Source organism: Phocoena sinus, chromosome 7 (genome assembly GCF_008692025.1).
Source record: "Phocoena sinus isolate mPhoSin1 chromosome 7, mPhoSin1.pri, whole genome shotgun sequence".
NCBI lineage: Eukaryota > Metazoa > Chordata > Mammalia > Artiodactyla > Phocoenidae > Phocoena > Phocoena sinus.
In genome coordinates, this window is record NC_045769.1 from 57,109,061 (window position 1) to 57,181,149 (window position 72,089).

General features: G+C 41.8%; 1 long non-coding RNA gene across 1 annotated transcript; it reads left to right on the forward strand.

Annotated features, from left to right (window-relative positions):
• The first annotated feature begins 27,820 nt into the window (after positions 1 to 27,820).
• LOC116756682 lies at positions 27,821 to 37,530 on the forward strand. Its single transcript, XR_004350732.1, has 4 exons — positions 27,821 to 27,931; positions 30,102 to 30,344; positions 34,185 to 34,272; positions 37,446 to 37,530. It is a non-coding gene; the product is annotated as an uncharacterized LOC116756682 (long non-coding RNA).
• The last annotated feature ends 34,559 nt before the right edge of the window (positions 37,531 to 72,089 follow it).

Here is a 72,089-nt window from a genome sequence, read left to right on the forward strand (position 1 = left end):
TTCATTTATATTCTACCTTGTTCCAAAAAGGATTAAAAATAGCTCTTTGAATGTTGCTGTTTCTTAGAGTGCTATAGGTACACCTTTTATCTGAGAAAAATAAAAGTGAGTCCTTTAGCAAGTAAAATCCAACAGATAGATCTAGGACAGGGCATAAAGACTATGGATGCAGGATATTCACTTTTTTTTTAGAGGCTCACACACCTTGAAATGTCATTTAAGAAATTATTTTTAGAGAAGACTGTTGCACTGAATTTAATTTCAAATCAACAGACCCATTATATTCTCTAATTAATCATGGCACATGCTATTTACCAAACTCCTGTAAAAACAAATTTCTTTTGTACACATTACAAAGAAATGTTACATAAAATTAAGCACCAAGTAATGACTTTAATTTGCGGTTAGTTAATAATACACAGATGATCACGCGGCTGTAAAGGAAGCCACTTGGGACGTTAACAGATGTGCTGGCACAGAGGAATTGGAAACAGGCAGCCTGTGAGCTCTGGGAATAAAGAGGACCCAAGAGACAGTGGACATTAGATGTTCTGATTCCAGTAACAGGCAGAAACCTGCTGAAGGCCTTTGTCCAGAGAAGCCTGTCTGAATGAATTTTAGGTTTCTTCATTGGCTTCTAAATTATTTTCTACTTCTTGCCCAGCAAAAAGCTTTTACCAAATGGAATGAAATTTTCCTTTAGCCTGAGCTTTGCTGAATGGCCTTGACTCAAAAGCTCTTCTTTTCAGCTTTGCAAGAAGCTATAATTGCCCCAAGTTCTATAAGCCATGTTACTTAGCTAATTTCTTGGCACTTAATGAATCCCAAGCTAAGAGACTCAGACTTTACATTTTTGGAAGTGAAAATAAAATAGAGCAAAGCCCTAATATTTGAAAGAAACCAATGTTACATTTCTCTGAGGTCTGCAGGCTACATAAGCAATCATATAAACAGACACACAGAAATGAAAATTCCCTATCCCATGTTGTAGCGGATGGGTTGGAAAACCAGAAGATTTGTGATTAAAATTTATTTAAACCTTTAGGAGGGAGGAATGGAAAGTTGGTAGGAGACTGAAGTGGCTCACCTTTCTCTTACAGAACTTTTCTGATATTTTCTCAATTCCACTTCTTGCTCCCATCTAAAAGCCACGTAAAAGGGGATTTGTGCAGTGAAAGATTCATGGTGCCGAGTCTCAAGAGTGGACTTCAATGTCTCGAGAAGCAGAGACTCCTAAAAGTCATTTAAAGCTCCCAACAATTCACAGTGTGACTCTTGTTTGTTATTTAATCTGTCCATGTGCCTCCTTTCCTTTGTACATGAAATGGGTAGCAAAGAACTGTTTACTTCAAGATGATGTTTAGCTTTCCAAACAGGTGACAAACATCCTCATCATCTAGGTCGTGGATTACGTCCGTACCAACATTGCTTCTCTCAGCCATCTATGGCTGGTCTCTCGTTTCCCAAGGATGCTGGATTAAGTCATTCTTACCATTCTTCCTGGAACAAGATAGGAAGGAAGAAGTCTGTATGACTACGTCCAGAATAAAGGTTCACGATAGTCCTTACCAGGCTTTGGGGTAACAAGAAAATGCACTCACACAACCTGGCACACACCCCATTACGGGACTAACGATGAGCTGAAAATAAAAAGGAAACTTAAGGGAAGCCTAAGGAAGGGATTAATCAACAACTCCAAGGCAATACCATGCTGTGCTTATGTTTTTTGCAAATATTGACTTTGAGGAATTAAACATGTGACTAAACTCTATGTCATTGTTCCTGTGAAAGAAAGTTTCTATGTGACTATTTCAGACCAAAGGCAAAGCAGAACAGTAGAGGCAAGAGGGAACCCCAGCATAGTGCTGTAACTTTCCTTCCCTGTAGGGAGGGCAAGTGATGTGCATGTGGTTACTGAACATGGTGTATCACATATCGAGAGAGATATCTCCCCACACACATGTAATTTGAACTAGGCAAAGGAGGGAGTTAGGAAGGGACCTCTGTTTCTTCTTCTTCTGAGTTTACAAAGCCATCGTAGACTTCTCCAGAAGTAGTCAGGGACAGGGAGAGAAGTATGAACCCAGGGGAGTTGAAAATGGACATGGGCTAGGGAGAGAGAAAGTAAACAGAAGGTTCTGGAGCCCAGACAACTCAAATAGCTTGTAATACAGTCAGAGAAGAAAGGGTGATTTCTTTGGAGACGAGGCTGCAGTGGTTCTGGAAACCAGGGTCCCTCACTGGGCAAGTCATGACTGTTTCAAACAAGATCATCCAGTAGCTGACCAAGAAGCCAAGTGGTAGTGCTTTGATGTGAACTATTTGTACTATATAAGACATGGATGTGTTCTTTCACATAACCTTCTTAGAGCAGTCTGTCTCAGACCAAATCTTGACTTCATCCTGATGGCATGTTTACTGACCCTGTACAGTTGGATTTGGGTACATGGTACATTAGGTGATTATTCAGCAAATATTCACTCCTGTCCCCAACTCCTGCCTCTCCATACCTTAACAGAGGAGTGTACTTTCCTGCTCCATTGATGTTGGGCTGGGTCATGGGACTTGCTCTGCCCAGTGGAATAGTAGCAGATGTGACAGAAGCAGAGACTGGAAATGTGCTGGTACAGTTGGGCTGGCCCTTCTTGTGTTTCTGCCATGAGAAGATAATGCCAAGTCCAGCCTGGTGATCTAAACAGGATGAGAAAATTCATGTACAGCAGACCTTGACCCAATCTGTAGCTTGAAATCAAGGCCAGCTGAACCAAGCTTGGACAAGCCAAACGCCATGTATGAGTGAGAATAAATCATTGTTCTTTTAAGTCACTGACATTGGGAGTGGTTTGTTGTATAACATTTTGCGGCTATAGCTAACTGACACAAGCAGAACTGCTGACTGAGCAGGTGAAGGAGACAAGGAATATGCATTGTATAGTGTTTACAGGGCACACTGGGTCAGTGGAATGGTGGCATCCCTGAGCCATGAGTGGTGGGGGCTAGCATATAGGGCGTACCCTTGGTGCACGGTAGCACGATGATATAGCTGGACACAGATCAAGGGTCAGAATGAGGTTGCTTGTGAAACAGGAGAGTACTCTGGGTCTCCTAGTGTGTATACACACACACACACACACACACACATATATATACCAGTATGTACCAGTTACTATTGTGGGTACAACTTTGTATGAGTTGGTATCCATGAGAGCTCTTGTTTTTGGAACAAGGAGACAGAGTGTGCTAGTGTTGTTCTTGGTGGTGGTTTCTTTGTTTGTTTGTTTTGTTTTGTTTTGCATGGCTTTGAGAGGGACACAGAGACATGGAGAATTGAAGACATGTTCTAGCATCTGCCTGCAACTGATTCCCTGGGCCGGGTTACCAGTTGATGGGAGAAGCTGAAGGAGCTATTTTCATGAAGGACTTTGTCATCTGGACCCCAAAGTGGCCCCTCCTGTGCACACTGAAGTGTGGCACAGAACCCAGATGAGGACCATCACCCTTACTGTTCTGAGGAACCCAGAGAGCTCTGGCTCCTTGCAGATTGGTGAGTGAGGGAGATGTCGCCTGTGTTACAAACGCTGTGTTCCCATCATGGGCATCATCCATTGCTGCCATGGTGAGGTTCCCTCCTGCTGAGTCATGAGTGGAGGAATAGAAGATGTGGGAGTGCTTGGGGACTTGCATGAAAGGTGTGCGAGCTAGAGGAGACACTTCTTCGGGACTCCCAGGAATATACTGGGAAGGCTTGCCAGGGAGGCTGGAGCTGGGTGAGGCTGAGAGAAAGTAATCTAAGATAATAATGTTAATGGGACCTCATTTGAATGCACATGTTGAAGGGCCACAGAAACATACCAGTTACTTTATGCATGTGCTTGAAAGGTCTAGTTGGCCCAATGCCCACTGTCAGTGAAGCTATCGTGATGATGCTGGGCAGTCTTTCTTCAATGGCACATTTGCCTCAACAGATGACCCAGCCCTACTGGAAGGAGAGCATCACCAAACCAGTGCCTCTGTGGAAATTCCACTGCATCACTTTAGGATGATAATAACACAAAGGAAAATGGAGGAGAGAAATCAAAGGATGAGTGAGAAAGGGTGGTGTGGTCGGTGGATCAGTATATTTAGCAGGTATCTCAACATGCATTCAGCTGAGCATCTACCGAGTTCTAAGATAGGAGGTAGTTCCAGACTATACCGAGAAAAGAGCTTTTCTCTCAGGTACAGACCCCCTGAATCCTCTGTATTGCTTTCTGTGTCTACATTTCAAATTCCCAATAGAATTAGCATATATTGGGTTGGCCAAAAAGTTCGTTCGGGTTTTTCCATGACATCTTATGGAAAAACCCAAATGAACTTTATGGCCAACCCAGTATTTAGGAGGGTATAGATGCGCTTAAACGTGTGGATATTGAATCCCAGCTGTGTCACTCACTAGCTCTATGACCTTGGGCAAGGCACTTAATTTCTTCCTGTCAGTTTTATTCATTCATTTGCTCATTCATTCACGCATCCATCCATCTAACACTTACTGAAATCATACTGTGTGTTCAGGTACTCTGCTAGGCAGTGAACAAAAGATACACAACCTCTAGCCACATGGAGCATAATATACTAGTGAGGGAGATGGCAAAAACCCCCAATAAATGAACAAATAAATTTAAAAGTGTGAAGAGTATTACGAGGAAAACAAACAAGGAGCTGAGATGGAGAAAAAGGTACTTGTATTAGGTAAAGTAAGTAGGGAGAACCTTTTTATAGAGGTGTCATAATCTTGGGAATGTGCCTATGCATAAAATTGGGATAACAATAAAGCCTTCATTGCATCATAGTGAGAGAGGCCTAATCAGATAATGCTATTTTAACACATTTGATTTAGTGCCTGTCACACAGGAAATGTTCAACAAATATTTATTATTATTTCTTCTATCCTTAGCACATAGACTTAGTACATACTACTTAGTACATAAACTTAGCAGACAGAACTTAACAGATGACTTTGTACATAGTAGGGACTCAATAAATGTGTGCTGCTGATGGGTTATGAAAAGAATATGGTGGCATGGTGACACCCATCACTGTCCACAGTTTCTGGCAGCATCGGAAGGGCTAAAGTTGCTCTCTTAGAAACATACCTGTGACAGCAAGGAATACATCAACCTCTGGACCCCCAGAGTGAGCCCCCTGCAAGATAATATTGTTCCAGGCAGAAATCAAGAGAAACTTGGTGCTGATTTGTGCCACAGTTGCTTACAGTGTAAACAGAAGCCACCAGGGCTGTCCACTCAGCACTTCTTACCAGTCACAGAAAAAAAATGTTTTTCTTCTTTAAAGGAAAGATGGAAGAAGGGCATTTTTAGTGCAGGCTGCAGCTCTTTACAACATAAATTGCTCAGCCCAGGGGAACTGAAATGGATGAAGTGTATGAAAAGTCAGCTAATGAATGGAGTTTGGGTGAAAAAATGATAAAAGAAATTGCTTGATTTTATTTTTCTATCCATAGCGATGCTTGTTTTTAAAGTGGTCAGTGATGCAGGTCTTATTGACATTGAGCATTTGGGGGAAGAAAGCAACAATACCTCTGTGATCGCACAGTGGTTATAATAGGATTAAGTATAATAATTTATTTGCAAAATAAAATTTCAATTGGATACTAATTGTATGAATTTCCAGGGCCCTTGTTTTTTAGACAGGAGAAGGAGAGCTACCACAGTGCTGGTCCACTGGTAGAACGGGGGAGAAATTACCTTCAGCTCAAGGATGGTATGTTGGCCAGATTATTAATAGAGATGCAGCTTGGAAAGGGAGGAGAGCACAGATTGAGTGGTGGACAGTGCCATTCTGGTCTTGGTCTGTCACTTGCAGACCTGGGCCTCATTTGTACCTCTTTGGGCTTCCTGATTGATGTGCTCAAAGAGGTTACAGGTATATTGTGATCTAGTGAACCCTCAGCACCTAAGGTCTGGGTTAACTGAGGTCCCAAGCTGGTTGTCAGTCCAGGACTCATCAAGGGCAGCCTGAGAGGCTCTGACAGCACGCCGCACAGTACCTGTAAATGGCGGATACCATGAGCTTCTTGGCAAGGCACTGAGCTCTCCCAAGAGGTGCTCTTTACTAAGTACCTCAACTGTCTGCTGCAGAGCACACTGCTGCCCACGGTGGGCAGAGGGTGAAGAGATGCTAGAGACTTGTTCCAGGGGACCGAGGAGACTCATGTGCAGTCCAAGCCTGGGCTGAGAGAGGAAGATGGAGAGAAGAGGAGGCCAGGTGGGACTCCTGCAAGGCATAGCTCCAAAGGCAGCACTGCACCTCTTTCTTTACATATACTGGGTAGTTAGGCCCATTTAAATGTGCCCTTTTAAAAAAGTCCACGCAGGTGGCCGGGCAAGGGCTCTAGCACTGAGTGAACATTCTGCATGTTCAAGCACCTTTCTTGTGAAATACTTAGAACAAAAAAGTTTGATTTGAAATCCATTTCCATTATCAAAAGACATTTTCAACATTTACATCGGTCAAAGAAAATAAAAAAGAAGAGTTCTTCAACTCTTTAAAGATAATCTCAACTGTTGTAAATTTTTGAATGGCTATAAAAAACGGCTTTCAATTTTTTATCACCACTTGTGGGAACAAAGTTCCTCATCAATGGTTACTATCAAGAATTTGAAGAGAGATCATTAAAAAGACTTGATCAGGACTTGCTTGTAGCCATTTCAAACATAAAACCTGGTATAAAACAGTTATGTGCATGAAAGCAAGCTCAACTTTCCATTAAAAATTTTGGAAAAGATTTTATTTTGGGCTTTTATACAAATTCAATATTTAATATCCATCTCTAATTCTCTGTATTTTATTTTTATTATCATAGTAATACAATATAAAGAAAATGTAATAAATATTTTCACCTAGCCCACGGAGATGTCCTCAAGTACCCTCCAGTTTATTCCAGTGTGATGAACAAGTATTATATTAAAAACATCTTGGCTTCAGCCACACATCAGAACGCCTGGGTGCTAATGCTGGCTTGCTGCTAACTTTCTTTGACCAAATTGCATGAACAACTTGGGCCTCAGTTCTCCCATCTGTAAAATGACTGGATTAGATTAAATTACTCCTAAGTTTTAACTTGAACAGTCTATTTACTTCTATGGTCATGACAAGGATTTATTTCTTATGAGGATACATCTTAGCAATTGATCATGATTTTTGAATAAATTTTTTTTTTTTTTTTTTTTTTTTGCGGTACGCGGGCCTCTCACTGTTGTGGCCTCTCCCGTTGCGGAGCACAGGCTCCGGACGTGCAGGCCCAGTGGCCATGGCTCACGGGCCCAGCCGCTCCGCGGCATGTGGGATCTTCCCGGACCGGGGCATGAACCTGTGTCCCCTGCATCGGCAGGCGGACTCTCAACACCTGTGCCACCAGGGAAGCCCAATTTTTGAATAACTTTAATACAAAATGGTCTGCTACAAACCAAAGAAATTTGTTTGCATAGTACATATAATGGAATTGGGTACGACTTTGTGACCAAAACATTTATAAGTGAAGAAAATCTAGCCATCGCCTTGACTCCAAAGAACTCAAGGTACTATGCTAATAATGCCACAAGCCTATCTGCTCAAGTTAAAATTTCTTTTTCCCTTCAATATTTATTTATTTTGGCTGAGCCGGGTCTTAGTTGCAGCATGCAGGATCTTTTTTAGTTGTGGCATTCGGACTTTTAGTTGTGGCATGTGGACTTTTTAGTTGCGGCATGTGGGCTCTTTGTTGTGGCACGCGTGTGGGATCTAGTTCCCTGACCAGGGATCGAACCCAGGTCTTCTTCATTGGGAGTGTGGAGTCTTACCCACAGGAGCACCAGGGAAGTCCCAAAGTTAAAATTTCTGCAAGCATTTCCCTTGTTCCTTTAAGTTTGGGAACACAGATCAGTTTGAAGGAAGCCATTGTATCCTTTCCCTTTGCAATCAGATGGCACTGCTGATATGGACTGTGCCCATGTTGATCACTTTTACATCCCAACAGGCCTGCCCATCGGTTTCTAGCCATCTCTTTGCACCTTTGAAAACAACTCTCTCAGATTGAGAGTGAGGCCGAGGATCTGAAAGGCAATCACTACTTTTTTTTTTTTTGCGGTATGCAGGCCTCTTACTGTTGTGGCCTCTCCCGTTGTGGAGCACAGGCTCCGGATGCGCAGGCTCAGCAGCCATGGCTCATGGGCCCAGCCGCTCCATGGCATGTGGGATCTTCCCGGACCGGAGCACGAACCCGCGTCCCCTGCATTGTCAGGCGGACTCTCAACCACTGCGCCACCAGGGAAGCCCTCAATCACTGCTTTTTAATCAACTTGTTTTGAGCCAGAATCCTACCTTACCTGCCTTCTTGTTCCCAGCCTCCTGCCCCTCTACAAGCAGACATAGAATTTTAAAAAAATAAGTGAGCCAGATACATTCAACAGCCAAGAGCAGATTAAAGCTTACTGCAGACCCTAAAATCAACATACTTTAAGAAGAGGTCTGGAAAAGTATATCACTGAATATCAGAAAACTTTGAAGCATTAAAGCATCCATTTCAAAGGAAAGGGTTCATAATACCCGAGCATGTGCTATCCGATCACACATACCATTGAATACGTAAGTGCATGACTCCTAACTGCTTACAGGCACTCTTAAAATTAGAAAATATGTGCAGCCTGGAGAAGCCTGAGTAGGAGAAAAAGTTGTAGGTGTGTATCATGATGCCTTATACTCCCTCTGAGATGTGTAGCCAGTTTTTCTCAGAAGATTGAACATCAAAAGCTATGGGAAGAAGTGATCTAACATTGTCAGCTCATTTGTTCTAAGGATTAGTGTCAGCATCACAGAAAACAGGCACTATAGAGTGGAAGCAAGAGTTCAGGGTTTGGTCTTTGGGTGAAGAAGATAAAATAAAAGTCAGAAATTAGTAAGGTCTTAAAAACAATGGGGTCTCTTGGGTTCCAGCAGGAACTCAAGTTACATAAAGGGAGCATTTAGTAAAGATGAAAGACACCATAGAAAACCATCTGTAAAATTCAAGAGCTTATATTGTGAAGCCATGGGAAGGAAATAACATTTATTAAGCACCATATATAGGGCACCGTGATAGGTGCTTTCAAATCCTTCAAACTAAGTATAGCTATAGTATCATTTCCTTTCTAATCGGTGAGGAAACTAGGACTAATAAAACGGTTACACAATTTGGTATAGCTCATACAGCTGGTAGATGATCAAAACCTGCTAAGCTCAGGCTTGGTGTTGACTTAACACATACATGTGATGGATGTGACTGTTTTTTGGCTTAATTAAGGGGAAAGTCTCCAACATCATAATATCTTCCCTACTGGTCCCATGGAGTCCCACAGATGCAGCTATGTTCTTTAAAATCTTGAGGATTTTTAAAAAGTATTTCTGATCTAAATTCACTCAAGGTATAGGGCAACTTAAATGGTTCCCAGGCATTTATTTGAAAAGGAAGCATTTCTTAATGAGCTCTACCAGGAAGCCAAGAGTGAGTCCCCATAGGATTGGGGGTATCTCAGGGGAGGGGGTAACTCCTCTAGGTTATGGGTCTGCTGAGGGGGCCACACCACTACAATACGTTTTTTCTACACTTTTTTTGGGCTGCATACTCTGATTCACTCTTCATATGACGATTTTGTATTATTTACTCTAGAGAGAATAGAAAGATAATTGTCTTCCCTTTAACAAGATTGATCAAAATTTGATAGTTTATTAGTGATAGGTTAGAAAAGTTCTTTTAAGCTTCAAAACTTAATACTGTAAATGCCTTATCTGTGACTTTCCACAGCAGTTACATTCCAAAAACAGGAAATGCTCCAAGGAAAAAGCAAGGTTCTGAAAACAAGCTTTCTATTTCATACTGTGGCCAGGGCCAACTAGAGGCGGATTCACAGCATAGCTGGAGAAGCTGAAAACTCAAGGTCTTTTCCAAGGCTCTTGCCCACAGGAGAAAGTAGTCAACTGAGCTAGGAGACAAAGAACACTGCTTCAGCCTTGGGGCAGCACTGCCCTTGCCTGCGGCAGTCCTGGGGCTGCTGGTTGGGCTGGCGGGCTGAGCACGACCTCTCCATCTGCCTGGCCCCTAATGATAGCTCCTTCCAGCAGGCCACCTTGAGCAGCCAGACCCATCTCTTCCTTCAGTGAGAAAGAATTCAAACCAGGCACAGCTCATTACCACTTTGATCTGGGCTTCATGGCCACCTGGTATCCTGACCCCTTTCTCCAGGTCAGGCCTGGAGAGGAAGAAGAAAGTGAGGACTGAGGGTAGTAGAGAGGCTACAGTCTCCAAAAGCTATGGCCTCAGGTAAGAATGACCTCTCAGGCAAAAGAACTGATAAGGACTTTACGGATATGGCATTGCCAATAAAAGGCTGAAGCAAAAAGTCACGTTTTGAAACCATCAATAATAAATGCATTTTGATCAACCATGCTAGAGGAAAGAATGAATTACTTGTCCATCTTCTTTCTAGAAAATATTACAAAATCGTTATCATAGAAAGAGGCACTCAAAGAGTATGAAGTCAAAAAATGTAGGGGAACCAGCATTACAGAACTGTATCAGACTATAAAAATACAGTGTTATTTGACATTTTTCAGTTTTATAAAATTTCTGATTTGATGCCATTTCTTTACTCATTCAAACTAATTTTCTCATTCATACCTGATTTTGCATTCATCTTTTAAAATTCTTTTAAGAAAAAGAATTTTCATACTGTGAAAATTTCATACTGTGAAAGAGAGCCCCATAAGTTTAAGCTTCAGGTGCCATAAATGAGGATCTGTTCCTGGAACACAAAAGGCCATGCCCAGTATCCCTGTATTCTCAGGGGATACCTCTGCTGACAGGGATGTTAGGAATCAGTGCCTAGTTCAGTTTCATGGAAAGAACAATGGACTGGAGTGGGACTTCATTTCTATTTCTGGATTAACTTTGTTCTAATTATGTGCCCCTGGGAGACTCTAATGCTCTGTGACCATAGTTTCCCATTAATAAAATGGGATTCTAAATAAGAGCCCCTCCTCATCTAATAGGGATGTCCTTCCTGCATGTAGTATTACAATATAAATGTTAAAACCTTTGTAGAAGAAGACGGCCAACAAAAAGGAAATAGCCATTGGTCTCACTCCTTGCATATTCCTCTGGCTGGCAGCAAACTGAGGTTACTGGTAGCATCTTGGTAAAGCTGTACCACCTTACTATGCTGTCACCACACCACCCTTGAGACCAATTGAAAACTGTCACTCCCTTTCTAAATTTCTAAATTCTAAATTTCCTCAAAGGGGTGTTGTTGGTTGTGGTGGTAGTGAGTTTCCTTTTTTTTTTTTCTCCTTTTATATATGGAAGAAGTGGAAACACTCATTTCCCTCCTGTTCCCATTTCTCTGTCTTTTTACCTTTTACTCAACCCTTCCATTTCCAGATCCTCATTAGCCTTCCACACCATCAATAACCCAGTGCCACTGCCTCTATTCCCTGTTGGATTCTGACCTGGCTATTATCGTCTTCCGACTCTTCCAGAGGCTTGTGAAGCATCCTGGAATTGGGCTGTTATTCCATTCCCCCAGTCTGGGCAAGAGATGGTGGAAGAGTAACAGAGGGTTGACCTTGTTCAGATTTAGGGAGGGTCCCCTAGTGATGGAGCCATCAGTGCTTTGTGTTCCTCACTGGCCACCCAGTGGGGTCACTCAGGCTCCTCTGGTCCCTGAGGCAGAGGGACCTGCCTTTTAATTTGCAGGGGAAATAAGAAATGTATTGAAAATATGAGACTTGAATTGACCTAGAGATAATTCCAAAATGTTCTGAAGATGAAAAGGATTGAAGGAAATATCTGATGTGTTCAGAATGCATCAGCAGTAATACTGGATAACGCAAAAATGAAACTAGACTGTAGAAATATTTCGATGCCAATCCTATTAACTAAACAAATACGAGACTTGTAAGGCTTAGAGACCAGCAAAGACCTTGTTGGTTTGTTTGTTTATTTTTTACCGAAGTATAATTGATTTACAATGTTGTGTTAGTTTTAGGTGTACCACATAGTGATTCAATATTTTTATACATTATGAAATGAGCACCATGATAAGTCTAGTTACCATCTACCACCATACAGAGTTATTAAAATATTATTGAGTATATTCCCTATGCTGTACATTACATCCCCATGACTTATTTTATAACTGGAAGTTTATACCACTTAATCCCCTTCCCCTGTTTTGCCTATCCCCCCCTCCCCCTCCCCTCTGGCAACCACCAGCAAAGATCTTATTATATATATAGCTGCCTTTTCAGTGCTGGATAGGAGAATGAGGAATGGGATTTCTCTAAGCTATAGACAGAAGAGAAATAGGAAGAAAGAAGCTAGTAGTACCTGAGAACAACCTCCGTAAATAGAAACTCCTTACATGTATATCATATTTTTGTAATATCATTTTGTACAGACTTCTATTTTCTCACCAGCCTTTCTCACCTTACTGTCTTGAATTCTGAGTTGTCTCTTTGACTCCATTAACTCTCCCCTTTCAAATATCAATTGCCAAATTCACTTACTTGTGTCCAAATACTCATTTACTCAATGCATATTTACCAAGCATCAGCTACATTTAGGGCCCTCTGCTAGATATTGAGTGATATGATCCCTGCCTTCAGAGAGATTACAATCTGGGTAAAAGGCAGCTGTGCTCAGATAAATAAATATAGAACAAGACAGGAGATCAATATTATGAGTTCTAAAAAGCCAGTGTTTTGAGGATATGGTATATGAGGCAGGAGCTATGAATTTTCAGAGTTTAGGATTTTAGCAATGAGAGCAGGGATGTGAGAGGGTGTTCAGGGATGTGAGAGGGACAGAAATGAGCCAAGATGTTTTCAGGAAATGACAGGAAGTGGGGAGGTCAGGAGAATGGAAGAAGCACCGTCCAATTGTGGAAGGCCCAGTTTGACACACGATTGGTTCTACATCTTACAAAGATATTGCTCTCGGCAATGTGGATGAACGGAGAGACAAATAGTCCTGGGGGGAGATAACAGTGGCCTGAATGGAGGCTGTAGCAGAGGGAATGGAAAGGAGGGGCTGGGTTTGAGACACTGTGGAGGTGGAATCAACAAGACAGAAAGACCTGTTGAGTGAGGGAGAGGTTGGAACACAAGACTCTCTTCAGAGTTCTCATTCTCTTTAACCTTTCTTTCCCCCATGACACTGTTCACTACTCCCAGCTTCTTGAAGCTCTCTTCTGTTTTATTTAATGAGGGAGCACTGCCTTGCTTCTCCTTCTGGTCATGAGCAAAAGCTTAATAAATGACCTTTTGTAAGACATTCGGCTCTTCATTCCAACACTCATCTCTCTAAAAGATTAAGTGATTTATGTGACTCGGGTCAAGTTGGAGTTAAGTGGTAGATCTGAGACCCTAAGACTTATCTACCAGACTGAGTTCCATCCCCCGGGGAGAAGAAAAGGGGAAGAGGTTTGGTTGCAGGTGTGTACAGATGTAAGCCTAGAGAATTGAAATGTTCCTAGGACTCTCTTGGCTGGGGAACTTAATGCTTCATACTGGCAGGCAAAAACAGTTTAAAGTTCATTCCCAAGATAGTGAGTTTTAAATAGATATATGATTTGGAATAGTCGACATATAAATCTTCTTCCCAGGCTTCAGCATGAAGCACAAGTTTGATCCAACAGACAGCAACGAGTCTTTAAGAGCTGTAATGGCCCATCATGTCAGAGGATATTTATGGGTTTACAGAGTCTTCAGATATCTGGATATTGTGCAAGCAAGATAAAAAACCCTCTGAATTTTTTTTTCAGAAATAAATGAGTGCTTAGCTAGCTGTGTTTCTTAAATTAAATGACTCAGCCATTGTTCACTTGTAAAATACCCAAGGGTCCTTGTCTACATTTTGGAGGAATGTGCTGCTACATTTCTGTTGGAAGAAAAAAGCAGTTTGGGGGCTGTAGGAAATCACTAACTTCTATTTTTGTTTTTCACACTGCTAACTTAATAACAAATATGTTGCTGTGTACAAGTTTTCATGACAGGCATTTCTTAGGTCATATCTCCAGTGACAAACAGGGGTGACAGGAACAAAACAGTCCTGTATTAAAAAAACTGATTTGGGACATAGGTCAATAATCTTAGGAACCATTTTGCTAGACTCTTAACTGATTGGATCTACAGGCTAATGGTTGTGCAAATGGAATTCCTGCGGTCAAATCATTGAGTTCTCCCATTCCTAGCAAGTAGTTGAAGAACTTTTTTTTACTATTTCACAAGCCCTTTTCTTGGATAAGGAGAAAAATTAATGTTATTCTCTGTTTCTTTATGAAATTCTTGCCATGATATGGAATTAAAGTACTCCCTTTCATTCAATGTTTGAAACAAAACATTTTATAAATAAAGCTTTTCAATAAGTAGCTGGTACTAAAACAGTCAGCTCTGCCAGAGGACATTCAGACTCCCAAGGTCTTCTTTTTTTTGTTAACAGTGAACATCTTTATTTATTTTTATTGGGGTATAGTTGTTTTACAATGTTGTGTTATGTGAGTTTCTACTGTACAGCGAAGTCCCAGAGTCTTCTGTGTACCAGAAGCCAAGCCGCTTTGGCTTACTCAAAGCCAGGGACCAAAGTTTTCCTGATTTGTGTCAGGCAGGTAAATCTGGTCCCACGTGGATCATTTCTTTTTAAAAATGCTTTACCAATCTATACTTTCTGTGAGATCAATATTGAGGAAGGGCTGGATATAATGTTTCCCTCTTGGTTTGGGGTATTGAAATGGGAACATATCATATGATGGCCCTGTCTGGAACAAAGTCAGAGGGCCTGAGGAAGACTGCTACAACCATCATCTCTGCTGTAGCCCTCCAGGAAATCTCCTAAATCCGCAGGAGGGAGGTAGAGTTCTCCAGTTTGTTGATGTGGGGACTAGGGGATTGAAAAACATGCGGGAAAGAACAGGTACTTTCTACCTCTGCCAAAGTGACCTGTCTTGCCTTTGAGTCAAGTCCTCCTGGGTTTGAAGGAGTTGTTGCTTTACTTATCAAAGAAAAACTCAGTTTTTCTGAAGAAGAGCAAACTCAACTTCTATTTATACATGATTTAAGTGACTATTCAGAGAACACTAAAAAGCCATATGTAATGAAGTCTCCCCTAGGAATTACATAGAATTCCAACCAGATATACAAGCACACATTTAAAGAAAAGTAGATGGCTGGACATTAGAGGCACTGGGGCAGCAGAGATGAAGACTTGGTTCCAAAGGGAAAAAGGAATCAATTTTAAAAGCTGAGTCCCAAGTCCTCTATAGTGGATCTTCAGGGAGACTCCAAAATCAACGTTAGGGACTGAACAGCTTTTCAGGTGTATGAAGCTATAAACATTTCCTTGGTTGTGAAAACATTTAATCTTCAGGCAAGGGGAGAAATTCATGTGTGTCTCCCCTTAAGATTTCTCTAATCCAGATCACTGGGTGAACACTTAGAGGAAGTGATGAAAAGTCTTCCTTGAGTTTTCCAACCTCTTGCTAGCACTGTCCTCTGGTGCAAGACAACCAACTCCACCTGGGGGCCAAGGCTTAAGGGATTGGCAATGGATAGGTCTAAGGCGTTATCCTTTGGTTCTGGCCACGAGACTTACCTGGGTAAGCAATGCACACCAGCAAAGACCATTGAGCAGAGAAGGGGCATGACTGGAACTCTGTTCTAGAAAGATCATTCCTACAGCACTATGGAGGAATGAATTAGAGCAGGAAGAGAATGATGGCAGGGAGCAGAGTCATGGCTTTTCATACCCTTCAAGTGAGAGATGATGAAAGTTTGAAGGAGGACAGAGGCAATTACATTGACCCACCTGTGACTACAGTTATTGCTGTCAAGAGAAACCATGGGCCTAACAAACCTCCACATGACCCCAGACCATGTCAGGCGTACCTTAATGACCTCAGGCCTATGCCTACTTTCTCCCATGCAATCTTCCACACCTTCCTCAGACATGAGTGTACATGTCATAAGCATGCCTGCCTCTAATAGGTTTTAATGGGCATTTTTTACCATAAGAGACTTGTGGCGAATTTATGGTTTTGGCACAGGGCCATTTCCTCATCCTGCTCATAACTAAACCCAGAAGGATCTCCTTTGCCTCCATCATATTTAACTTCTGATCACAAAGACAGGCGAGGCAGGGATGGGCAAATGGTGACAGCCCAATAAACAGCCTCTCTCTCTCAGGATGAGTAAGGTCAGGAGGGTACTCTAAAGCTGAGATCAGCGTGGACTCACAGACTAATAATAAACAAATGATTATTACAGCTTTGTACTGAGCAGTTGCTTTGTACCAGACTCTGGGTAGTTAGCATTCCTATTAAACAAAGAGAAAAACCAAGGCTTATGTAAAATTTAAGAAACCTTAAATACACCTTAAACTTGTACATTGTTATATGAAAATTATATCCCAATAATACTGGGACAAAAATGCACAGTCTATGACACACACACCAAAAATGAAAGCTTAAAATTTCATAGGTAGTAGGTGGCAGAGCATGGGATCAAATCCAGGTCTGTCTTATTCCTGAGCTCAAGCTCCATGACCTTGTGCCAAGAAGACACTGGCACCTCGCCATCACCTGCACAGATGTTAATCTATTTCTGTACAACCCCATAGTGTAAGGTCAAACTAAACCAAACAGCAGGCATTTCTTCCAGTCTAATTCAATATAGGAAGAAGAGTCTGTCCCAAGTCATGAGAGACTCTTTTAGATTTAATCCAGTACTTGGAACCTGGTCCTTGGCAGAAGGACATTTATCAAAGGATCCAGACCAGATGAACCCTCAGGCCCACTACAGCATGGGTCCAATCTTTCCTATGAGAAAGGAACAGAATGTATCCAGCACCCACCATGTCCTTCCTTCCAGGGTTGGTCATTAGACTCTTCTCAGTCACCTTGCAGGAACTTATTGGCATGGACTCAATTCATAAAACTTATAAACAAGTAGACAGTCTTGGCAGACTTACAAAAAGGTTCAGGTGAGGTTTTGTACCTGGGCACTGATGATTTGTAACCTCAATGAGCACTAGGTTGCCGTATCTGCCAAGGGAAGCGGGTCTATCAGCCAGGTCTACAAGATCAAGCCTTCACCTGCCACTGTGAATTGTCAGCTAAAAAAGTCACTCAGTCCCAAATGGAGAAGCTGCTCCTGGCCATCACTTAAGAGTGCATTACAAAGAACCTCTAAAAAGTCTGATGGCATAGAAAAAGTAAACAGAAGATTAATATTCAACATTTATATACAAGCAATACATAATTAATGATCATTATGGAGAACTTGCTTAGTTCAAATGAGGTTCCAGAAGACTGGAAGCATTTCACTGTAGTACCAGTATTTATAATAGCCACCCTGGGGAACAGCAGGCCCATCCACTTGACAGAACTAATATGCAAGGTAATGGAAATAAGCAGAGGTGAAACGGAGCCACACGGACACTGAATTATCTTGGGAGCCAAACTCCATGCAAATAGAGACTGCCTTGTTTATTAGCAGAGTGGAGAGGACATTCCTCAGACACCTTAGGTCACACTTGAACTTACCATTTGAAACTGGCACATCAAGTCACCCTGCTGCTTAAAAATCACAGCAAAGAACATTTTGAGGAAATTTGAGGGCAGAGTTTGTCCATGGGGTTCGGGAAGAAGCATGCTGTTGGAGAAGAGGGTGGTCTCCCAAGAAACTCACTGTGCAGCATTTTTCAATTCACTTAACCTACCCTTTTATTACTTTCCTCAACTATAAAATGTGGATAGTATTGCCTAGCCTCCTGTCTTACAGTTTGTGCAAAACAAAATAGAAGAGCCTCTTTGAAAGTGCTTGGTAGTGTGTAAGACAGGAGAGGGAAATGCAAATGGCTCAGTGGACGACAGGAGGGCACAGTGGGGATTTCGCAAACAGGTGATACACGCCCCTGGAAAGGGCCCTTCAGCTCTTGCCCAGGGTTGCCTTGCAGGATGCAGTCCCCATGTCACACGTCCTCCTATGTTAAAGCAAAATTGGAAATACCTTTTGTGCATGTGAGAAATCTCCCAATTTTCAAATGCAGCAACTAAAACAAAAATTTCTAAAAGTCTATTCATGCAGACGGCATCCTATTCATGGACTATTAGTTTGCAACCTCTCCCTAATGGATCATCTAGCATAAGAGCAACTGGGAATTTTATTAGTTGATAATAATAGCTAACATTTACAGAATACTTACTAAGCACTAGGTACTCTTCTAAAAATTATATGAAGTAGTCCCAAGAAGCCCACGAGACAGGTAATTTCATAATCCCCATTTTACACACGTGGAAACTGGGTGAGATTTTCACTGGCTAAAGTTATCTGAATTTTATGGAAGCTTTGATTTTTTTTTAATTCAGCAGAGTGTAATGTAGAATTCCCCTGCTCTCAACTTTTCTTAACAAAACCCTTCTCTGTGATTGTTCCAAGGAAATATTTTCTTAAAGCATGATTAATTGTATATATTGCCTATAAATAAAGACAGAGAATTTGTCCACATTTCCTCTTATACTTTTCTTTAGCTTACCCTGACTTGTGGAGTTAGTAAACAAAATAAAACTAACAATTCATTTTTATTTTGTCAAACAATAATCAATATCGAGGCTGCAAAGAACAAAGAACTTTATTTGGGGGTCTTAAGAACTGCAATTCAGAAGACACAGATTCAGGTAAAACTGAAAGAGTATTCTGGGAAAGAGAAAAAGTCTTTAACAAGATTGTTAAAGTTGCCAGGCGAGAATTGTGATTGACTCTGATGCAGGTTGGGAGATACTTGTCCTTTAAGGAATCACAAGTTATTTTAGGGTAAGGGTTTGATAAGTAGATAGGCTGTCACGTTATTTTAGGGTAAGGATCCAATAGGTATCTTGAGTAGGACAATGAGTGATCAAAACGTCAGATTTTGTGCACGCTGAGACGTGCAGAAGTCCCACTTCCTCAATGGCCGCCCGGCTCCATGTTAGAGAGCTCTCTTAGCAACATCGACTTGATTGTGATTGTCCTTTCAGTTTACCTGGGCAAGTGGCCAGGGGAGGCAGTGTTTAGCCTGACTTAGCTACTAGAGCTGAACATGGAGTGGAAGAGGTGAGCTGCACAGTGTCCGTCTTGTGTCAACTTCCAACACAAGGGCACTGAGTCCAGAGGTGGCACAACAATGTTTCATCTTCTTGTTATTGTGAATTAAAGACTCCAGCATAAGTCCTTCATCTGGAAAATAATATCTCGAGGGGGTCTTCAAGTTCAAGAAAGGTATTTCCAAGAAGATGTAGGAATAAAGAGAGAGGACGAGGACTGCAGAGGAGAGGTCTCTGTTTCTGTGTGAGCAGTCAAGGGGTCAGGTGGGTATCGGAATGATGCGACGCCCTCATCCGGTCTCCTTCTTCCTTGGCCGGCCTTTGTCAATATCTTCGCAGATTAGCCTGACTGCCAGAGAGTACATGGAAGAACACTTGAAAAGCAATGTTCCTTGTGGGACAATTAGTAGAAAATGATCATCTGCTGTGATTGTTTGCAAAGGGCTAATGGTGAAAGACATTTCCTGATGACCTAAAATCCCGAAGTATGCAGGAGCCGATTGTTTTTCAGTCTGAGATGGTATTCCTCCCCTCCTAGCACTCCCATTTTCCATACTTCAGTTTTCTCGGCCCAGCCATTGCCAGCATTCTCTTGCAGCACGGGCGTGAAGGACTCCCAGATGGTAGAAGGCTGTTAGAAAGATAAGGAGCTGGCCAAGGAAGGTCACAGTGAAGGGAAGTAAGAAATGGAATCTTACCAAGGGTCAGTGGGTGGCACTCGGAAGATTCCGGTGCACATGAGTGACGGACTTGGGCAAAAGAGAAGACCAAGTGGGCAGCACAGACGCAGAGGAGCCTCAGCTCTGTCCGTGAGGCTCCGGGCCTGCACCCCTCCTCTTCCCGGCCGTCACAGGCTGAGTGCTTCCCCAAGGAACGGGGGAATTAGAACAGGATGTGTGTAACCCCCAAGGGAATCTGAAACAAAAGCAAAACAAAAAAGAAACTTCCTTTCATGTGCCCTTCACCAAAAGGGCATTCATTCTGAGAGGCAGAGAGAGTTCTCTTAAAATGGTGTTTCCTTGGCCTGTGAGAGGGAACTAGTCAGTGAATTCTCAGAAGCAACAATAAAGGTAGTCTGGGGATTATGACAACTTGTAGATATCCTTGATATTAATCATGAAAGGAAATATCAACCATTAGAACCTTCCCAAGAATAGGTTATACTGGGACAGAGGGCAGAACACTACTAATTTTTTTTTAAAAGAGCCACACGCCTCCCCCTGCACCACCCCCAAAATGCAGCCTGTGCAACACATTCAACTGTGTATGCATTTACTGAGCTTTGGTACATGCCTAGGACTGTGCTACGTGTTTCTTTGTATGGCCATTAAGAGAAGGCTTTTTTCATTAAGCAAAGACATCACACTGGGGATGGAGCTAGTGGGGTCAGGAGTGGTTTTCATGCTCCTCAAGCTTAATGGGGAATTTATATCCCGGTCCTTGATTTGAGAAGGGAGAACTGTCTTCTGCACATTCCAGAAGTGGGCATCTCAGAAGGTGAGGGCATCACGGGTATGGAAGAAGTCTTGGGGCTTCTGTGTCTGCAGTCAGACAACCTGCAGCCCACTGCAGGCCCAAACCTAATGCTCTGTAGAGAACTAGACCCCGTTAATCTGGGGGACTGTTTTGCAAGTGCCAAGTTTCCTGGAACTTGCGATGATTTGGAATGAGGAGTAGAGGCAGGCCCAGAGCAAAATGAGCTGAGCCGGGAAAGGGGAAAATAGATTCAGAATGTAAAAGCAGGGTTCTCTGATGGGCTGAGGAACTGACACATGGAAAATGTAATGCATTATTGACAAACATGTATGCTGGCTGCAAAAATAATTAACACAAGCAGAAAAGAAATAGGAATGAAATGGAGCAGAAAGACTTTGAAAGATGTGAAGTGGCCGCTGAAATTGCCAAGCTGATGTCAGAGAGATGATTAAAATTTTCCAATAGAGCAGGTGACTAGGTAGTTAGGAAAGTGGGATGTAAACCGAGAGAGAGTGGATCGTTCTATGAATCTACACTGAGGTACTAATCAGCATTTCATGTGAAACTTTTCAGTGCACATTTTAGCAGATGGAGGAAGGTCTTAAAAGCGATAGCTAAACCGAGTCTGGCTGCCTTTCTGTTCCATAATAACCGTCCTTGGAATGGGTACTTGCTCCTGTGAGCACTGCAGGACGACTTCTTTGAATAGAATTCCAGACATATCGATATGCTCACAAAGGCAAGATATCTGCAAAACTCCAGGACCAAGGGAGAGGAAGGGGAAGCAATGAGAGGTTTCAGTCTTCCTAAGTAGAGGTGCCTGGATGAACAGGCTCTAAACAGGTAAGCTGAAGGCTCAGTAATCAGAACTCAAAATGAAGATCAAGTAGCAACAAGGAGAGATTCATCTGCAGGCCAAACTACATGCGTGCACGCAGGCACGCACATACACATTCTTGTAGAAACTGTATTGCTGCCATAACAAAAACAATTAGATGGTGGATTGTGGGTATGTTAAAAGGGAATAATTGTTCATGATCAGAATGACTTTTTCGCTCATTCAACAGAAAAAGACTCTTATTTTTTATTTGTTGGCAAAGCCAAATTAGAAAAAATATATATCTTTATGACCATAGGAGACAAATGAGTGATACCAAATACCACTAAAAATGCTATTAATCTACAGTAATATAAAATTACCATCTCAGCACAAAGAAAGCCTATATAATCTGAATTTTTCTAGCATCATAAAAACGAATGAGAAGCGAAATTGAGAGTAAGTAGGCTTTTGAGATGCCATTAAGAGTTACATGCATTGTTAACAAATGTGGCTAGACAGACTGGTGATTTACCTTGAGAAACAAATCTATGGAGACACAGAAAACTTCCAGATGAGACCAACTCACTGCCCTTCTCGTTGGTTGATGACACCTTTGAGGGTGTTATTCTCCTTTTTTAGATATTTAAGTGTGGCTGACTAGCCATTGACTTCAGGGATTATTTCCCTCTGTTTTCATTTGCTCATTTTCTGCACATTTCAGAAGCCAGAAGTAGTTTGGGGTGGGGTGAGGGTGTGGCAAGGAAAGGAATACAGGTCAGGGGTTTCTGCCTCTGTCACCTTAAAAAAATTGAATACCAGCATCTAATACCATTTACATTCATTCAGAACCTTTTATTCTCTCCTCTTCCTCAATGTCACCCATTTCCTGCAAGCACAAAACCTTTCCACTTGCATCACCTTCATCTGCATGTTGAGACTCTGCAGGTCCTATGGTCTCTAAGGACCTTCTAACAGCATTGCCAATAACCCTGTGAGACAGTCTGGAGTTGTCCTCACTTTGGTTTCCTTCCTAACAGCCAACAGTTAGCCTCAGGAGTCATCTCCCCCTTTCTCCTGCCTTTATACCCACATGTACCATGATAGCTATGGCCCAATTCTTACCACATCCAACAACTACTGGGTAAGTTGCCATATAATTATTATTGTCAACGAGCCAGCTTCTAGCACAAGAAGGCATGATTTACTCTCCCACATCCACCACTTTCCTCTATTTATCCCAAAGGATTCCCATTCCTTGGATAAGGCTCCTTAGTGATAAGGAGCCCTGCAACATCAGATGGAGAGGGAGTCCAATCTAATTCTGTTCCTCACCACCTGCATGTCCTCTACCCCACTATGCCATCCTCCAAGTCTTTTTGTCTCTTATGTGCCTTCCGATGCTTTTCTATAGCACCCCAAAGAAAGCCTCATTTCCGTCTCCTTCTCTCTACACCTCTGATTCATTTCTCCTTGTCTACAGTTATTATTTGTAAGAATAGCTAAAAATTGTTGAGCTCTTACTGTGAGCCAGGCAATGGACTTTGCATTTTATTTGGATTATCTCGTTTATTCTTCATTATGGTTTTATGAGGAAAGTACTACTATTTTCATGTCCACTTTATAGAGTAGAGAACTGAGGCTTTTAGATGAAATAACTTGCCCAAGTTTACAGAGCTAGGAAACAACAGCAGCAGGCATGGGACCACGCATTCCTGTTGTGTCTGTTGTGCTGGAAGGCCTTGCACTGTGAAGCCGGGGGCGACTCACTGACTGCTGGTGCAGCAGCGCAGGACAGAGATGCTGACATCTTGCCTCCAGTCCACTAAGTCCCAACCAACCTCCCTGGCAGAGAACCTAGTGACGACTGCCATGGAAATGACCTTTCTCTGCACCTGCTCAGGCGACTTCCAGCTGCGAGGTGGGGGGGAGGGGCTCCCTGCAACCTTGTCTGATTCTAGTCTGATCCCTTCTTCAGCTAACCTGCCTCAGGACAGGGGACACACCAAGGAGCGTTAGGCAGCAAGCAGCCACCTGTGGTCCAACTTGCCCTTGGAGAAACAGCATTGAAAGAGACTTAACATACTTCCTAACAAGACCTGCCTTTTCTTTCACACTTTTCTTTCACAGCCTTCTAGAAATGTACAACTATCCACATCATCCCCCTTGATGCAACCCTTGCCTGCAACTTATTAACTGGACTTCTTATCAAGAACTGATGAAAAATCTGAATACAGTAAAAATTGAATCCAGACACAAAAGAGATTCCCTGCAAATTCTTTCCTGTCATCTGTTCCTGCCCTTTGCTTAAATAGGCTATATTCTTAAATGCATTACTTTTATTTCCCCAAATGAAATTTTTGAAATCAACTGAAGTATTTGAAAGTGAATAAAACATCATGTATTATTGCTATCATCATGATCAGTTCTGCATTTGATGTAACGAGCTAAATATCAGATTGGTTTTAGCCCCAGCTCAGCTGTTGAACTTCAAAATTTAGGATGTTTCCCCCCTGTAAACCGCAATTGCCACCACCAACCCCGCCACCTATCAGGAGGGTTTTGAAGAGAAAAGGTTACTAGATTCTGATTTTTTTTTCAAGTATTACAATCCTGATTTTAAAACAACTTCACTGATGATGTGCTCAGAAATTCTTGAAATTTATATAGGGCTTTAGAAGCTAAAGTTTTTCTATATATCTTACAATTTTTCTACCAACTTAATTGTGTCACTGGCATAGTCTTCCTTAATAGAACTCAGCACCTAAAACCATGCTAGCCTGGAGATTTAGCACCACTGCTTTTGTGTTTTCAAGACCATTGTTCTCTCACCACTTTTCATTTGAAGTACAATTACCTGGGCATCCAGTGTCACCATGTGCTTTCCCTGCATCATAGTAAGTAGGAACGGGACAGAGATGGCTAACTGAGGAGGCAGGGGAGACCAGGGAAGAGCACATCTGGGCATTTGGGGGTGGCGTGTTAGAACCCGTGGCTTAGGAGGAGGGGGCTGAGTGGATGAAAGGAATCAGCAGGTCTGAAGCAAGTGACGGTGGAGAGAAGACAGGAGCCCGACAACACTCTCACGGTTTGCCTGTCCCCAGAGAACAGGATCTGGTCTCTCCTCTCCTCCAGCTGGGCCTACTGAGTTTCTCCTTTTGGTTCTCTTTCTTCCCCTGGTAATCAGTTCCCCTCACTCTCTCTTGCTGTGGCTGCACTAAGTCTCTCCTGCTCTTTTCCTTTCTCCCAGACCTTGCCTTCGGCTGTGCCAGTGGTGTTCTTTTGTCCCTGCTGCTGGCTCCAGGGCCCCAAGCATTACTGTTGCCAAAATCTACTGGCTTGGGGGGCTGTGACTGCACTTTTTTGTTAAGGAGGGACCAGGAGGTTTGTGTGTCTCTAGTGGGCTGGAGCTTAAAATGTGAACTCCTGGGCTACCTTCTAGGTGCTGCTCCCCATTTACTACACATGCGAACGATGTGGTTAGTGCCCTGGGTCACTAGGTCGCCCTTTAGCATAGACAGTATATGTAACAGAGGTTTTACCTTGGAATAGTGCCCTGGAAAGTTGATCTGGACACATTGGTTTGTGGAGCAGATGGGAAGGAGTCGAGTGTGAGCCCTGCAGGAACCTTGTGGATCCTGGGCACCTTCCATGCTCAGCCTCAGCTCCAGGCTTGGGCCTTGCCGCTCAATTAGAAGCTACAGGACAGGAATGAATGAATGAATGAATGAATGGGTGAAGGGTTGAATAATGCTATCTGGAAACAAAGAAGGACTGGAACGTGGAAGTCAAGGGATCGTACAGGCAGTGAAGGGCACTAGTTTCTGGACCCCTGCAGCTCATGCCCAGCACTCAGGGAAGCCACACTGCCAGTGGCAGCTCTGAGGAGCTAGGACACTGCACAGAAGGCAGAGAAGCATATAAATAGGCTGCACTGCTCCACGGCTTAAGATTAATATTCCTACTTAATACTGGTTCTAGGGTATGAATTTTTAGACGATAATTCTTTAAAATTTATTATAGTTTTAAACTTAATTGGGTGAAAATATTTCTTGGTGGAGGAGGGGATGCAATTACCCAATTATCAAAGCTAGAATGAATCCTAGGAGGGGCACTAAAACTATCTTTAAGTATTGAGAGGATTTTATTACAGCAACTCTTAAAACAAAAATGAATGTTACGTGTTCCTCAGTATTTTTTGTTTTTACAATAGAAAAGGAACACACAATTTTCAAACAGAAAACAGATTTGCATTTGTGGAGAAGAAATAAGAAAGGGCTATGGGCCAGTGAATTCTCCTTGCAAACCCTCACCACCTAAAATTGTTTTTTCTTTGACGTTAAGGAAAAGGGGGTGGGGTGTGGAGGGGAACTCTAGTGCGGTGACGGACAATGAAATGGAGATGTGGGAACTAGCATTAAAAATACGCTGGCATTTTCCCAAACAGGGAGTGCTGACAAGTATAATCCTATTACTAAAATCACATCAGCAATGAGATAAATGAAATAAAAACAGGATCCCCTGAGACCAGAGTGGCTACTTGTCCACAAAATCTTAGTGCGTTGTATCAATCTGTCCCCACAAAAATAGTATGTAGTTGAAAACAATGTTAAGGAGGATTTTAAAACACATCATTGAGATTACAGCACCTTTTAAAATAAACAGCGCTGAATACCAGCACAGGTAAAATGTCATTGTGAGATGGGGATCTGATATTCGATGGCATGCTTTATGTCTTTCCAGAGTGTGATAAAATCTGTTCACCAGATGTACTATTTGTCTTCTGTGTAGCATACTTGAGCATCCTGTAGGCCTGAGGCCCATTTATTTCATGTAATTGCCTTTCCTGTGCACACCTTAGGGCACCCTAATTCTCCATTTTATTTCAGGCACTGTACAGGGTACCATCTGGTAGTTTAAAACTCATCCCGTTTTATTGCGCTACCACAGTGGCTGTATTCAGCCGTACTGCAGGCTTTCAGGTGGGGAAGGACTTCTTACTACCAGCTATTTATTTTTGCCTGAAATAAAGTCGCCTTGAACTATAAACATGCAGGATTCACACGTTGATCATCACTGGTCCATACAAGCTTGACAGAAGTTCCCAGGCAACCTGCAGACTCAAAGCAGTTTTGAACTGCTTCACGCACAGCTGTTAACTTATGGAATTGGGATTCTAAATTCTTCGCCTATTTCTGCACGTAATCATATCTTTTTAGTATCTCATTTGTATTACTTCAGTTCAGATGAGCACAAAAATAAATGTATTCCATCACATCTGGAAAAGTACCTCCGAGAAATCACTTAATATACAAAGCTGCACACCTCATTACGAGGTTCGTCACTCATTTCCAACCCAGCCTTACCTCTGTTCCTCATCAACGTGGCTTTTGTTTCACTGTTGTTTTCATTAAATTGTTAAATCATTTTTCAAGGGAATTTGCAAGATCTTGAAAAGGCGAGTTTGGAAATAATATACTTGGCAGAAGGAAAATAAATCTCAGGACCTCGAAGCTTTTCTGCAGCGGATCCCGGATGAGAGCGCCTTCCCCCAACTTGTACACAAATTAGATAGGAAGTAACTCTGCTCTCCTGAGAATTCATCTCCCGCCCCACATCAGCCCTCACACGGATGCGCCCACACAGCTGGGCAAGCCACTTTAACAAAGGGTCCCTGATATGCAAATAACACACACCCAGCTGCACGTTTCCAAATGAGTCATTGTTCACCTGCTGGTTCCTGCCTCACCAAATCCCTCTTGCTGCCTGTGTTCTGTATTCCCCCTTCTCTCCCTTCCCTCCCAGTCCAACAGCTAAGGTCTGCCGGCTTCTGGAATGGCAATGAAAAGGCCGCAGCAAGAGCAGGCCAGGCGGGGCGGTAGGGCAAAGTGAGTGATGAGTTGGCTTACCAGCCACTGCTGCCTCTTGACGTGTGTTATCTCGGCATTGCCCAGGGAGATTACCAGTCTTTGGCCAGAGACACAGAAAGACTTCCAGTGTACAATCTGCTAGCTGGCACCAGTGACCTGTGTAAATCAACAAACCAGTCAGGAGATGCTGCTGTTACCACAGGCACCTTGGCCCTTCCTTCTGGTGTTGGGTGACCACGGCTCAACCACAGTTGGGGATGGAAGAATATTTAAGGTGGAAAAGGGCTGGCTAGAGACCCTTTTGCAGCAGATTCTTTACATGTTTTGCATTCGTGGCAATGACAAATGTAGCTAAATGCACCTGGTTGTAGCTGTCTGCTGCAATCTAAAGCCTGTTTGAGTGAAAAGAATAACTCCCTCTGTTATTTATTGTTGGAAGCAGAGTTTACTTTGCTGTCTTTAACCTCAGCAGAAATCAGCAATGCCAGCTTGAGAGCAAACTGATGAGTTCTACGCAACGGAGCAAAGAGTCGTTGGCTGGAGTCTTGTAAATCAGCAGAAGACCAGTGACCGAATAGATTCGTATTTATTTTCCTGGAGTTACCCCCTTCTTTGACTCTCAGGTAATCTCATTCTATAAAAATGTTAATGCTGGTCCGAATATGAAGGGTGATTTTCCCCCCACAGCTCTGTCAAACATATCTTCCCAATAATTAAATGTGCATCCTTGGGCTCTAAGAGCAGTCTCGTTGAACAAAGCAACCGCAAATCCAACTAACCTTTGAAGAATGAGGGTGTCAAAGTATAAGCAGATGTTTTAATTTGCACAATGCTGAGAATTTTTGGATGCCAAATGTTCCTGAAATAGTTATTGTATCTCAACAGAGGAAGAAAGACACACTCAGAAATAACCTACAAACCTCTCAGTTACAGCGACACTTTCTCATTCAGCAGAAGTGATATCGGAAGTGTTATTAAGAAAGCTATATATTAATCAGCATCTAACGAGAAAGTAAGATAACTTTATAACTATAAAACAAGAGGGCATAGCAAAATTTTATATGCACACACATATACACACAGTCTCTATAAAGTCCATAGCCAGGTTAAACACAGATTTAAAAGAAAACACTCATGCTACCCCTTGTGTATGCATTAAAGATTTCTAAAATGATTTAGGGGATGTATGCTATTTTTTAAAAAAAGGAGGATACATACTCTAGCCATGAAATTATAGCATCATGTTGTCTGGCTAGTTGAACTTGCATTGCTTTGGGGAAATGTTAGCACACGTTTTTCACAAGTGGATGAGTGCAGGAAAGATTTATATTACACATAAGGAAAAATGTCCTGACTTTCAGAAGAGTTGTGAGAAGTCCAAATAGTTTACCCAAGAAGGCTGTGGAATTTACCTCCTGGAGATTTTTAGCAGCAGACAAGAGACCCATATGTTTGGGTTTATTTCAGACTAGTTTGAAATGAATAGAATGGGCTCATCAAGAGTTTCCCAGTCTTTCTCATTTTGTCACATGCCTAGGAACAGCCTAAAGTCCAGCTGCCATCCACCAAGCCAGGCCTCTATACAGCCTTCCTCTGAAGCCATCTTCCGTCAGGTCCTAGTCATCGCTTACTAGACCCTCCTGATAGAAAAGGTTAAGCTAAGGAATTCTCATGTGGTGTTGGTGGGTTGGGGAAGGGGGGACTGTAAATTGGTGCAGTTTCCATGGTGGATAGTTTTTCAAAATCCACCAAAATTAAAGTGTATATCTCTCTGTTCCTACAATTACATTTCTAGGACTTTATCTTACAGATCTAGTCACATGTTTCAAAAGGACCTACGAATTAGTAATTTACTGCAGCAGTGTTTGTAATAGCAAATAATGGGGAACAACTTAAATATCCATCCAAAGAAGACTGATTAGGGCTTCCCTGGTGGCGCAGTGGTTGAGAGTCCACCTGCCGATGCAGGGGACACGGGTTCGTGCCCCGGTCCGGGAGGATCCCACATGCCGCGGAGTGGCTGGGCCCGTGAGCCATGGCCGCTGAGCCTGCGCGTCCGGAGCCTGTGCTCCACAACGGGAGAGGCCACAACAGTGAGAGGCCCGCGTACCGCAAAAAAAAAAAAAAAAAAAAGAAGGCTGATTAAATAAGTTAAGGCACATATGTGTTAAAAGAAAGAGGCAGCTCTATACGTCCCTGTAAAAAGGATCTCAAAGATACTAATAAATGAAAAGATTAGAATATCATTAGAATATCATGTATAATATGCTCCTGTTGGTTTTTTTTTTTTTTTTTTTTTTTTTTTTTTGTGGTACGCAGGCCTCTCACTGTTGTGGCCTCTCCCGTTGCGGAGCGCAGGCTCCGGACGCGCAGGCTCGGCGGCCATGGCTCACGGGCCCAGCCGCTCCGCGGCATGCGGGATCCTCCCGGACTGGGGCACGAACCCCCGTCCCCTGCATCGGCAGGTGGACTCTCAACCACTGCGCCACCAGGGAAGCCCGCTCCTGTTGGTTTTAAGAAATAGAAAAGAGACTTTTCACAGTACAAAAAATAACTTTTGAACTATTATACCTTTTGGATTTGCATTGTACTTACTAAATTAAATAAACCAAAATAAATGACTAGGGAAATAAGAAAACCTTTTTTCCAAGCTAAAATCCCCCAAATAAAGTAGGAGATTTATTCTGTGTCATTTCTGTTCTCCCTCCATCTTTGTCAGGAAGCCCCTAGTATAAGGTGGCATCCAGTGAGGACAGGCCTGTTTGACTCTGTTTTCTCTTCTCCTTCCTGCAGCTTTAAATTTCAGAAGAGAGAGAAGAGGAAGAAAGTGGCAGAGCCTGGTGAGAGGACACTAGAGAACATGTCCTTGCTTCACAATTTGGTTGCCATATAAACATGAATTGAGTAGAGCTTCCTGAGGTTGCACAGAGGGCTAAACTTCTGCTAGGACCATGGGAAAAGCCTAGAGGGGCCAATGGCCAAGGGATGACCACTTCCATAGAGGAAACACTCTGACCAGGCCCCACTAGGCACAAGGTGAGTGTTCAGCCCAACCATTGCGGTTCCCTTTATTAAGGTCTGTGTCAATAAAGCCCGGTAGAAATGTAACTCAGCAACATTAATTCTGGAAAGTCTCAGCTAGAACTCTCTGAAAATTATTTGAAAACACAGTTGTGGAATCACTTGAAGGAAGAATCAAACAGCTGTACTTAACACTACAATTGAGTGCAGCAGTTGGAATATGGTAGTTAGCAGGTATGGGCCTACCTCTGAGAGATGAGAGATGAAAGTGTGCAACCATTCTAGGCTGTTTCATCATAAGGGATCTATATCCACCTCACTGAATTAATACGAGGGCTCTTTGTTATAATCTAATCAAGAGTCTGCCACAGTGCTGAGCACAGAGACTGGATCAAAAGACCATGGCCAATGGGTTCTCTGCCAAAATACTTGCCACCTCAGCCACTCCGACTCTTTCCCAGCCGGCTCCTACATGGATGAGGCAGAGACCCTCTAATGGGGTCATGAGACAGACCCTCATCCCATTGCGGACACTAGGCTGGTAAGTTAGTGATACTTCTCAACCAAATCTAAAAAGTCAAGACACCAGTCCACAAAAGGCCAGAATCACTGTGCAGGCAACTGTTTAACGTGGTAGAGATAATATTTCTCCGCCTAAAAATATCGTACTTAAAAGAAAGGAGGGCTTCCCTGGTGGCGCAGTGGTTGAGAGTCCGCCTGCCGATGCAGGGGACACGGGTTCGTGCCCCGGTCCGGGAGGATCCCACATGCCGCGGAGCGGCTGGGCCTGTGAGCCATGGCTGCTGAGCTTGCGGGTCTGGAGCCTGTGCTCCGCAACGGGAGAGGCCACAACAGTGAGAGGCCCGCGTACCGCAAAAAAAAAAAAAAGGAGACCTCAGTTCCAGGCTCCTAATCTCGAGGTTTTTATTTAAAGTATACCCCATCTTGGGCTTCCCTGGTGGCGCAGTGGTTGGGAGTCCGCCTGCCGATGCGGGGGACACGGGTTCGTGCCCCGGTCCGGGAAGATCCCACATGCCGCGGAGCGGCTGGGCCCGTGAGCCATGGCCACTGGGCCTGCGCGTCCGGAGCCTGTGCTCCGCGGCGGGAGGGGCCACAACAGTGAGAGGCCCACGTACCGGAAAAAAAAAAAAAAAAAAAAAAAAAGTATACCCCATCTTTACTTGCAGCTGAGAGGCTGAAGATTAAAAATTAGCCACTGTATAGTAGCTGAGCAGTAACAATTTTTCATAAAGGTTTTTACTACACATTTGGGATTATAATTTCAATATTATGCAAATGCATTTTATGGATCTGTAATACGGAATGTGTACTGGCGTTAATGTGCATTAGCGGGTGAGCACGGAAAGGCTCCAAATGAGCCATTTCGGTGTCTGCTTTCAATGTGTATTATGAACAATAAGTAAAATGTTCTGGTTTAGAACAAATAATACAAAATCTGAATTCCTCTTGATATTCATCGGTGATGAACAGCCCTACGCAACTCCCAAGGAATTCTTCCGTTGGACACAATTAAAAACTGGCTCTTAACCAATATATTCCTGTTTATGGCTTCTCTTCTTGGATGCGATGTGAAAGTAAAACAGATACATTTAATAGGGAAAGGGGTAGTTTCCCCCTGTTGATCAGAATCAGGCATTAATCAGATGCGTGCATTAGGAAGGGCGTGACCACTTACATGTCAAGGTAGTGGCCCAGGCTACTTCTGTTTTCAGAGGTTCTAAGTATTACGAAGTGAAGAAACATCTAAACAGGGTTACAAAGCTTGTGGCATATATTTTCAATTAATAAACAGATTTCATGCCTTTACCACAAAATATTTCAGACAAGATAACTGTTGATCTAAACATATTTAAATAACATGCAAATAATATTCCTTAATAGTTGTTGCAAGCCTTGTGATCCAACATGGGGACCCAGGTTGAATTTCGTCTGACGTGTGTTTTCTTTAACTCTGTCAGTGTGTCTTTGTGGGTGGTTACAGATTAGAAAAGACTGAAGGCTCTTCCTGAATGCAGAGGCCTGAGCCAAACTGCTCTCCAGGCTTCTCTGAGATAAAGCTTAAAAAATGTTTTTCCTTTTTAATTTCTTTAATATTTCCACATTCTAATCTTGCATGATGGCAAAGAAAGCAAGACTAAGCAATGTCACATGTACTGAAAGTGGTAGCTGAGTATATTCAACAAGTAATGCAGAATTTCTATTTGCATTGATTTATGTAGGACCTTGGGGTCTATTGATCTTTTTTCTTCCATGTGTGTTTAACACCTGCCTCCTTCTTTGGCAGTCTGGAGGAAGGCAAGTTTGCACTGTCTAACAATTAAAGGCTGGGCATTCAGTTGAGTAAGAGTAATGTAAAAATCTTCTCTATCAAACAGGCATCCTTAACTTAATGTATTTCAAAATGCCACAGATTCCATGACTTATCTTCAAAATGGTAATAAAAATATCCATGCATTGAGTTCTTACTGTGTTAAGTGTTTTATATGCATTGTCTCAATTAAGTCACAAAGTAATCTCCCAAAGTAGGTTTTACAATCCCTATGAAATGGCTGAAGAATCTGGAGTTTAAAAAGATCAGGTAATTTGTACAGTCACACAGCTGTGTAGGCCTATCTAATTTTGCAACCCAAATTCTTGATCACTGTATAGCCCTGGGTCTACTATTAATATGGTGGCCAGGAGTCTTGGCTTCCTTTACCATGTAAATTACAGCAGTGGTGTTTGGTCCTTCAATCTGACACGGACACTACAATTAATATTAAAGTCTGATTCAATTTCAACCGGTCATTACATCACTGTTGTCTACCTTGCTGCAGTTGCTAACTGCTTTCCATTTCCCCCTGACATTTCTCCATTCTAGATAAAAGTCTGTGGAAGGAAAGATGGATACAGCAAGAAGGTCTATCCAAGAACTTAGTAAATAGGTGCTGAACAAATAATTCAGATTTTTAAGTTCTCCCATCAAATTCAACAAAAAGTCTTTGACTACCTGCAGAGTGTAAGCTATGATTTCTGTTCCTGAGTCGTTAAAATTCCAAAAATCCCAAACAAAAGCCTATTGGTAGTAGGGCAGCCCTTCCAAGTATTAATTTACAATCAATTTTGAAAGGAGCTGAGTATATTGTGTCCAAATTTGAAGATGAGCGATGGGCTATATGCCAATAAGCAGATAAGGCTCCTACCCCAACAGGTAAAATATGAGATGCTGAATAATAAAGCCTGAAGTACAGTAGAGCAGGCCTGAGCAAACAAGTAGCGCATCCTCTTGAAATATTCCCAGCACCATTTGCTGAGCCTTTTCTGGGCGCTAGCCCTCTCTTAATCGTCACAGCACCCTGTAACGTAAATAATATTGTCTTCATTTTGCAGATGAGGAAATTGAGGCTCAGGTAAAGTAAACCATCTAACATCACAGTGTTAATAAGTTGTTGAATGAGGATTTAATTCCTGATCTGCTTGATTTCAGAGAACATGAGAGAGAAACAAAGAGAAGATAATGATTTTTTATTTTTAATAGTCACTATCCTCTTTTTTTTATTGTGGTATAAGATACATAACATAAAATTTACCATTTTAACCAGTTTTGAGTATACAATTCAGTGGCATTAAATACTTCACAATGTTGTACAACCATCATCACTATCTATTTCCAGAACTTTCTCATCATGACAAACAGAAACTCTGTACCCATTAAACAACCTGAACTGGGTTTTAAAGGAGGAGTGGGAAAGAAAATGTAGTGGGTCAGAATGGCATTGCCGACACAGGGGACACACAGGGTGTTATGTGTGTAGGAACTACAAGCAGCTGATTGCTGATTTTTGTTTTAAATAGACCCCCTTCTCCAGTGCTGTGTGGAGGTTGGATTTGAAGAAGAGAAAGCTGGGAGCAAGAGACCAGTAGAGCTGTTGCCGTGGTACAGGTGAGCTATGATGGCGTAAACCTGGTGGTGTTAGTAGCTATGAAGAGAGGGTAGAATCAATCAACTCATACAAATAACATCAATCTTTAGTGACTGACTGAATAGATGGGATGGAGGAGGAGGATTTTTTTTTTCTTTTTTTTTAAATTATTTATTTATTTATGGCTGTGTTGGGTCTTCGTTTCTGTGCGAGGGCTTTCTCCAGTTGTGGCAAGCGGGGGCCACTCTTCATCGCAGTGCGCGGGCCTCTCACTATCGCGGCCTCTCTTGTTGCGGAGCACAGGCTCCAGACGCGCAGGCTCAGTAGTTGTGGCTCACGGGCCCAGTTGCTCCGCGGCATGTGGGATCTTCCCAGACCGGGGCTCGAACCTGTGTCCCCTGCATTGGCAGGTAGATTCTCAACCACTGCGCCACCAGGGAAGCCCAGGAGGAGGATTTTTAATAGTCACATAATGATTTTTAAAGAATGAATCTCACTATTCTGAAACCCTGTAGCAAGTTTTGCCTTTACTGTGGTCCTTATCAAATTCTGCTTTGTTGTTTCTGATCTTCTTATATCACCCTTACTTAATTATAAGCTACTCTATTTGGGAGAGGGGAGCATGTGCAGGCCATTTGTTACATCCTTCACAGGCCTTGTTAAGTGCCTGAGGCAAAGTAGATATTCAATAGGTATTTCATTTATTCCTCATATATTTACTGGGTGTGTACTCTGTGGCCAAGTCCAGTAAAGAGGACAAGCCATGCCCTCCAGGAGCTTCCAGCCCAGTGGGGAAGGTGGTTAAAGAAGCAAGGCTCTCACCTGGGTGTGGATGTGCTCTAATAGGGGAAGCAGGGGCAGACGTCTGGCTGGAGGGCTCAGCAGAGGTTTCCCAGAGATGTCATCTGAACCCACTCCTGGAGCGTAAGAGCCAGGCAGAGTAGGGAGGACATCACAAGCAGAGGGAACAAACAGGGATGTACAAAGGCCCCCCCCCCCCCCCCCCCAGTCAGAGATAAGCTGTGGATGGCCTGTTCCAAGAATTCCAAGTCATCTGGAGCTTACTGTTCACATGTAGGGTGAGGGGGCTGCTATGGGAGGGGAAGGCAGGGGCAGAGGGGGACCAGCAGGAGGGGTGGTGTAGAGGTTCAAGGGACCAAGTGCCCCACGCTAAAGCGCTTGTCCTTTGTCCTGGCCATTCTGGGGATGGTTTTTAACAGGGGAGAGGGAGGATCTTGTCTTCTGGAGAAGAGAAGGCCATTTTGTATGTAATTTGGAAGGACACACATATTTTATCGTTATTCTTAGAGCCCCCCACATCTGTTTTCTCTCTTCATTAAGCTGTGGGAGCCACCTGGACTAAAATACTGAAGGAATCTTTATTTTGAATATCCTTGTGTTTAGGCATCAGAGTTTAGTTCTCAGAGATTTAATTAGAGCTGCATTGAGGCACTTTTTATCTTAACAATCTCTCTGTAGGCAGAGGTAACAGAATAACAGGAATCAATATAAACAACCTAAGTGGAATACCTCAGAAAGAAAGAAATATTATTTTTGCTGATGCACAAGTTTTATTTTGAAAAATCATGAAGGTCTCCATTAGGAAATCATTCTTCCTTGGCATTGTGTTGCATGCTCAACAAATAGAAGGTAAATATGCTAAAATTCATGTCTTTTTCATGAAAATAGCACATAACTATAAAGCTCTTTGTTTTCACCCAACTGCTGAAAACATTTGTGTAGGCAATTTCAGTAAACATTTGGAGAATTGGAAGTGCTCTCTCCTACACATATGGTTCTTTATGAAGAGGTAATTTTTATCTGTGTTCTACTCAATTGAATATTTATAAGTCTGTTTGGCCTCAAAGGTGCCTGATCTCCCCCCAAAATACAACCGCCCTGTACAGCTAAAGTGAGATTTATTCAGTTACCCTTTAAGAACTTTGTGAGTTATTTTCATTTTCTCCTCATGAATTTATTCCCAGTATAATCCTAAATTTGTCTAATTTGCTGTGTTATTGCAATTAGTCAACTCTCCCTTAGTTACACAAATAATAGCCTTATAAGTTTGAGGCTGTAAATCACTCATCCATTAAAAATGCCATTTCCTTGTACTGCAAATTCGATTCATTTAGAAGAGAAAAAACCATGGCATGGAACAGAATTATGCAATGTCATGGACACATTAACATTTGGATCAAAATTTTACATTGTGTCAGCCAGTAAACAGTATAAATGGTCCAGATTTGCAATAAATAATTGTCTATTAATACTCTGGCATGCTGTAGCAAATTACAGTCGCACTTCAGTAAACACAGCTGTAGGTAGGCTCCAGGGCTGAGGGAAGCAAGTGCCACAATTGGTTTGAGTGGAAAGAGCCTGTCTTTCAGGGATGCGGCCACATTTCTCCAGCAACTGGGAGCATGGCTGTGGATTAAAGGCCCCTTTTTGTAAACGCAGGAGGAAGACCCACTGGGCCCTTACTGTAGCTGGAACATGGGACACCGGGATGCAGCCCCTTGCCATAAAACCTACAGGAAGCGTAGATGCTGAACTCAACAAGGGCACCCCTCATGTTTTCTAAAGGTGAAAGGGATGGCAGCACATTTTATTAACTAGAAAACTCTTCCTGGTGCACGGGACCGACCTGGAGGGGAAATAGGCTTATGGCTGGAACAGCCACAATAGGGTGTTGATTATGGAGCCACTAAAGGACCGCCCCGAAGCCAGGCTCTCCCCAGAGTCTGCCTTATGTGTAGCCAGATTTAGGCCCTCCTTCCATCTCTCCCCTCCAGAATCTTCCTCATTAGCCAATTGAAGAAACTAAAATTAATGCTATTTTCATTGTTTGGCTTAAGGCTTTTAAGCCCTGACAAAATGCAAACAAGGTGTCAGGAATGGCTGGTAAATAGATACATTCACATTCATTAACATCTTGGCCTGCAGCAGATTATCAGGTAACCAAAATCAGGGTACTGAGTAGGATGAGCTGGAACTCAGGACAAGTAACCTTTCCTATGGGTGAGGGGAGAATGAAGTGTTGCCCAGAAGACATCATGAGGGCACAGGGCGTGACAGGGTGCAGGGAGCACACAGAAGGGATCAGGGAAATATTCAGAAAAGTGGCTAACATTTGTATAGTTTATCTGTGAGAGAAAGTACTGCCACTACTATTATCATCCCCATTTCCCAGATGAGAAAACAGAGACCCAGAGATGTTACAGAACCTGCTCATCAAGTGTATCCAGCCAGTGTGACAATTTATACGGAAGAATCAGGTATCTTCAAAAGCTAATTTATCTTAGTCCATAATTTAGCCCAAGGCTTTCTAGGAATAATAGAATTTACTGATCTTAAGGCCATGTAGTTCAATTAATTGAAATTGTGTCCCTTGGCATACCAAAGTTTTATGGAATTCTCTGTAATACAGATTCTAGGGACTTCCCTGGCGGTCCAGTGGTTAAGACTTCGCCTTCCAATGAAGCGGGTGCGGGTTCGATCCCTGGTCGGGGAGCTAAGATCCCACATGCCTCAGGGTCCAAAAACCAAAACAGAAAACAGAAGCAATAGTGTAACAAATTCAATAAAGACTTTAAAAATGGTCCACATCAAAAAAAACCTTTTAAAAAAATAGATTTTAGATTCAATTCAAAACGTTAAATTTATTTTTTTTCTACTACTATCCTGTTCAGTGTCACTCTGCTCATAAAGAAAAAAAGGTTCTCTATTTGCCTCCAAATTTAGTATTCATTTTCTCTACATCTGTACATTTAAAATACATAGAAAAGTTAAAGCAGCTTTATAAGTCATATTTTAACAAAAATATCGATATCTTAAAAAGCTGGCCATCTAGAGATATATGATTTTTCTTGATTGAATTGGATACTATTTTCATCAAAATTATAAGAAAAATTTATTGAGCACTTATTAAGTATAGGGTATTGTCCCAGATTTTAGATGATTGCCTAATTTTGCTTTTCATGTCTTCTGAAAGCGGAGCTTAATTTGGAGTTATTTCTCGAGAATGGGGAGCAGCTGTGACTGATTTATTTAAATACTTTAGAACACTTGAAAATTGTTTTTCTAATTCACCAGAGAATTATTAAATCCTTGTGATTGTATACCCTCTTGAGCAGTATTAGTTTCTCTCTCATATTTGGACAATTGCTGTGGTCTCATAGCTGTGACTTTGCCAACTATAGCTACTTATTCTTGAGTACCACTAGGTTAATCCCCATAAAGGTCATTTTTATGACATCATTCTCCTACTCAAAACTTTCAGTGGTTCCTCACATTCTTCCAAACAAACTCTCAAGCTTGCATTCAAGGACTCTGTCATTTGGGTACTGCCTACTGTTCAGTACACATTTCCTATTGCTTCCTTTTGCAAACCCTCTGTGGCTGCCACATCCTCTGACCCCCAGGATGCTGCACCCTCCATCCAGCATCTTCTGTTCCATCAGCCTCCAGCGTCTCTACCATTCTCTCCAGATTCCCTCCCATGCACTCCCCACATCTTCTTTGAAATCTTTTTTTGATTATCTAAGCTCCTTTCCTCTCTAAAATCCACAATTTAACATTTACCACAGAAGATGAAAAGTTTTAGAATGGGCAGGGACATGACTGGGGCCATTTATTATCCTTTTACACAGCTCCTCTCAATCTTGATTCAGTGGAATTGTACTGGATTAAGGATGAGAAGACCTGACTCTACCATCTTCTCCACAGCTGACCTTGGGCCAGCCATATGAGCTCTGTGAGACTCAGTTACCACATCTATAAAATGGAGATACCTCGCCTACCTGCTCCACAAGTTTGTTTTGAATATCAAATGTGATCATTCATAAGAAAGTGATTCATAAATTCTAAAGCACTAAGTGCTGTTACCATGTCAGATGTCCTTGTACACAGCACAGCCCTCCTGTCTCCCCCACCCCATCCATGCAGTGCTAAAGAACATGGTAGTAGGATGGAGCCAATGAGGACTTAACAAATACTCTAAAAAAGATGTTCCACAATTCAAGGGTATATCTCTCTGTATTTAAGAGAATTTGACAGATTGTTCATTGTATCCCCCTCAGATGGCTTTTTGGGTTGTGGAAATTTCTGCCACCTCCTTCTACCATATTGGAACTGGCAGGATTTCTGGAATCATCAGGTTCCACCCGGTGCTTAGAGGTACGACCTAAATCTTTAGCTGTCTTTCTCCCATAGAAAATGGTAAACAAATCCTTGTTGGCAAAATGAAGGAATATTTCTTTTCTTTTTTTTTTTTTTTTTGCCTCTCACTGTTGTGGCCTCTCCTGTTGCGGAGCACAGGCTCCGGACACACGCGCAGGCTCAGCGCCATGGATCACGGGCCCAGCCGCTCCGTGGCATATGGGATCTCCCCGGACCAGGGAATGAACCCGTGTCCCCTGCATCGGCAGGCGGACTCAACCACTGTGCCACCTGGGAAGCCCGAATATTTATTTCTTATCTTTCAAGGAGAATATAATAAATTTTGGTTATTTATATTTACACTTACAAGCACATCTGCTCATGTTATTTCAACCACATTCCTCAAATACACCTTTCTTCAGTGCTAACTGCTCCAAACATCTAAATATCAGCATAGGTACAGAAACCGTTGACTGTTAATACTTTTCACATTTACTTGCTGAATGTATGCTTTAGAGAAACTTAAGATGATCTGTCTGATCGAGAGGCCCCTTGGTCCTCGAAATGTTCTCAGCTTTTAGCGTTGAAACAGCAATAATGATTTGTGTCATTTGTGCACTACACACCAATGACAGGAGCTAATTGTGTATCTACTATGAAATAATGTCTATTATTACATGCATAACTACACATTAACTCCATTGGAAACACTGGTAATTACACAGTATGTTACATTAATGCACCTGTGTTATCATCTGATTGCCATATCGTTAATTCAAGTGACCTCTATAAATCTGTTTCCACCATCATTTCCTCATTCTGGGCCTCTTTACAGCACTTTACAGACTGTTAGGAAAACAATCAATTAATCACTTGAACTGCACAGTTAAAACTATTTTTAGAAAAGAGGATCTGAAGTGTGATCTATTGCATTTTTTGTTTGTCTGTTTTTCATCACTTCTCCTTTGCTTGATATATGCAAACAACTTTAGATAGAGCTACATTCCATTTCCTTTTGTGTGAAATTAGAACTATTTTCACTTTGGAGAGAATTGCAGCAAGTTTTTGATTAAAAAAATTTTTAACCTGTCTGGTTCACAAACAGAATCACAGCCTAGACAGGTCTAAGTTCACGCTAAAAAATGTCGATCAAATGTTCACACCAACACATTTAACAAAGGCAAGTTCACCTCTGCTGCTAAAACCTGAGTTGACTCCCAGTCAATTTGCGTATCTATCTGGTTACACCAAACTGGACTTTTCTACTATCAATATGGTCCGCACCATCCCCTGTCCTTACAAGTCCCTCATTCAACTGCAAAGCGACTCCAGCCCAAAAGATGAAAACCCCATCAGCATTTTCATAGTTAACGACAGGGCTACAAAATAGAAAGTAACAGCAGGAATCTGAAGCCAGTGCTTTTATTGGACTAACTAACGATATAAATAAAATGGTCCCTGACTGAGCTTCAGAGAATCACTGTCTCTTTATCAGGCCATAGAAAACAGATCCAGGAGGGCAATAAATACGGCACATAACAGAGTGGAATTAAATGATTAGGCTTGAATTAACACCCTGTTTCTGAGCCTCACTTAGTGTTCCATGGCCCCAATGAAACACTGCAATTCACAAACGCTCAAGGCCCATTTAATTTTTATTTCAAGCTAGTTCAGAAGAAGGAATTACCTATAACTCCCCCCATTCCATTGTATAACTCTTGAAGTAACAACACTGATCCTGTCTAGATAACTGTGAGGAAAATAGGCTGTGCCAAAGGACTCACAGATTCTATCCAGAATCTTGCGTCTAAGAAGTCACATTAATTAAAAGAGCCCAAATCCCTGCCCTGTGAAAGTGACAAGGCTGCCCTTGATGGGAAATTAATGAATTAATTAAATCAACTTGATTGGTTCCCATGGTACTGAGAACATAACTCAGCAAATGTTGGTCCACATTTTTTACTTTTTGAAGTGTGACTTTACTATGACAAAGATCCTAAGTCCTAACTGCAAAATGGAATTTAACATCGCCTTGGAGGATAATACATGGTGGCCCCATTCCCCATTATGCTATATGCAATATAAGGTGAGTTAAACTTAAACCCTATTAGAAGGAAATTAATACTGTTCTACCCTTTTCCATTTATACAACGACTCTAGACGTTAGAGGACTTCACTATACCAGTGAAGTACTTAGAAATTTCAGATGAAATATGCAGCCAGATGAAACTGAGGCATAAAATCCACTTTGAATACCTGTGACGTGAAATGATGTATGAGATGGAGGTATATTTATATGGCAAGGTACTTGAGAGTCAAAAGGTAAGGGGGCTTGCAGTTTTGAGCAACTACTAGATGCTTAGTTTTGGGCCATTTGCTCATTTAATCCTCACAACGTCCTGTAAAGTAGTTATGATCATTTCCATTTTACAAATAAGGAAACTCAGGCTCAAGGAGTAGTGTATATCTGCCCAAGTTCACACAGAAAGTGTGACATTCAAATTCAGTTCTAGCTGACTCTGAAGCTATACCTTTCCATCAGTACTATGCTATCCCTTGCTTAAGAGTGTTAGCGTCACTAGAGCTTTGACTTAGAATTTTCTAGAATAACCAAAGAAGCCAGCCATCATGTAGAAGAGAGGTGAGATTGATTCAATATAGTACCAAGAGGTAGAGAAAGAACCAAAGGGTTTTGGCTCTCTGTGAGAACATTTTTTATAAAGTCCCAGGAGATCCAGACATTTAACCAATTGAGGAACTCCCCTGGAAAGTAGATGAACCAGACTATCCAAGTTTGCTTCGGGTTGTGAGTTATGGCCTGAGTGGAGTCCAGAATTTATCTGTTATTGTCACCTCAAGAAGCATCATGAACCCTGACTGGAATAGAGCAGGAGAATCCTTCCACATTCTCAAGAATATGGAGCCTGACCATACCCAAGGTTTCCCTAAGAGCTCATTATAGCACGTAGTTGTGTGCATGACAGTTCAGGAGGGACGCCTATTAGATCAAACCTTCTCTCCCTTGATACTTTGGACAACAAAATTACTGTAATCCTAACTCAAGTGTGTGCTTGAGTACCTTCAGTGAAACATACAGTGACACACACGTAAGTTTCTCATGGACTGGCACAGGCATTGAAGACTACGTTGTGGAGAAGTTACAATAACGAGTTTTTTTCTTTAAAGATAGGGCTTCCCTGGTGGCACAGTGGTTGAGAGTCCACCTGCTGATGCAGGGGACACGGGTTCATGCCCCGGTCCGGGAGGATCCCACATGCCACGGAGCGGCTGGGCCCGTGAGCCATGGCCACTGAGCCTGCTCGTCCGGAGCCTGTGCTCTGCAACGGGAGAGGTCACAGCAGTGAGAGGCCCGCGAACTGCAAAAAAAGAAATATTCACTTTAGCTTAAGAATGTCGAACTGTGTCTATCTGTTAAATTATGATTAGACATTTAATAGGCAGAAAAGCATCTAATTGCATGTTCAATGCAGTATCCTTATACATTATTAGTACCCAATAAATTAATTAAAATGCTTTTGACAGTTGATGTTACATGGTAATAATTATATCTATTCCTTTATGAGTGAGGAATCCCTTGAAATTTTGTTCTGAGAAAAGATCTTTGTTTACTAAAAAGAGATACTAATATGATTTCAGTGAGTTTACTGATTTTTCATTCCTTGGCCAGCGGTTCCTAAGAAGCAAAGGTCTAGATTATAATTGCTCACATCTGAGTCTCAGCTTTAGTGATTGTTCTTGGCTATGGTTTTTAAAAATAACAAGACCCCTGATATCTTCTGGCCTAGACTTAGACACAATCCCAGGCTTTCCTTTGACCTTCACTTTTCAGTAGTAATTTAAGTGAAGTGAAATCTGTCTCCACTGTGTCAGCAATAAGAGCCAAGCTACATCTTTGAACTTAAATCCATGATGCTAAACTACAAAGCTACTTCTAGAAGTAGCTGCCTGACCATCTTGGTTTCTTCAAGGTCTAAACCCTTTCATTTGAGTTTGACAATATATTTTTATTTTGAGCTAGATTGTTGTTTTTTTTTTAAAGAAGATGTTGGGGGTAGGAGTTTATTAATTAATTAATTTATTTTTGCTGTGTTGGGTCTTTGTTTCTGTGCGAGGGCTTTCTCTAGTTGCAGCAAGCGGGGCCCACTCTTCATCGCGGTGCGCGGGCCTCTCACTATCGCGGCCTCTCTTGTTGCGGAGCACAGGCTCCAGACGCGCAGGCTCAGTAGTTGTGGCTCACGGGCCCAGTCGCTCCACGGCATGCGGGATCCTCCCAGACCAGGGCTCGAGCCCGTGTCCCCTGCATTAGCAGGCAGATTCTCAACCGCTGCACCACCAGGGAAGCCCTTGAGCTAGATTTTGAAGAAGCAAAACTGTCCAGGAAATTATTTTGTCAGATCTTCTACTTTTCTGATTTGACATTACAGAAGCTATCTTCTTGGGTGAATATAGAAATTCTCTGCACCCCAGGCCAAGTCTCTGCTCAAAGTTCCTCTTTATTATATGGGACTTACTGTTATTGTGATTTGAAACCATTCTGTTCACCTATAGTATTGATTTACCTGTTTATTATCCATCTCCTTTCTCTGATATGTCTGTTCCAGAAGAGAAGAGGCAGTGCTTGTCTTTTTCGCCACAGTCCTCTAGGCCTAGAATACTTCCTGGAACATAGTAGAAGCCCAATAAATTGTTTACTGACCAGATGAATTGCTATAAATAGAAAAGGTCACAGTCAATATCACTAAAGCATTTAGGTCTCAATACCATTTTTCCCTTCCCCAAATAAAAACTTTACACTTTTCTAATCTCCTACAATAAAAATTTCACTAGCTAAGTCCTTAGCAATATTAATTCCTCACTTCTGTCACTGTCTTTCTCAGGGCCCGAGGCTGAGCCAAACATGACTGAGGTTTTCAAAAGATATATTTTTAATACAATGTTAAAATATACTCACTAGGGGAAGTCTCATAAAATTCAGCTTCAGCCACAAACTGGACTATGGGCTGCCAAGTGTTGCATAAATAAATCATCAAGTCATTTTGGCATCCTGTGGGCCAGAAGGAATATCTCCCTCAGTAGATTTAAAGAGACATGATTCTGAAAGAAACAGGAGCAAAATGAGTGATTAAATGTGTCCTCTCATATTATTCTTCTAGAGTTTGGACAGGTTCCTTGAAGTGGTAATTGTCCATTTTACCAAGGGCAGATTCTCTTTTATCTCTTTAATTGAAATCCCTTGTGGAGTTGAAAGAATCCATTCCAATATCCACAGCAAATGCCCCCATCCACTTTGCAACTATTGGTACACTTGAAAGAGGAAAATACAACCCAGCAGTCGGAAGAGCAGGTTACAAGGACAGTTTGTGGCCATGTATGTGTAGCATGGATTCAGATAAGTCAAAGGCCAAGCAAAAGAAATCATGGACAGTGGAGAGTGGTTTGTGCGATGAAGGAGTCTGGGGTGGAGGCACTGCTTGATGGGTAGATTCTGCATCAGTCGCCCAGGGAGGGTGTCCAGACTAGAGCTCACCTATGCTTATTCCACACACACACACACGCACACACACAAACACTGTGACCGTCTGCTTCCCTGGTCAAGTCTCCCTGGCTTATCCAATCCAGCTTGCTTAACTGCTGAATGCAGTGGCCTTTGGAAACTTACCAGAATGAAGAACACAATAAAAATGATGTGATGTATCCCATTTCCTGTGGATTCAGAAGCCAGGCCGGGAATCTGAATCCTTTCCATGACCTCAAAAAAAAAATTTAAAAAAAAGGAAAAGCAACTCTGAGGTTTGCAGAAAGCTCTTTTTCAACACTGTTTATAAAAAGAGACTGTGTAACCATCAGGGCCAGTGGGGGCAGAACTGCAGCATCTCTTTTCAGAACAGTTGATTAAAACATGGTACCACTGATGTACGAACGTACAAACTCCAACTCATCCGGAGTAACACCTCAAGATCTGATGTATGCGGTACCTGTGGGAACACACATTCAGACACAGAAACATCAGGCAGGTCCACTTGTACCCCCAGATCTGAATGCGTACACATACGCAGACCTGTGCACACACACACATAAGCAGCGATCCCCTTCTTGACAAACATCCCTTTTTTGCTGCCTTGTCTTACATGTAACCATGGCCCCAAATTAAAAACTGTGCTTTGTTTTTACTAAAACCCAGGCCAGTTCAGTTTTTACTCTCAGGAAGAAATTTCTTACCTGGCTACTATCTGTATCTGTCTTAGTCAGTAGCTGATAGGCCCTCCTTGGGTTATTAACCAGTTAGTTTCTCCCAAAAAGGAGACGATTTCGCTTCTAACATTACTCAGGGTGTCAAGACATGCAGGTACCAGATCCTCTCATCCTAGTTTATCTTTCATTTAATCTCTAGATTTCTCGGCTCCAGCTGTCAGCTGGCTTCCACTTAATAACACATTTTTATCTGTTGTTATTGGTGATGGTGGGTTTTTTGGGAGGGGGTGTGTGTCAGTAACAATTCAATCACCAATATAATGATGACAGAACTGACAAATTCTGCATTAATGGATTTCCTTCCTGCACCTAGGCTCCAAGCTGCCAAAAGCCAGAAACAGTAAAATAGATTCCAGGCAGTTACAGGTTAAGGATCATTTGCATAAATTAGCAAATTTTGCAAATGAATTCATCTAGTGAGAAGTAAGACACGGGACACTGCATTTTAATAATTGACATTCCACATGAAATGCCTTGTTCTTGAGGAGGAAATTGAGCTCCAGGTTGCTATTAGAACCAGCGGAGCAGCACAAGTGGAAAGAAATGCCATCCCCCATTATGTGAGTTACCACTCTTGCATAACAACGACCCGCATTCTGGTGGACTTCTTTTAATAAAAGTACTAGTGCGTGCTCACTGAGAGGGAGAATCGCGAGGAATCTACTTATCAGCAGCATCGAACAGGAAATGAACATAAAGAGTTCTCTAGGATGCGGCCAGTAACTCTTTACATTCTCTTTCCAAAGTCATCTTTCATTTTCCATTTGGTTTGTCAGCCGGTCACCCCGCCCCCTTCCTTTCCAGTTTTATGAAACACTTAGGAGATTATTTAAAACGTACAGAGTGTGGGTAAATATTTTTAATTATCCAATTTGGAGGTTGTCTCTCATCCTGTTGCTTAAATTACAAATAAAGATAAGTGGGCTGTGTTGCTGCCTCCTTCTGGCCTAATTTGTTTAAGAACACACCACATTGCAGATATTGGTGGGAATGCCAAATTAATGCCTTTCCTAAGGTGTTAGCCAGCCAGTCAAAGTCCGGGTATCCAGAATGTCGGAAGTACAAACTGCTCACCTATACAGTCCAAGAGCTGGAAACAAGTCCACCCTTAATAGTGTTTCCTGGCATAATTTATAATTAACATAAAGTGAATTAAATCACTCACTCGATAGACTTTTTTCCAAGTTCATGTAGAGTAAGCGTGTGATATCGATTAATTCTCAGTGAACTGCAGCAGCCAATAAAATTTCTCCCAGACACTGGTAATAATCCAAGATATTGATGGAAGAAGTATCATCATTAATATGGGTATAAGCCTCAAATCATGTACAGAGAACAGGCAGACACAGTTCCTTCCTTGGAAAAGGAACACGATTATTGCTAGCTGCCTGTTGTTCTTTCCAATTTGTTAAGCTTTCTGTCTGTTCTCACTTTTCATACTGATAGCCTTTTAATTTTGCCTGCACAACGAAATTCCCCTAGTGGAGCTGTCTGTTTTCACAGGTTATCTAATCTGAAAAAGTTAATACACATGAACAAATTAAACAGATTCAAATAGAAAGGATGGATTATATTGCCCATATAATCGAGACATTTTCAGTGGCCTTTTTACATGTTCACAACCACAAATAACTGATATATTAAAAAATTAATGCAACCAGATCTTCTGTCTGTATAATTCAAACAGGCATCTTAACTGATATTTGGGGGGAGTTTTTTTTTTTTTTTTCTGAATTAACCAGTTGATTTTGGTACTATGTAGGCAAAGCTCCAAAGCCCTACATGTCTTTGTTGATAATATGTGATTATAAAAGAAAGGAACCGACGGCCATTTGATTTATCACTTCTGAGCTTGTGTTAAATGACATGTCACTGATTCACCAAGCTTTTCCTAAACAATAACACCTGTTAGCCATAAATGTTTATGATTTTATATGCATCTTTCTTTCACCTAGGGAATACTAGTTGCTCTCGGGTTAAATAAGTTTGATAGTTTGAGAGGACAATCTTTTGTCTGTGTCTTCCTCGGCATGCTTATGGCAATATCAAATGAGGGAATCCTGACAAGCCTGTTGGCTTGTGAGATGAGCTGCCTTGGCTCTTCTCCCAATAAAGGGTGTGTTCAGACTTGGCTTATTTATAGACCAATAAAGAGAAGTTTCCACTGTTCTCTTCAGCAGGCTGAGGATAAATAGCTCTTCCGTTTCTAACATTTAATGTTCACAGACACAAAAACAACTGCTCTGAATATTAAGCCAACATTCGTATTTTTTTTTTTCCTATGAAGGGGAGAAGTCCTTGACTATGAAACAATGGAGGGTCCAGATATAATCTTTCCCATTTTACAACTGTTTTATTGCATTTTGTTTTCCTTAACAAAGAGGAACTCTAGCCTTAATCTGGTTACTGGATGAAGCATCAACTCACGTGCTTCAACAATTTTCTCTGCAACCTGAGAGCTTAGGAGTCCGTGGAATGAAATCTCATTCCTGAAGGCAGTGCAGCCATAGCACCAAATGCCCTCTGACAAGGCTGTTACTGCTGGGTTGAGCGCAGCAAATGCTTTCTGTTTTCACATTCTAGAGCAAGGAATAGCATAAATTATCCCTAACTCTTGATTCTGTGATGAAGTAGCCATCTGGTCTGATAGTACAGTGACAGTGATATAGGAGTGAACACTCTATGCTTGGTCTACTGCACAGAAAAGGACAATAGGACATATTTTAAAATGTCAGGATCCATCAGAACCATATTCAGGAAAGTTCTATTTGTGAAAATAGATAGTATTGAAGATACATTATGATGCAAATCTAATCATGGCTGCTGGGCTGCTGAATTAAATTAAGGACAAATCTGAATGTCTCCAATTAAAAATGTGTTACTCCTTTTCCTGCCGTGTTTGCCATCTCTGTAAAAAGATGCTTTATTATACTTCTTTCAGGAGGTTGTGTCACAAGGGCTGTTGACCTACCTACTCCTCTCCTTTGTTACGTATATGTGGAACTCTTAGGCTGTAGATGTAGGATGAGTTTAACTATTTCCAGTCAGTTATTAGTGAAAATTGTGTTCACCACTATATGTGTGTTAAGGTATATGCATCACTGGCGTGGGGGCTATTGAGAAATCACAAGTGTGTGACCACAAGGTGTGTCAACAGACTAGTAAGAGGTATATTTTTCTGATAGCCCCCCTTTGAATTTATTCATCGTCCATTCAGTCACTCAGTATTAAATGAGTACTTTTCATATACCAAGCACTGAATTTGGGGTGTCTGTGAAGTTTGGGGGAGGAGAACAATAATTTATTTTGATAGTCCTAGTGTGGTTGATGAACATTACGTTAGTATGAGTGATTTGCAGCTACACAGTGATCACCTAGGAATGCCCAGAGGCAGTGTCTGTATCATTGCTATAAGAAGACAGTCAGATGACTGTCAGGGCTGCAAGATCTTAGGTGGAACAGATGGGGAGCTGGCTGAGGCCAGGGAGAAGATGACCTGCTTATTGGGTGGGTGTTGTAGGTGCCAAAGCCAGCTGGTAGATGCTGGTATAGGCACAGAGTCCAGAAGATCTAGGAAACTTGCCTATGTTTCAAGCAGTCAGAACCAGGAGGTCTAACCCAAAGGGAAGAACACTGTATCAAGACCTGAGTAATAATGAGTACCTCTGTCTCTTAGTGGAGGACAACTTTGAATAAAAATTGAGCCTTATGAGATGCTAAGGCTGCTACTGCAGCCACCAAGAAGCCTGTGTGCAAGCACAGGTTACTATCCCCCCCCTCCCCCCCCCACGGAAGCCTGTGCAGCCCGCCCCTGCCAGGGTCCCGTCATATAGGGATAACTTCCCCGGGAGAACGCACGGCACGCCTCAGGCTCATGAAACGTCATGCCAGCCTCTGCCGCCGCAGGCTCGCCCCTCATCTGTACCCCTCCCTCCCCCTGGCCTGAGTGAGCCAGAGCCCCTGAATCAGCGGCTCCTTTAACCCCGTCCTGTGTGAGCGAAGAACAGACGCCCTCCAGCAACCTGCATGCAGAGGCGGGGCCAAATCCAAAGCTGAGCCCCGTGAGCTGTGCGAACAAAGTAGAGAAAGGGAAATCTCTCCCAGCAGCCTCAGAAGCAACAGATTAAATCTCCACAGTCAACTAGATGTACCCTGCATCTGTGGAATACCTGAGTAGACAACGAATCATCCCAAATTGAGGAGGTGGACTTTGGGAGCAGCGATATATATATATATATATTCTTCCTTTTTTCTCTTTTTGTAAGTGTGTATGTGTATGCTTCTGTGTGTGATTTTGTCTGTATAGCTTTGCTTTTACCATTTGTCCTAGGGTTCTGTCTCTCCGTTTTTGTTTTTTTTTTTAGTATAGCTTTTAGCACACGTTATCATTGGTGGATTTGTTTTTTGGTTTCGTTGCTCTCTTCTTTCTTTCTTTCTATTTTTTTATTACTTTAAAAAATTAATAATTATTTTTTATTTTAATAACTTTATTTTATTTTACTTTATTTTATTTTATCTTCTTCTTTCTTTCTCTTTTTTTCTCCCTTTTATTCTGAGCCGTGTGGATGACAGGCTCTTGGTACTCCAGCCAGGTGTCAGGGCTGTGCCTCTGAGGTGGGAGAGCCAAGTTCAGGACACTGGTCCACAAGAGACCTCCCAGCTCCACATAATATCAAAAGGCAAAAATCTCCCAGAGATCTCCATCTCAACGCCAAGACCCAGCTCCACTCAATGACCAGCAAGCTACAGTGCTGGACACCCTATGCCAAAAAAACTAGCAAGACAGGAACACAATGCCATCCATTAGCAGAGAGGCTGCCTAAAATCATAATAAGGCCACAGACACCCCAAAACACACCACCAGACGTGGACCTGCCCACCAGAAAGACAAGATCCAACCTCATCCACCAGAACACAGGCACCAGTCCCCTCCACCAGGAAGCCTACACAGCCCACTGAACCAACCTTAGCCACTGGAGACAGACACTAAAAACAATGGGAATTACGAACCTGCAGCCTGCGAAAAGGAGACCCCAAACACAGTAAGTTAAGCAAAATGAGAAGACAAAGAAACACACAGCAGATGAAGGAGCAAGGCAAAAACCGACCAGACCTAACAAATGGAGAGGAAATAGGCAGTCTACCTGAAAAAGAATTGAGAATAATGACAGTAAAGGTGATCCAAAATCTTGGAAATAGAATGGAGAGAATACAAGAAATGTTTAACAAGGACCTAGAAGAACTAAAGAGCAAACAAACAGTGATGAACAACACAATAAATGAAATTAAAAATTCTCTAGAAGGGATCAATAGCAGAATAACTGAGGCAGAAGAACAGATAAGTGACCTGGAAGATAAAATAGTGGAAATAACTACTGCAGAGCAGAATAAAGTTAAAAGAATGAAGAGAATTGAGGACAGTCTCAGAGACCACTGGAACAACATTAAACGCACCAACATTCGAATTATAGGGGTCCCAGAAGAAGAACAGAAAAAAAAAGGGACTGAGAAAATATTTGAAGAGATTATAGTTGAAAACTTCTCTAATATGGGAAAGGAAACAGTTAATCAAGTCCAGGAAGCACAGAGAGTCGCAAACAGGATAAATCCAAGGAGAAACACACCAAGACACATATTAATCAAGCTATCAAAAATTTAATACAAAGAAAAAATATTAAAAGCAGCAAGGGGAAAACAACAAATAACACACAAGGGAATCCCCATAAGGTTAACAGCTGATCTTTCAACAGAAACTCTGCAAGCCAGAAGGGACTGGCAGGACATATTTAAAGTGATTAAGGAGAAAAACCTACAACCAAGATTACTTTACCCAGCAAGGATCTCATTCAGATTTGATGGAGAAATTAAAACCTTTACAGACAAGCAAAAGCTAAGAGAATTCAGCACCGCCAACCCAGCTTTACAACAAATGCTAAAGGAACTACTCTAGGCAGGGAACACAAGAGAAGGAAAAGACCTACAGTAACAAACCCAAAACAATTAAGAAAATGGTAATAGGAACATACATATCGATAATTACCTTAAATGTAAATGGATTAAACATGCCAACCAAAAGATGTAGACTGGCTGAATGGATACAAAAACAAGACCCATATATGTGCTGTCTACAAGAGACCCACCTCAGACCTAGGGACACATACAGATTGAAAGTGAGGGGATGGAAAAAGATATTCCATGCAAATGGAAATCAAAAGAAAGCTGGAGTAGCAATTCTCATATCAGAAAAAATAGACTTTAAAACAAAGACTATTACAAGAGGCAAAGAAGGACACTACATAATGATAAAGGGATCAATCCAAGAAGAAGAGATAACAATTGTAAATATTTATGCACCCAACACAGGAGCACCCCAATACAGAAGGCAAATGCTAACAGCCATGAAAGGGGAAATCGACAGTAACACAATAATAGTAGGGGATTTTAACACCCCACTTTCACCAATGGTCAGATCAACCAAAATGAAAAAAAATAAGGAAACACAAGCTTTAAATAATACATTAAACAAGATGGACTTAACTGATATTTATAGGACATTCCATCCAAAAACAACAGAATACACATTTTTCTCAAGTGCTCATGAAACATTCTTCAGGATAGATCATATCTTGGGTCACAAATCAAGCCTTGGTAAATTTAAGAAAATTGAAATCATATCAAGTATCTTTTCCGACCACCACACTATGAGACTAGATATCAATTACAGGAAAAGATCTGTAAAAAATACAAACACATGGAAGCTAAACAATACACTACTTAATAACCAAGTTATCACTGAAGAAATCAAAGAGGAAATCAAAAAATACCTAGAAACAAATGATAATGAAAACACGATGACCCAAAACCTATGGGATGCAGCAAAAGCAGTTCTAAGAGGGAAGTTTGTAGCAATACAATCCTACCTTAAGAAACAAGAAACATCTCAATTAAACAACCTAACTTTACACCTAAAGCAATTAGAGAAAGAACAAAAAAACCCCGAAGTTAGCAGAAGGAAAGAAATCATAAAGATCAGATCAGAAATAAATGAAAAAATAAATATGAAGGAAACAATAGCAAAGATCAATAAAACTAAAAGCTGGTTCTTTGAGAAGATAAACCAAATTGATAAACCATTAGCCAGACTCATCAAGGAAAATAGGGAGAGGACTCAAATCAATAGAACTAGAAATGAAAAAGGAGAAGTAACAACTGACACTGCAGAAATACAAAGGATCATGAGAGATTACTACAAGCAACTATATACCAATAAAATGTACAACCTGGAAGAATGGGATAAATTCTTAGAAATGCACAACCTTCCAAGACTGAACCAGGAAGCAATAAGAAATATAAACAGACCAATCACAAGCACTGAAATTGAAACTGTGATTAAAAATCTTCCAACAAACAAAAGCCCAGGACCAGATGGCTTCACAGGTGAATTCTATCAGACATTTAGAGAAGAGCTAACTCCTATCCTCCTCAAACTCTTCCACAATATAGCAGAGGGAGGGACACTCCCAAACTCATTCTACGAGGCCACCGTCACCCTGATACCAAAACCAGGCAACGATGTCACAAAGAAAGAAAACTACAGGCCAATATCACTGATGAACATAGATGCAAAAATCCTCAACAAAATATTAGCAAACAGAATCCAACAGCACATTAAAAGGATCATACCCCATGATCAAGAGGGGTTTATCCCAGGAATGCAAGGATTCTTCAACATATGCAAATCAATCAATGTGATACACCATATTAACAAATTGAAGGAGAAAAACCATATGATCATCTCAATAGATGCAGAGAAAGCTTTCAACAAAATTCAACACACATTTATGATTAAAACTCTCCAGAAAGTAGGCATAGAGGGAACTTTCCTCAACATAATAAAGGCCATATATGACAAACCCACAGCCAACATCGTCCTCAATTGTGAAAAACTGAAAGCATTTCCACTGAGATCAGGAACAAGACAAGGTTGCCCACTCTCACCACTGTTACTCAACATAGTTTTGGAAGTTTTAACCAAAGCAATCAGAGAAGAAGAAGGAATCCAAATCGGAAAAGAAGTAAAGCTGTCACTGTTTGCAGATGACATGATACTATACATAGAGAATCCTAAAGATGCTACCAGAAAACTATTAGAGCTAAGCAATGAAATTGGTAAAGTAGCAGGGTACAAAATTAATGCACAGAAACCTCTTGCATTCCTATACACTAATGATGAAAAATCTGAAAGTGAAATTAAGAAAACACTCCCATTTACCATTGCAACAAAAAGAATAAAATACCTAGGAATAAACCTACCTAAAGATACAAAAGACCTGTATGCAGAAAATTATAAGACACTGATGAAAGAAATTAAAGATGATACAAATAGATGGAGAGATATACCATGTTCTTGGATTGGAAGAATCAACATTGTGAAAATGACTATACTACCTAAAGCAATCTACAGATTCAATCCTTATCAAACTACCACTGGCATTTTTCACAGAACTAGAACAAAAAATTTCATAATTTGTATGGAAACAAAAACGACCCCAAGGGCTTCCCTGGTGGTGCAGTGGTTGAGAGTCCTCCTGCCGATGCAGGGGACATGGGTTCGTGCCCCGGTCCAGGAAGATCCCACATGCCGCATAGCGGCTGGGCCCGTGAGCCATGGCTGCTGAGCCTGTGCATCCAGAGCCTGTGCTCTGCAACGGGAGAGGCCACAACAGTGAGAGGCCCACGTACCACAAAAAAAAAAAAAAAAAGTCTACAAACAATAAATGCTGGAGAGGGTGTGGAGAAAAGGGAACCCTCTTGCACTGTTGGTGGGAATGTAAATTGATACAGCCACTATGGAGAACAGTATGGAGGTTCCTTAAAAAACTAAAAATAGAACTGCCATATGACCCAGCAATCCCACTACTGGGCATATACCCTGAGAAAACCATAATTCAAAGAGTCATGTACCAAAATGTTCATTGCAGCTCTATTTACAATAGCCAGGACATGGAAGCAACCTAAGTGTCCATCAACAGTGAATGGATAAAGAAGATGTGGCACATATATACAATGGAATATTACTCAGACATAAAAAGAAACGAAATTGAGTTATTTGTAGTGAGGTGGATGGACCTAGAGTCTGTCATACAGAGTGAAATAAGTCAGAAGGAGAAAAACAAATACTGTATGCTAACACATATATATGGACTCTAAAAAAAAAATGGTCGTGAAAAACCTAGGGGCAAGATGGGAATAGAGACACAGACCTATTAGAGAATGGACTTGAGGATGCGGGGAGGGGGAAGGGTAAGCTGTGACAAAGTGAGAGAGAGGCATGGACATATATACACTACCAAACGTAAAATAGATAGCTAGTGGGAAGCAGCCGCATAGCAAGGGAAATCAGCTCAGTGCTTTGTGCCCACCTAGAGGGGTGGGATAGGGAGGGTGGGAGGGAGGGAGATGCAAGAGGGAAGAGATGTGGGGACATATGTATATGTATAACTGATTCACTTTGTTATAAAGCGGAAACTAACACACCATTGTAAAGCAAGCATACTCCAATAAAGATATTTTTTAAAAATTGATCCTTTATTATCTTAATTCTAATAGATACACTGTTTCTGTGTGGGGCCCAGATATTGCAAAATAGTCATTGCTTTTCTTTTTGAAGGAGTAAGGAACTCACATATTTAGTAGTTATTGAGTGCCTGTTCTATGCCACAAATAGCTCAAATTCACCATGCACAGAACAGCCCCATTGCCTCCTCCACACTCAGCCTTCTCTTGCTCTCTCCCAGGGAATATGGCTCCATTATCACCATCTCCCAAGCCTGAAACCTGGAAGTCATCACCAATCACTTACAACTCTCTACCCAACTATCAATAGCTCACCAAGTATGGTAGAGCCTATCATCAAGTATTTGATCACTATCCTCACCACTGCCATAATTCCCAAATCATCATCTCTGGACTGCAATCGCTTCCCCGGTGAGGTCTCTAAGATGAAAATCTAATAATGTATTGTCCTGAAATGAATCCCACGATGACTCTACATTGACTCTGGAAGCAAATCTAAGATCTGGCCACTGTCCATTTCCCCAGCCTCATCTCCCACTCCTCCTACCCCCTGAAGTATCATTACAGCCAGGCTCAACCACTTGCACACTGCCTTTGTCTTCCAGAGTATAGCCTTCCACTGGGGGGGGGGGGGGTCTTCCCATTTCCTTTATTCCAATCTCCATCTAAATTAACAAGATTTTCTGCTTCCTTTCTAAAAGTTGTCTCAAAGGTAAACCAGGCCCTTGTCTAGGAGCATTGCTCCCCAGGCCTTAGTCTGGTTGTTGTCCTTCCTCCCCACACAAGAGATTATCTCTTGATAGTCTCACCCACTTCGAGAAGAGAATTCTGCTGCCTCCCTGAGCAAAATGCCTCTCAACCCTGGATTCCCTTTGGAAGGGAGAGGTTTGCTTCTTCCTCAGAATATTCCTAGAATCTTATGCTTGGCACCATGAAAAGCCTCTTACTCAAGTGAAACCCTACTTCCTGCCTACATGTGGTGTGTCTTTGACCTTTATCACCCAAACAGTAAAACAATATCTTTACCAAAAAGTAATCTTAATATTCATACAACAAGAATAACTTATAAAAAATGAGGGAGAAGGAATTATTTTATGAGTTATATTCTGCGTTTTTGTGTCTAATCATAAGCATGGATGTTATGTATACATTTAAATATGTCCCATTAAACAGGAGCTTTTTTAAAAAATAGTAACATTGAAAGAGGCTGTATTTTCACAGAATCAGATGCAGTAAGTTTGCAGCACTCCCTCAGAATGCTGAAAACTCCCTGAATCAGGCAGGTGCTGTTCACTGAATATCCATGCGTCCCCATCCTGTGTGATTGCATCTGGGCAATGGGCCATGAACAAGAGGCACTCCTGGGCTGAAGCATTCAGGAATCAGTGTGCAATGCTCTGACTCTCTTTTCTCCTGCCATTATACAAAGAAGGGCATGTACTGAGATGGAGGATCCATATGATACAAACAGCCTGGGTCTCTGTGTCACAGCATGGAGGGCAGCTCCCCTGAAGTGTTAGCTGACTAACATTAGGACTTAGCAGGAATAAGAAATAAACCGTTATTGTGTTAAGTAACTGGGACTCCAGGGTTATATTTTTACCACATCAGAGCCCATGCTATCTTGACATAAACATTCCATTATCTCAGATTCCAACATACACAGAATACTGAAGGATATTTAAAATTGATGGAGGTATTGATGTAGGGAATCATACCAATTAATGTCAGTTTTTATAAAGATTCAGTTCATCTTATCTGAATATACTGGAGACAAGGAGAATATCAATAAGTAACCTGAAAGCGTTCAATGCTGGCATATTATTTAAGTTTATATGAACTTTTATCACTGAAAGTCTAGACAGGTTAAGAAGTTGGACTCACACCAAAAACACATGCACTGCAGCAAATCATTTTGAAGACTCAGTAGAAGCTTTAAATATAGGTTATGTAAAATGAAACCTTTTATATCTAAATTTGATTAAAGCCCGGCAGTTCAAAGAAGATTTAGGGCACAATTTGTCTGATGGAACTACTTGCGGCACAAATCTATTCAATTTTGGAAAATACATTCCATATTGAAGAGACTGTTTTCCTTTCTATGGTGGATATATAATCCACATTCAGCCACTCATCATCAAATTCTTGGTCTTTGGAAAGATGTTGAACTTGAATATCTTCTCTTTTTTGCCCACTTATTAATTACTAACGGTTTACCTGCCTCCTGCACATCAGCCTTAAAATAGTAGTCAAAGCAAGACAGCAACCTGGTAAGTTTTATAGTTTTGTTTCAGTTCTGACAAACATAATGTTAACAGTAAGGGTTACTGGTTGACTATATAGATCATTAAAAAAATATTTTAATGATCTAGTCTTGAGCAGCACTGCATCCTGCTGAACCAGAGGAGGTTGCTGCAAGTTTTATCTCCATGAAATTAAATTAATGTACCGGTCGAATGAAATTATTTCATACTGTAAATTCTTTTTGAATGCTAAAATGAGGAAATTCTATCTGAGGAGTAGAGAAACAAGTTTAGCAGGATAGGGACCCCCAACATTCACAATGATAACGTAAAGATTTTTCTCCTGGAGTCTTTTTCCACTGAAGTCAAGCAATCATTTGCATTTGTGTGGCTGGTGGTTGGCAGATCCCATCTAGAGACAGTTCTCGAGGGTCTACAAACTGTGTAACAATCATTGTAGTACTGGGGAAAATAGCTCACTCTGATGTTAAAGGGAACGTTTCCCTATGTGGGAGACTAAATCCCGAAGTCTTTACTGACCAAGTCAGACGATGCTGCAAGCTGTTCAAGTATATTTTTCATAAAGAGAGTTGCTACAAAGAGATAGCACATTTCTTTGTGCTGTCTTTATGCTGTCCTCTGAGGCTATCTTATCTAACTTTGTTGGCTTTTGTGGGCTTCATGGTAGTGCTTGCAAATCCAAGAGAGGATGCAAAGTCACACAGTCACCAAACCCAGAGCAGGCAGTGTCTATTTCAACTCCGTTATTCCTCATATGTGATTAACAGGGATGCCCGGCCCAAGAGTCAGGTGTTGGATCACAGAGGGTCACCTACAAAGTGGCATCTTTGCTGCATCCTAGAGACCTGAGTTTTACCACTGCTACTGCAGAACACTCTCAGCTCTGACTGGTCAGCGCACACCACGGCTTCCAGAATCCAGGAAGTCAGCCAGTCTGTCTTTTTTTTTTCTTTCTTTTTTCTTTATCCATTCATTTACCTACTTAATTTATTTATCCGTGGCTGCGTTGGGTCCTCGCCACCTCGTGCGGGCTCCCTCTAGCTGCGGCAAACGGGGGGCCACTCCTCGCTGCAATGCACGGGCCTCTCACCGCGGTGGCCTCTCCCGCCGTGGAGCACGGGCTCCAGGCGTGCGGGCTTCATCAGCTGTGGCTCGCGGGCTCGAGAGCGCAGGCTCAGTAGTTGTGGCTCACGGGCCTAGCTGCTTCGCGGCACGCGGGATCCTCCCGGACCAGGGCTCGGACCCGTGTCCCCTGCACTGGCAGGCGGACTCCCAACCACTGCGCCACCAGGGAAGCCCCCGGGAAGCCCCCAGGAAGCCCCCAGGAAGCCCCCAGTCAGTCTGTCTTCGAGCTTGGGTTGACAACAGCGCTCACTTTATTCACACCCCATAGAGACTGTTGGCAGTAAGAAGCTGACAGGCAGTATAGCTCTTGACTCTAGAGCTTAAAGAGCAGGATTTAGAGACCCTTTCTGAGCAAACTTGCTGTGTGAATCTGTATGACTAACTCTTGGCTCGGTCCCTCCAAGAAGAAAAGAGATGTACCCAGGGATCTGCCTGGTAGCATAACTGTGTTAGTCACCTTTGGATGCCCCTCTTTCCATAGCTCACCTTGGGGAGAACGGTGGAGTGGAGGCCATAGGAACTGTAGATGAGTCTTAGGTACGGTTCTCTGAGAAAGAGACTCAGAGACAGCAACTTACATGGAGAGGACTCATTGGTCAGAGCTCAAGAGCCACACCTGTAAGAGAGTAAGGGAAGGAGGACTGTGCAGAAGGGGAAGTTGAGCTGTGATGAGGTTGCAACAGGAGTCTCAGATGAGCCTTTAGGGAGGTCTGGAGCTAGGATGGCCTGATTCAGACACACCCCCAAATTGAGGCAAGGATGCTGGGCTTTGTACTCACTTATAGTCCAGGCACTAGATGTGGGTTGTCTCCAAGGAAGATACGTAACCTTGGGTAAGGCAGCTTCCTTTGGTCAGGGCAATTCCTGAGGAGAGTCTCAACCATGAGCTGTCAGCAGACAGCACTCCTGGCAGCTGCAGGGAATGACACCATGATCAAAAAGGAGGAAATTTATTTTACTGAAGTATAGTTGATTGACAATAAATTTATTTTATTGAAGTATAGTTGATTGACAATGTTGTATTAATTTCTACTGTACAGCAAAGTGATTCAGTTATACATATGTATACATTCTTTTTCATATTCTTTTCTATCATGGTTTGTCATAGGATATTGAATATAGTTCTCTGTGCTATACAGTAGGACCTTGTTGTTTATCCATTCTCTATGTAATAGTTTACAACTGCTAATCCCAAACTCCCAATCCATCCCTCCCCCACTCCCCATCCCCCGTGGCAACCATAAGTCTATTCTCTATGTCTGTGAGTCTGTTTCTGTTTCATAGATAGGTTCATTTTTGTCACATTTTAGGTTCCACATATAAGTGATATCATATGGTATTTGTCTTTCTCTTTCTGATTTACTTCACTTAGTATGATAATCTCTAGGTCCATCCATGTTGCTGAAAATGGCATTATTTCATTCTTTTTTATGGCTGAGTAGTATTCCATTGTATATACCTACCACATCTTTTTTATCTATTCATCTGTTGATGGACTTTTAGGTTGGTCCCGTGTCTTGGCTATTGTGAATAGTGCTGCAATGAACATTGGGGTGCATGTATCTTTTCAAATTATAGTTTTCTCTGGATAACTGGATATAGTTTTCTCTGGATATATCCCAGGAATGGAATTACAGGATCAACTCTGTTTTTAGTTTTTTGAGGAACCTCCATAGTATTTTCCATAGTGGCTGTACCAATTTACATTCTAAAGGGCTAATTATTAAGTAAGCAGTAAGACCATACTTTATTAGAGAGGTAAGTGAAGTGACTCTATGATTTTGCTTACACGACCTAGTAATAATCAAGCCATCTATGGTCCACCCACTAAAATTGCTCCAGTTTGGAGTGGAACCCTGAATTGGTTATCTTTCAGACCAAACTTGACCTTTAAGGTCTCTGTGGGAGGCATACTCACAGCCCATGATTATCAGGTCCCCAGCAACAACCTTAGATCTTGGGCTTTCAGAAGACTACCAGACTCAAATTTCCCTTGTAAAGAGACATTATAAGGATAGAGCCCATGGGAGCCCTTGCCATTAATAGTTTCAACCTGAATGACTTCTCAAGGTCAATTCAGGTCTTATACTACATTTAAATAAATGCATATACTTGTACATCATCAGAAATTCAGAAAATAGAGAATGACAAAAATGAAGAATTAAAATTACCTCTAATCCCACCACTGCTTACATAGTAGTATATATTGATCGTTCTAGTTTTGTTTTTTTTTTCCTACCCATATGCAAGTCCTATTTTTAAAAAGTAATTTTACTGTGGAGACAGACAGTTCTGGATTCAAATCCTGGTTCCACCACTTACTCATGGTGTGACCTCCAGTAATTTACCATTGATTTTTTTGTTCATGTATAAAATGGGAATAATTACACTCATGGAATTTTGTTAGGCTTTAAAATGAGGTGATATCTGAAAACCATCTACTTCCATAGCCTGGTGCAAAACAAACGTTCAATAAATGTTACATACTTTACTTCCCCACCCAAGTGGCTAAATTGGAAAAACCACATAGAACCCAACTTCAAGAACTGAGTTATGATCTGAGAAGAACCTCCTTAAAAAGATCTCAAGATTCATTGCTTAAATTAATTCCAAACTTTTTCAAGCTATTAAGAGGCAATGCACAATTTGATTCAGATATGTAACATGAGGCTATGTAATTAAACATACATATCCTGAAATTAATTTTACATTCGCTTTTATAATACGGTACACTTATATAGAATAACACATGGCTCTTGATTAAACAGCAGACTGCCGTGCAATCAAACAGCTCAAGATAGACCATAAAATGAGAAAATGCAGCATCCGCACCAAAATATGGTTATGGGATTTTAATATTCACATCCATACTCTTACCTAGGTAACATAAAAATAAATGTTTCAGACAGAAAATGTTAAGAAAATATTAAGCATTAGGTATATCACATTCGTGATTAAACACTATTGGCTCATCTAGATTTATTGTAGTAAGACAAGAGAAATTTGGAGATTTGTCTTTCAAAGTGGAGTTAATTAGGACCAATATAATTTTGGTTTAAAATTTTCAATTATGGAAGTAAAAAACCTTTAAGGTCATTTGAGTTTATTATTTTCTATATTTCTTAGATTATTTTCAAAATAAAATCTACTGAACTACGCACATATTATGATGGAAATATTTTGTAAATCTCAGCTCTACATAATCCAAACTCTTGCACAGTTATGGGAGGAGGGAAGGGATACGTCAGATCTGCAGATGATTCTCCAAAATCTTGTTTCACTCTTTAATGTGATTTGCTCCCCTTCTACAAATCTTTATCTGAGCAGTAAAAAAGACAGTAAAACTGGCCATTTGAATTTCATTTTACTCCCCGTCCTATGTTGGAAGGCTTCTGAGGTAGGGAAAACCTGTGCTCTACTCACACTCAGGTGCCCCCTGTTCCTTACACAAAACTTCTTTCCCCTCAATCTGATCCTGCTCAAAGAAGACCTAGCTAGCTAAAATACCCCAGAGTTTTCAATGTAAGCTTTTTGTTGAAGTATGCCATGTTGCGAGATAACGCTCTGGGGGGGTCTCACATTTCTGCCTATCTTATGAGTAGAGAGGCACCAATAACTTTTGTTCTCGACTATCTTTGCAAGGATGATTATGAAGAGAACAGCCTTGGAAGATAGTGTCTCCCTCCCAAGTGAAGGACAGGCTTGTGTACTATCTACTATAATGAAGATATTGTCTCCCTCCATGCCAAACGTGGGGCAGGTTTGCTTGTATTCCATACTGTATGAAAGATTTGGGCTCCCTCAGCTGACACAAACCCATTGTGTGTGCAGCATCCATCTGAGCCTCCCCTGGGCAACTTTGAGTCGGGGGAACAAGGGAAACCCGGGCAAACACAAAGGTCATGCTGCTGGCAGGGCTGTGAGTCGTCAATTCCTTTGTCTCTGACCCAGGGATATCAGGTCTCCCGCCAGCATCCACGAAGCCGTGGCAGGCTTGCAACGAGGACAGATCTCAGACCCTTCACAGTTCTTGACATATGGTACACTAAAATGGTGCCCAGATCCTAAGTGTACAGATGGCTACATTTTAATGAAGTGAACACATTCACCTAAATAAAACCCAAGAAACAATGTAACCAGAATCTCAGAATTCCCCTCCTCCTTCCCTACCAGTCACAACCCCTCTACCTCTGACTTCTAACACCAGAAGTTAGTTCTGCCTTTCTTGAACTTCAGACAAATGGAATCAGACAGTGTGTATTCTCCTGTGTGGCTTATTCTGCTCAATATTATGTTGGTGAAAGTTATTCATGTTGTTGCAAATAGTTTCTTCATTGTCATTACTGAGTGGTATTCCGTCATGTGAGTATACCACGTTTCCTGAATCCCGTATCTTCTTCTGAACTCCCGCAATCCGTTATTAGTACCTTTCCTGTTCCACTCACCACTTTTTACCCTGTGTTTTAGTTATTAAAGTATATATTTATTATTGCCTGTCCTAGACTATTCACTCCTTGCAGACTTAAGCCTCAAGAGAACCTGAGCACTGTATTCATTCATTCATTCAACTATTCTAGAAACATTCATAGAGAGCCACTGTGTCTGCAGTACGTTAGAGGCCAGCATTGTCCTCATTCACGTAATGAATACTAGAAAATATTTGGCGAATGCTTGAGTGGGAAATAGCAGGAAGCAAAGCTAAAAAAGTCCACAGGGAAGTGGCTGAGGAAATTTACCAAGTAGAAAATGTGTCTTGACGAGAGCTGATTGTATTGCATGAGGAATGAGACTAGTTTTTACCAAAGATTCAAGGACTTGTATGGCAAACTGCCTAGTAAAATCTTCACATGATTATCCTGTGGGCATCTTAATGAAAGAAAACTTGTGATTTACACACCCCCAAATTTGTCCACAAATCTTTTCCATCTCATTAAAATGCACCACAATCCATTCAGTTGCTCAAGCAAAATATATTAGCATCATTTTCTCTGTCTTTTATTCCGAACATCCAGCGAATTAATAAGCCCCGTGGACTCCATCTCTAAAGCACATTCCAAATCTGGACTCGTGTCCATCTCTGCTACTGTTTAGTCCTGATCATTTCCCTACTTCTCGTCTGCTCAAGCCACAAAAAAACCACAGTTATCCTTTGGAAACATAAGTCAGGTCATATTACATCCTTGCTTAAAACCCTCTGATAGTATCTCATTGCTCTTAGAACAAAATGCAAACTCTTTACTCCAGTTTTAGAAGTACATTCTTAAATGTGACTTTATCTTGTCCTCATCTGCTCAGTTCCAGCCACCTGGCCTCTTGTTCACCAAGCTTGCCTTGCCTTATGGACTTTGCTGAGGTGAGTTTAAAGGAAATAGGTAACACATGCACATTGATGATTTAGGGTCTTTCTATGACAAAAGAGTGAGACCATACCGGACTTAGCAGTGAAATCAAGTTCCTCTGCTTTTATAGTTTCTTTTCCTTCTGTAGGCTCCAAGAATGCATGCAGTAATAACACATTGAGCCTGAGAACCATTCCCAAATTTAAAGGTGCTTGAGAACATACTATAGTATACAAGAAAATTAAATAGCTGGTTTTCCCCAGGACCTTCATTGTCATGTTTGAGCTGCATTCACAGGTATTATTCATAGCATGTCTAGCACCATGATGACCTTTCAGATCTTATTAGCTTTGTTGAGGTTGGTAGAATTACATTTACATTGATTTCTAAAGGGCGGTGTATTTGAGAGCATGCTTGGATGGTGTTTACCAAATGGGGCTGACGGGGTAAACATAGATAAAGAATTAAGAATGCTCCAGAGCCAGCCAGATGATAAAGGCAAATCTTATTTAAGAATAATTGGATTTATGTTACCCATAAATCTGAATTGTATCTGGGAAATTCTCCTTTATATCCAATCAGTGTATGGATGGGGTTAGAATAGGAATAACATCTAATCTCTCAAGATCACTGCTTGACCATGGAGAATATTTCCTATTTTGTTTCCAGCACAGAAAACTGAGAAATTCCAGTGTGTGACCATAGTGCAGCCTCTGTTCAACTCATGATGGATGTCCAATACCTATTAAATGACGTCACTTGGACAGAAGTCTCTGACAATGTGGGAAGTCAACCCATTAATGTTCATTATTATAGGATTTTCATCTGAACATGTGTCATCTTGACTTAGTCAAAAGATTTTACTTGGTTGGACATTCGGATTGGTGATGATACGTGTGATACACTCTTAGGTCTGAGCAGCTTCTGAATTACACATGGCCAGACAACCTCTCTACAGGAGGCTGATGGACCAGTGGCTAAGAACCAGGGTCCAAGTGTGGGAGACAAATATATGTGGGTTTGAATCTTGGCTCCATTCCTTACTGGCCATAGGCTTTTGGGTAAATTATTTATCTTTGCCGCATTTCAGATTCCCCACCTGTAAAATGAGAGTTAATGATAATGTCTACTTTTTAGAGGCCTTGTGAGGATTCTGTGAGGGGAGGCATGTAGAGAGGTGAAAGGGTTGTGAGTGCTGCCTCTTCCCACCCCACTGCCAGCTTGACTGACTGACGCAGAGTTTCTTGTTTCTGAGTGTTGCCAGCCCACCTGAACCTCCACCATTAGCATCAACGGGTGGGGACTTGCCCAGCATCCATGCTGGCCCAGTGAGCAAGTTTGAGGTCAGGTCCCGGCCAGTCTCACCTCAGCTGTGTCTCTGAGAGCAGCTGGCCCTTCCCTGCCTTTCTCCTCTGTGCCTCTTTCCTCCCCTCTCTCCTCCTCCTGCATCAGTAGTGGGTTTCTAGGAAAAGGACCTGCAGTCCAGAGACATGTTTAGGTGAAGTAATATCTCAACTGTACAGTAAACAATTGTAGTGGCCCCCTATTCCTGGCTCTGTTTTTTTTTCCTGAAAAAATGCAGACCGCACTTTATTTAAGAAGGCTCTCTGAATATTTTTAAGGTTATACCAAATACAGAGACAAATAAAAGCCAACACTGTAACTTGTTACACCACATGAAACAGGAATTGGGTAGAACTTGTGCATCTCAGAACCCAACAGCCAACTTGGGAGAAGCTGATATCTTTGCAACCTTGCTTTCAATGCATTTATATAGATAATAACATTATTACACAACTTCTTACTGTTACTCTTTGAGTCATCACAGGCCTTACAACCTTTCGTTTTTATTAAAATTCCAACTTTCCCTTTCACCTATTCTATTTTATAAGATGAGATAGGTGAGTGGAATGCAGTGGAAATCACTTCTCATTTCTCATTTTTTCTCCATACTTGACTCTCAATCTGTTCTTACTGTGATTATACTTCCAAAGTGAATTATTTGTCAAACTCAATAAGCATTTCCTTTCTAATTGCCTGACTCAGTAGAGATGTTGTAACTTAAGGGACGGGTATAGCCTGGAGTGTTAATCCTTGGCAAAGCATGGCCCAGTGGTCACTGTACAAAAAGTGGGTGAATCCTTCAGAGCCTTGGAAACCCAGAGTCTAGTTTCGAGTCTGAGACTCCAAGTCATAATGCAGCTTTGAGGGTCCAGCCTTCTGCGTCTTTGAAAGTGAAAATTAAAGCTTTAACTTCTCTTGAGAAGTTTAATAATGAACTTCCTCAGCCTCTTTTACTATATAAAACTCTGATGTAATATATTCCTGGTAGGTCACATGTAAATTTGTGGACCACAAATTGACAAATACCCTAAACCCTCTTCACCTGGCCCTGTTTTTCCTCCTACTGCTCTGATCTCTTATATGTCTGTTTCTCTTCACCTCCTTCCAGCAGCCTCTGGCTTCACCTCCTTTCATTGCATGTTCTCCCATCATTTGCAGAAGCCCAGTGCCGCAACTCAATGTACAAGGCTCTCAATCAGAAATATTATTAACGACTGGTACTGACCAGTCAGAAGGGTCTGTGGCAGAGGTAGCTCTGGGGCAGAATCCAGAGACCCCTGCAGGCCAGGAGTCAATCCTTCAGTTGTTGGACTCTGAGGGGAAATCCTGGAGGGGCCCCCGGGAAGGGACAGAGCAACCAGGTGGCAGCCTGGCAATGGCCCACTCAGGGGGTTTGGGCAATGGCTATTTACACAGAAATACTTTAGCTGTTAGGCTGTACCTGTGTGTACCATTTAAATATCAGCCCTGATCCCAGCCGTCTCCATTTTCAAAACAAGTTACCATTTAATTTTTCTTCTTTCCCTTTTTCTCCCCTTCTCCTCTCGTCTTTTGTCCATTCTTTCATCTGGTAAACCTCAAATAACACACACACACACACACACACACACACACACACACACACACACACAGGGCAAAATACCCACTCCCTCTTGCAAAGAAGTCAGGTGGAGCCCGGGCTCAGGAGATTTGAGGCGAGTCTGTTCATTTCCTAGGGCTGCTGTAGCAAAGTACCGCAACGGCTCCCAGTTCTGGAGTCTGGAAGTCTGAGATCAAAGTGTTGGCAGGGCCACGTGCCCTCTGAAACCTGTAGGGAAGGGATCTTCCAGCTTCCGACAGTCCCAGACGTTCCTTGGCTCGGACAGCATAGTCTCTGCCCCCATCTTCACATAGTGCTTTCCCTGTGTCTTTTCCCACATCTTCACTCTGTATCTGTCTGTGCCCAAATTTCTCCATGTTATGAGGACACCGGTCTTACTGTGTTAGGGTGCACCCTAATGACCTCATCGTAGGTCGCTTAAATCTGCAAAGGCCCTATTCCCAAATAAGGTGACATTTCTCAGATTGAGGGTTAGAACCGCAACATCTTTTTTGAGGGGATGTAATTCAACCCATACCAGGGGTTCTTCCCCATTAGGTAGTCCCTGGGTACAAAATTCATGAGATTCTCTGTCCTTATGCCAACACCTCAATTTAAAAACTAAGAGCCTTCACTGTCTACTCAGACATATACCATGCTGCGCTAAGGACGTTTGCTCAATTTCTGAGAGCAACAATGCTCACCAAGCTTCAATAACTTCAGAGATCTCTATGAGCAACCTACCCACTTTACAGATAAGGAAGCTGAGAGCCAGATGCATGATTTACCTGAGACTACAGAGCTTGAAGATTCACAGCCAAAAGTAGAACCCACGTCTCTACTCTCCTTTCACTATTCCAAGTAATATGAGGTAAGGTGTTGGTTTAACAAACATTGCATTTACCTTACTTGGAGGGCTGCTTTAATCTTCACCTTACCTTGTCTGTGTAAGGTAAGCTTAGACATAGCTTCTAAGATAATCCCTGAGGAAATATTTCTCAGAGACATCAGTGCATCCAATGGGTCTCTAAGAGCAATAATGAGAATCAGTGGGTAAGGCATTCTAACAATCCCCAAATGTGTTTTTAACACTGTTATTGTTGTTTTAACATTGAATACACTTAACCAGGAAATCCAAACTTATTTCTGAAGCATTCCAACTGTTGTGTTTATACCCAGTTGCCATACAACATTTGCTCCTACTGTGTTTTAGTTGGCAAGGGTTGGAGGAAGGGTTTCAGGAGCCAAGTAGCCTCAGATAGGGAATCTTTCCAATCCCCGGGGATCTGGCATAGCCCCAGAATCAATAGTCACAGGGACAGATGCCAACACTCATCTCATCCAGTGCTTTAGCTAACCTTGGACCAGCCCCCTGTTTAGACGCTGAACCTGAATAGGAAAAACCAGCTGAAAAAATAGAGCCCTGAAAATGTTATAGATAAATAAGTAAAAGCTGCACTTTTTTCCGTTAGGGAAAAAAGGGGAATACTGCAGAGGATATATTAAATGTTCACTCCCTCCCTCCAAAAATCTCAAATACAGCCATGTTGCCAATCTCCTGAATTAAAAATGGATATACATGGCAATGTTTTACTATCATTACATATTTTCCAGACACAGGGTATTTCCTACTTTCATTATACAATTTGGAGACTGTGAAATGAAAATATACATGATTTAAATGGCAGTGTATAAATCTGACATCTTTCTCTATAAGACATATCATTTATTTATCCAGCAAACTTTGAGTACCTACTATTACATACCAACACTGTGCTGGTATGAATGAATCTGGGCCCCAGAAGTGCTTAGAGACTGTCAAGGAAGATGTCCACCAACTACAGTTCGCTGTGTCACTTGCTATAATGAAAGTATATGGACAGTGCTGTAGGGGTATATATGAATGATTAATTCTGCCTCAGAAGGAGAAGTGGAAGATGGGGGGTACACGCTGAGAAAAGGTTTGGTCTAATTGGTGTTTTAGAGAGACGACCACAGCAGCAGTGCAGAGTCAGGCAGACAGCACATTCTGTGCGCCTACTCTACACCCTGGCATTTTGCGTGAACATTTTAAAATTCCTGCAGCTGTGTCTTTCTCCGAAGATAGATGGGTATGCGGAGATTCTTTGTGACCGTTCTAACATAGCCTGCTGTGAAGAGGGTAGAGCTCTGAGGGGCAAGCTTCATTTGTCTGCAGATAGACCTGGTGCAGGGTGAGCTGCAGCATTTCTGATGATGTAATACCCCGTCCAGGGAAAGGGTGCATTTGTTCACTTTTCTGACCAAGCACCACATTACAGCCTCTAACTGAGGATGTACCAGGAACTGTAGTTGTCCTAGAGGTGTGGGTATGGGGTGGGTAGAGGAGAGGTGAGGAGGAAAAGAAGGGGGCAGGGAGGAGAGCAGGATCAGAGAAGGGGGGACTGCAAGAGGGGAACTCCTCTGGCTTCATTTGGATATTGGTCTCCTGGACTCCAAATGGAAAATCGAACTGAACACCCATGATTAAAAAGTGCAATACACGGCTTCCCTGGTGGCGCAGTGGTTGAGAATCTGCCTGCCAATGCAGGGGACACAGGTTTGCGCCCTGGTCTGGGAGGATCCCACATGCCGCGGAGCAGCTAGGCCCGTGAGCCACACCTACTGAGCCTCCGCGTCTGGAGCCTGTGCTCCGCAAAAAGAGAGGCCGCGACAGTCAGAAGCCCGCGCACCGCGATGAAGAGTGGCCCCCGCTTGCCACAACTAGAGAAAGCCCTCGCACAGAAACGAAGGCCCAACACAGCCAAAAAATAAAATAAATAAATAAATAAATTTTAAAAAGAATAAGGAGACAAGAAAAATCAATATAAAATATTAAAAAATAAATGCAATACATGCTAAGAAAGTCTAAAGTTATTTATACCAGGCATTAAAGTGTTTTGCATGAGACTATAGTATGACAGAGACAACCCAAGAATTATGTCTTTCATTAAAAGGTTTGCAACTCAGTGTGCTGTGATCTAACTACAGCAGTTTTCCTGTCTTGGTGACTTTTTTTAATTTTAAACAGAGCCTTACAAACCAAGGAATGCAAATGCATCAGGAACACTCAGCCTCAGGGTTTTAACTTATTGTCACGTCTTCCTAATCACTTCCTTTCAGCACTTTACCTGCTTGTGCCAGGTGAAAGGTGAATAGTTATACCGCCATTGCCCCTCAACCCCATGTCTCCTAAACCCAGCTATAAAGTAAACTGTCATTTCTTTCTTCATTATTCAAAGTTAGCATTCGCTAGTTCAAAGCCCATTGGAGATTATGCATCAAGAATGATCTACATTAAGGTTGGGATTAAAGGAAAATCAGTTACATGAAAGAAAGGTGTTTTTGCCACAAATCTTGTGTGTGCATGTCAAGAAGTATATTCATTGCCTAATTTGAAAAGAAACCAGGACAACTCGCAGAGATATATACCTGCATCTGGCAAGTCCTTCCATAAAGACACTTTCTGTTTGAAGTTTGCCTGTGAAGTTAGAGGAAAAACATCTTTCCCTGGTGAGCACATGTAGCTTATTCAAAAAATAAATAAATAAACCAATAATGCTAGGTGTAATTCTGATTTTAGGCACTCATGAAGAATACAATCAAAAGTTGATTCATCCTAGACATGTTTAGACAGGGCAAGAAAACTAGGTTTACAAGTAAGGCTGAGAGATTTCGGTTGGCTCTAAGGAGAGATTGGATGAACTTTCAAAATCCCTTCCAACCCAGTGATTGAATAAGTTTATCAATTATTACCTAACTATATTCGTGATCTTGCAGGCTTGTTTGGAGCAACCATTTGCTGATTTGATACAAATCTTTGTGATGCCCGATGTGAATCAAGGGACCCACAATGGGCTGGGCACTAAATCAGGTGCTTTTCACAAATCGTTCCATTTACTCCTCAAATCAGTCCCTTGATTCAGATATTACAAATTTCTACTACGTGTCATCCTCTGCAGCATTATTTATCACATACTTTACACTATTATTAAACTGGACAACTGAGGTCTCAGATCTGATGCAATACTGAATTTGAAAGTACAGTGATTATGTTCTGTGGAACAATCTAGAACACTATGAAAGTTCACAGTGCATAGAAAACAACAAAAATTAATAATGCCTGTATTTTTGCTGGACCAGTTTTGCAACATATAGAGAGAACATACTGTGAAATCAAATGTCTGATGTGAATTTACCAAGGTGCTGGTACACCGGAGCGATTCTGACTGCAGAGGCTAAGTGCCTTCTGGTCTCTGTGATGTTCCTAATTCCACCCTGGCTCCTGCCACGTCTGGCATTAGGGATGGGTTTGATAAATGTGTGTGGAACTAAGCTTAGGCACCATAACCGCTCTTCCAGGCCCCTCCTAACGTGCCCCGAGTCCTCTCGTTTCCAAATATTATGGTGGGAAGGTCAGAGGGGTGAGACCTTTCCATGTGTTTCTGGCATCCTCTCTGATCAAGGCTTGATAAGCAAGGGTGTTATCTGAGGCCTCCAAAGCAGATGCTCAGAGTCTATTTCTACTTTTAACTCAAAGGCAGATTTTGCTGAAGGACTTTAGGGGTCTGGCTAGGGGCTCTGTGATCTGCAGACTTTGAGGAGAAGCACTCTTCTCCGGTAACCTGGGGAGGGTGCAGAATATTTCAGTGGGGAAAACATACCTCTGCCTCATAGTTTTGCACCCAGCTTAGCCATTTTATCACTTCCATCTGGCTTTGCTCTTTTATAACAAAAACATCAAAGTGGACTTGGCAAGGATCATCCCCCAAATGTGCTTTCATTGTCTAGGTTAGTGAATCTCTGTCCAGTCAATAAAGAAGAACATTTTACTGTGGTTAATGTCACTTGCTTCATGGAAAGCACTAACTTAGCAACTGTACCTAACTCTGACTAAATCTAATGGCTTTATAATTAATGAGAAAATGAGCATTTGTTGAGTCCCTTAACTTGAGCCAGGCGATGTATTTATTACTACCCTGTTTTGAATTATCTATCTTACGGGTGAGGAAACTGAGGCTCAGAAAGATTGAACAATCTGCTCACAGTCATGGAGTGAAAGTGGAGTTAGTGACTGAGTTAGGATTTTCACTCAGATCCATTGTGAGAAGTGAGCCCAACTCTTTCTACTAGACTCTAAGATCTTTATTACATCAACA